Source organism: Pseudomyrmex gracilis, unplaced genomic scaffold (assembly GCF_002006095.1).
Source record: "Pseudomyrmex gracilis isolate BER0280 unplaced genomic scaffold, ASM200609v1 scaffold_2, whole genome shotgun sequence".
In the NCBI taxonomy this organism is placed as follows: Eukaryota; Metazoa; Arthropoda; class Insecta; order Hymenoptera; family Formicidae; genus Pseudomyrmex; species Pseudomyrmex gracilis.
This window is the reverse complement of record NW_018020586.1, coordinates 1,842,786-1,914,874: the sequence shown is the minus strand read 5'-3', so window position 1 is coordinate 1,914,874 and position 72,089 is coordinate 1,842,786. Positions and strand designations below refer to the sequence as shown.

At 35.9% G+C, this 72,089-nt stretch overlaps 3 protein-coding genes across 11 annotated transcripts in view; 2 read left to right on the top strand and 1 right to left on the bottom strand.

Annotated features, from left to right (window-relative positions):
- LOC109854627 (tyrosine-protein phosphatase 10D) overlaps positions 1 to 13,254 on the top strand; it is a 29,528-nt gene extending 16,274 nt beyond the window's left edge. Inside the window, exons 3-20 of one of the 4 annotated variants that reach the window (XM_020427916.1) lie at positions 150 to 425; positions 545 to 751; positions 1,602 to 1,955; positions 2,087 to 2,259; positions 2,388 to 2,751; positions 2,862 to 3,131; positions 3,212 to 3,520; positions 3,874 to 4,152; positions 4,622 to 5,031; positions 5,175 to 5,552; positions 6,588 to 6,780; positions 7,058 to 7,072; positions 7,236 to 7,404; positions 7,542 to 7,794; positions 7,956 to 8,213; positions 8,335 to 8,719; positions 9,281 to 9,370; positions 9,915 to 13,254. In XM_020427916.1, coding sequence (XP_020283505.1) covers positions 150 to 425; positions 545 to 751; positions 1,602 to 1,955; positions 2,087 to 2,259; positions 2,388 to 2,751; positions 2,862 to 3,131; positions 3,212 to 3,520; positions 3,874 to 4,152; positions 4,622 to 5,031; positions 5,175 to 5,552; positions 6,588 to 6,780; positions 7,058 to 7,072; positions 7,236 to 7,404; positions 7,542 to 7,794; positions 7,956 to 8,213; positions 8,335 to 8,719; positions 9,281 to 9,342 — 4,355 coding nt within the window. In that variant the 3' untranslated portion in view covers positions 9,343 to 9,370; positions 9,915 to 13,254. The remainder of the gene's footprint in view (positions 1 to 149; positions 426 to 544; positions 752 to 1,601; positions 1,956 to 2,086; positions 2,260 to 2,387; positions 2,752 to 2,861; positions 3,132 to 3,211; positions 3,521 to 3,873; positions 4,153 to 4,621; positions 5,032 to 5,174; positions 5,553 to 6,587; positions 6,781 to 7,057; positions 7,073 to 7,235; positions 7,405 to 7,541; positions 7,795 to 7,955; positions 8,214 to 8,334; positions 8,720 to 9,280; positions 9,371 to 9,914) is intronic. The other 3 variants (XM_020427925.1, XM_020427933.1, XM_020427941.1) reach the window with 3 other exon arrangements.
- A 100-nt stretch (positions 13,255 to 13,354) lies between these two features.
- Positions 13,355 to 18,510, bottom strand: LOC109853491. 5 transcript variants are annotated; one of them, XM_020425670.1, is made up of 7 exons: positions 18,235 to 18,510; positions 17,978 to 18,010; positions 17,770 to 17,870; positions 17,513 to 17,612; positions 16,454 to 16,635; positions 15,850 to 16,096; positions 13,355 to 15,305 (listed from the first exon to the last, which is right to left on the bottom strand). In XM_020425670.1, the coding sequence occupies exons 3-7, from the start codon at positions 17,818 to 17,820 to the stop codon at positions 15,217 to 15,219; spliced, it is 669 nt and encodes a 222-aa protein (XP_020281259.1). In that variant the 5' UTR covers positions 17,821 to 17,870; positions 17,978 to 18,010; positions 18,235 to 18,510; the 3' UTR covers positions 13,355 to 15,216. The 5 variants fall into 5 exon arrangements, with proteins under 5 accessions (XP_020281259.1, XP_020281275.1, XP_020281266.1 ...); XM_020425686.1 differs by having other exon boundaries at positions 18,268 to 18,510; XM_020425677.1 differs by having other exon boundaries at positions 18,288 to 18,510.
- A 17,308-nt stretch (positions 18,511 to 35,818) lies between these two features.
- LOC109854093 (cholecystokinin receptor-like) lies at positions 35,819 to 66,151 on the top strand. Of its 2 annotated transcripts, none has more exons than XM_020426869.1 (9): positions 35,819 to 36,360; positions 51,463 to 51,577; positions 57,614 to 57,811; positions 58,833 to 59,018; positions 59,558 to 59,727; positions 60,394 to 60,549; positions 61,690 to 61,934; positions 62,617 to 62,747; positions 64,273 to 66,151. In XM_020426869.1, exons 1-9 carry the CDS (start codon positions 35,989 to 35,991, stop codon positions 64,308 to 64,310), a joined length of 1,611 nt encoding a protein of 536 aa, XP_020282458.1. In that variant the 5' UTR covers positions 35,819 to 35,988; the 3' UTR covers positions 64,311 to 66,151. The 2 variants fall into 2 exon arrangements, with proteins under 2 accessions (XP_020282458.1, XP_020282449.1); XM_020426860.1 differs by having other exon boundaries at positions 60,325 to 60,549.
- The last annotated feature ends 5,938 nt before the right edge of the window (positions 66,152 to 72,089 follow it).

Here is a 72,089-nt window from a genome sequence, read left to right as displayed (position 1 = left end):
TTCATAAATACATTTCTGCAATATACGACCGATATGCTTTTATAAAATATGATTTTTCTGTTTTTTTAATTATTATGTGAATTGCACAATTTTTTGAAAACATGCGGTGTTGAGCAAGACGCCAATTAATATAATTCCGTTCACATCAGCGCCCGATCCTCCTTCGAATTTGACGATATCGGTGCGAAATGGGAAAACGGCGATCGTGTATTGGTCGCCTCCGGCTCAGGGAAATTATTCGGGTTTCCGGTTACGCACGCAGAGTTTCAGCGACACCGGAAATCCGAAGACCAGCGTCATTCCTGGCGACTCGGTGCCCTACACACTCCGAGATCTCACACCCGGGGCCACGTACTCGCTTCAACTCTTTACCGTGCTGGACGCCAAAGAGAGCGTTGCTTATACCAGCAGAAATTTTACCACAAGTAAGATAGAAATAAACATTAATATAATTTTATAATTTTTACAACTATAAGATACTTTTATAAATGTTTAATGTGAAACAATAAACGTCTGGCATCACGTGTGTGTGAATCATTTGCAGAACCGAACACTCCGGGAAAGTTTATTGTCTGGTTCAGAAATGAAACGACGTTGCTCGTATTGTGGCAGCCGCCTTATCCTGCCGGAATTTACACACATTACAAAGTTAGCATAGACCCGCCAGACGCAATAGAGTCCGTTCTATACGTAGAAAAGGAAGGCGAACCACCCGGTCCTGCACAGGCGGCTTTCAAAGGACTCGTTCCAGGTCAGCTGTTTGCTATCGTAAATATAATTGGAAGCGCGCACATATATTGAAGAACTAAATTATTATATCAGATACAGATAAATTAAATTGCGTTACATAAATATGTTTCGAAAATATGTATATTATGCATGTGTGTTACGTCACGAGAATACGATTTTGAACACACAGGAAAGTGTCTTTCACTTACAAACGAGCTCATGTATAAATAATTTGCGCGTTTTATCGCAAAATATTTGTACGCGAGCGTTTCAAATCAAATTGGCTTCATTATTTCCTTTTCTCCAGACACACGAAGCGGAACTGTTTTAGAGTCTCGAATTGCGGAGAAAGTGCACGTCTACCGTAAATAGAGCAACTCGTAAATTCCAAAGACGAACAAATCGCTTTTTTTGTATCAATATTTGCTTTCCCAATATTGAAAAAATGTTAAAGTCGAAATTGTTTGAATTTGTAAAAAAGTTGATCGAAGCTCTCGAAAGATGATTCTCTAGTTTATTTATTGAATAAAACAAACAATTAGACACAATTCACATTTATCGATTTTGCTACTATGCTATTTAATGTTTTCGCTCGTGTGTGTACAAGTGCAACGATTATCACGACCGGTATTTTTTAGAAAGCAGTAAAGTTATGTAATAGAAAAAAACTTGAAGTGGTATAAAAATTCGAAGTGAAACTACTTGATTCTAAACAAGATTTAGTTACATTAGTGCGATAATTATCAGTAACATACCGCAAACTTCTCTTTATTACATTTTCAAACAACACCGCAAACATTTAAACAAAAAGAAACAATTATTTTTCAAAAGTTGCGTTTTTTTTTAAATTGTATCTGTATTTCCAATCGCAGGTAGAGCGTATAATATTTCCGTGCAGACCGTTTCGGAAGATGAAACTTCCGCGCCTACAACAGCTCAGTATCGCACGGTGCCATTGCGTCCACTCAACGTGACCTTTGACAAGTCTTCCGTCACGTCGACTTCCTTCCGCGTATTTTGGAACCCTCCTAACGGAACGTCCGAATTCGACAAGTATCAAATATCGCTCGGCAGTAACCGGCGACTCACGCCTGTCACGCGAAATCGAGACGACGAGAACAGCTGGGAGTTCAGGGACTTGGAACCCGGCAAGACGTATCAAGTGGTCGTGAAAACGGTTTCTGGCAAGGTCACCAGTTGGCCGGCCAGCGGGGATGTCACTCTGAGTACGTGTCCCACTTTGCACGTGTATATTTCGCTTCTTAATTTAGTGCTTGCTAAAAAAAAAACTGCTCTTTCTATCTTCAGACATTCTTAACACCGTATTATTTCTTTTGATATTTTTATACGTTTGTAGAGCCGCTACCTGTTCGCGATTTCAGGGCGGTGCTGGACGAGAGAACTGGTATGGTAGAAATCTCGTGGAATCCAGAGAATTCCAGTACGCAAGACAGTTACAAGCTTCAATATCACGAAGTAGAAACAACGATCGGCGGCGACAGCAACATTTTGACAACCGACAAAACAAAGGTGAGCATGTTGCGAATCATTAAGCAGCGTCCGCACAAAGATTTTTGCGGACAGTGTGTTTGAATTATTTGATTTGTTTGTTCAACGTATTTTCATGACATTTGAGACGCAAATTTTATTTTGAACAGGTTACACTGGAAGCTCTGCTGCCAGGAAGAAATTATTCCATAATAGTCCAGGCGATCAGTAACAAAGTCGAGTCAAACGAAACCGTCCTGTATCAGGCGACACGTCCTGCCAGTCCTATAATTGAGGATCTGAAGCCCATCGAGAAGGGCTTGAACATTTCTTGGAAGAGCGACGTGAATTCCAGACAAGAGAAGTTCGAAGTAACTCATAACAGAAATGACACCGGTGAGAGCGCAACTACTTTGACTACGGAATCGCACATCGTTTTGGAAGATCTTTATCCTGGCGCAGCTTACGAGGTCAAGGTCTTCGCTATCAGTCATGGACTTCGAAGCGAGCCGCATGACAATTTGCAAGCCGTTTGTACGTTAATTAACTTTTTTGTTTCAAATCTCTAAAAATAATAATTTTTTTTGGTCTATTATTGATTACAGGATTTTCATTCAGTTTTTCAAAGTTTTTATCCTTTTTAGTACCTCGTCCGCCGAGAAATCTCAGTATCGAAAAAGTCACGAGCAACACCGTCGTCGTGCACTGGGAGGCACCGACGAACTCGATATTTACCGAGTACTCCATCAGATATCGCACAGAAGACGATCCCAGGTGGGTCAAACTTCCCAGCGTGCGTGACACAGAAGCCGAAGTGGCGGATATGACGGCCGGCGAGAAATACACCATACAAGTAAACACCGTAAGTTACGGCGTCGAGAGTTTGTATCCGTTGCAAGTGAATCATACAGTCAGTAAGTATACAAAAGTACATCTCATTGTGAAATACTTAATACGCAAAAACACATATTTTTAAATACTTTTTTTACTTTAGGACCCAATCCGGTTTTAACTATTACGCCGATCATTGACTCAACCAACGTGACTCTTGAATGGCCGCGGCCCGAAGGTCGTATAGAGACTTACGTTATAAGATGGTGGTCGGTAGAGAATCCGGACGATACCAGGACGAAGAACGTTAGCGGGAGCAATGACGTAACCGACGTTAGTTTTGAAGAGAACACCGTGCACACTGAAAAGGTTTTAATTGACGATTTGGTTCCCGGAGTGCAGTATTTCTTTGTTGTCTACACGGTGTCCTACGATCTGGTCAGCGACATCAACAATCTGACCACAAGAACGAGTGAGTTGCAATCATTATTGGCTAATCTCGTCGTCAACAACGAACAAAGATTCGTCGACGTTGTTATTTTTCGTTGCTTGAAAAGACTCGATTATTAACGTTTTTCTCTTTGCCTGAGCATGAACAGCTAACAGATACATGCGACATCTTATATAGGTTTTTCTGTTGTTTACTAATTATGTCTATATATTGTCCATTGCGCTTTTCTTTCTATCACGTTATTATCTCTCTCTTGGAAGTTCGTAATGCCGAGTTCATTCGAAGGCTGACGTGAGCGAATTGAAAAACAATTCGGTAGGGATGAGATTTTCACGCAAATCGAAGACAAACAAAAATAAAATGTTAAAATCTAGTGCCGCTGCTGCAATCCGAAGTCGTCCTAGTGATCGATCCGAACCTACCGAGATCGTTGACGTTGAGATACACGCGAACGCCGATTCAGTCTTCGAGATTCGATCTCTACCGGTTCAGGATTAGCGATGAGAATAACACCACGAAGGAGCGCACGGTGGACGATACCGATACCAAGATCACGTTTGTTGGATTAACACCCGGCAAACTGTACAACGTGACTGTTTGGACAGTAAGCGATAACGTAGAGAGCAGACCTCTCGTCCGACAAGATCGACTCTGTGAGTATATGCGATGCCACGTAACAATTTACACTTCTCTCTTTATTGGTACATGAGTGGAACTGCTATGTTTGCCAGAGAGATCGTTTTTGTTTGATTAACGAATTCTCACACGTGTAATCCACTTGTAAGCGTGGTAGCGTTGTACAGTCTCGAGATATACCACTCTTTTACATATTGTTCCATAATACTTACGTAACACTGTTGTAACTTTGTGTGTTCATGTTCAAAGCAACTGTACGCGGTGAAAAGGTCGCGGTGAAGAAATAACAGTAAATTCATTGTAGTATATATTTCACATTTTTCATACGTTTAAAAAATGTATCTACAACAGCTTGTATATTTTATTGTCATACATCGAGAAAGAGAGACGCAAAATTTTCAAACTCCTCCTACAAGTCAAGCACTCGATCGAAAAAAGCTCTCGCTCGGCTCTTGTTATTAGCCCGAAGATAAATATTATTTTTAGATCCCGAACCGATCAGTGAAATCCAAGCGATCGATATAAATGATACGAGAATCACCTTGACCTGGGACGCCCCGTACGGAGAATACGATGCTTACGAAGTGCAATACTTAAATACGGAAGGAAAACTCATCCAAAATATAACCTCGGTCAACGTGATCACCATCTTCGATCTGAAGCCGCATAGAAATTATACGTTTACTCTGATTGTACGTTCGGGCACAGAATCTTCTCACTTGAGAAACTCGAATCCCATCAGCGCCAGTTTCACGACCAAGGAATCGTACCCGGGAAAGGTCGAGAAGTTTCATCCAATCGACATCCAACCGAGCGACATCAGCTTCGTGTGGTCTCTGCCTGCTCACGAACAGAACGGTGTTATCAGAAAATTCAGCATCACTTACGGTTTAGAAGTAAGAGTTTCTCTGTGGAAATATATTCGAGAAATTTTTGTTCTTTACAATTAAAAAAAATATTAAACAGCCGCAAGTTAAACTGTTACATTGCTTCTTCTCACGTTGAAGCGGTACCCTTGAATCCTTGTCTGTTTCACTAGGGTTCAACTCATACCCAAATGCAGGACTTCAGATCGACCGATTTCCGCGGTGTTATCAAGTCTCTCATACCGGGCAAGACGTACATCTTCCGAATTCAAGCGGAAACAAAAATCGGCTACGGCCCCGAAACGATCTGGAAGCAGAAGATGCCGATATTGGCTCCGCCGAAACCGTCCACGCAGGTGGTGCCGACCGAAGTCTGCAGAAGCAGCACCACGATCCAAATCAGATTCAGGAAGAACTACTTCAGCGAGCAGAACGGCGCGGTCACGTCGTACACCATCATCGTGGCCGAGGATGACAGCAAAAACGCTTCCGGTCTGGAAATGCCCAGTTGGAGAGACGTTCAGGCTTACAGTATTTGGCCTCCTTATCAGGTAACGTTCGTATACAGTAGATTTGTAAAAAAGTGTAAAAATAGACATTTGCAAAATTAATGTAGCTGTAAATTTCTAATACATTATTGAACAACCGCGATATAGTAGCAAATAAATAACTTGAGATATAAATCTCGACTCTCGTTACATAAAATATATATTCTGAGAAAAAATTGTTTATGATAATTGATGCAACAAATTATATACCGCGCGCGACTTGTTGACTTGCAAGATCATGGACGGGTGCCGCAAAATGTATGCGTTGTGTGTGACGTAGATCTACAATCACGCATAAACGTCTGCGGGCTGCGACCATGTACATTATGCGCAGACCGAAGGATACGCGTCTCGTAATCTAGTTGCAATCTGAAACGGCAAAAGTGAAGATGTGATTGTCGCGAAGCGCTGACAGTTCGGAAGATCGAATTGCGATATCGTGTTTGACACAATTTACGCGTCAAAATAATCGTAAAAAAGAACAAAAAACAAGTGTGCGCAAACAATTTGCAATACAAAACTATGTAAATTCGACGAGTTTTTTAATTGTAATAACGCGACATTTTATCACGGAATGTGTGTCGCGAAAAATTCTTATCGCGTCTCTGTTATGAAAGAGTGTATAAAATTCAGCCATGGAGATTTTAACCGACATAATTTTAAACACCAAGAAGATGCTCACGCGGGTGCTTATAAAAATAATAATAAATTTTCTATAACTAATGCAATCATAGCTGCGAACAAAACATACTTTATTTTATTATCTGCTGTACAAAAATATATTAAACGTTAAACATTACTTGATAATTTATATTCATTAATTTTTTCTACAAAGTTTTTTTGTCATAAATATGCAACGAAAAGTGTTGAAAGTAACTGGTTTAATATATTTAACTTTGATAAGAATAAATTTGAAGAATAGCGTAAAATTTAATAGTGTAATTTTTAATTAAAAAATATCACTAATCAAAATTAATTTATTTTACAGTAAGAAAAAGGTGCACAACGCTTATATACGTCTATAAAACAAATTTCCAGGTGATGGAGCCGTATTATCCTTTTAAAAACGGCTCAGTTGAGGACTTTACAATCGGCTCTGAGAACTGCGACAACAAAATTGGATATTGCAACGGCCCGTTAAAATCCGGATCTACTTATCGGGTAAAGGTGCGCGCGTTTACCGCACCGGACAAATTCACGGACACCAGCTATAGCTTCCCTATTCAAACAGGTGAGAGCGATCGAGTGGAAAGTCTTAAGATGTGAAAGAAATATTGCGTGCCGATTAACGTATCCGATATTTTTTACTAAACTTGACCGCTAATCAATACTTGCATACATGAAGTTTGTAATAAGTAAAAAAAATATATAACTATATGATATGTGATATATATTGACGCATCGGATACGATAAATGGTTTTAAAAAGCTTATTAGAGGCACACTGCGCATGTAGTGAAAGCCTCGCTAAATTCATGCCTCGTTATTTCGTGTACATGTCTGCCCAAGGATTGCTGCTGGCAGGTAAGATCTCGGAATGAAAATTTAAAGTTTTATCCTCTTTGTCGCAAAACACGTACGACAGTTTTATGCGAACGCATATTTGTACAGCATTTAATCCGTGAATTATTCTTGGCGTTTGTCTAGCTCGTTGTAACGCTCAAAATTCATTATGCGTACCGAACAGATAAGGACAACACGGCCATCATAGTTGGTGTCACCGTCGCCATAGCGTTGCTACTGTTCCTATTGGGCATCGGTCTATTCATGCGAAGAAGGAGAAGTCAGGGTCGCAAGACGACGGAAACCAGGGCGACCGATAACTTGTCATTGCCGGATAGCGTCATTGAGACCAGGTGCCGAGAAACTGAAATACTTTATTTTCGAATTGAGACAATAAGAAGTTGCGCGATAAAAATTATATTACGCGCATTAAAAACAAAGATTCTATTTACAATAATAAAATATCAAATTTTTTCTTATACGTTTTCAGCCGACCTATCAAAGTCGAAGATTTTGCTGAGCATTATCGCACCATGTCCGCGGATTCCGATTTCCGGTTCTCGGAAGAATTCGAAGAACTGAAACACGTTGGAAGAGACCAGCCGTGCACCGCGGCCGATTTGCCTTGTAACAGGCCGAAGAATCGCTTCACGAATATTCTTCCATATGATCACAGTAGATTCAAACTTCAACCTGTCGACGATGAAGAGGGTTCCGACTACATTAACGCTAATTACGTTCCGGTATATAAAAATAAAGCTTTTTAAATTAAAATTAACAATAATAAATTTAAAAAATAATTAAAATAAAGCTATTTTTTTAATTAAAATAATGTGAAGTTTTAATAACGCACAACAAAAATTATACATTTTAATTTAATTTTAATTTTATTCTTCTATAATAGGGTCACAATTCACCGCGGGAGTTTATAGTGACTCAAGGACCGTTGCATTCGACTCGCGACGATTTCTGGCGGATGGTGTGGGAGAGCAACAGCAGAGCGATCGTGATGCTGACGAGATGCATCGAGAAAGGAAGAGAAAAGTGCGATCATTATTGGCCAATGGATACTTTGCCAGTTTATTACGGTGACATCTGCGTCACGATACTGAACGAAACCCATTATCCGGATTGGAGTATCACGGAATTCATGTTGTGCAGAGTGAGTGGTCACGTTTCTTTCGTTCACACTCACATCATCTGTCAAAATAATCCTATCAAAATAAAGTTCATATGCAGTTTGCTGTTTATTTTACTCCGTTTTTCAAAATGCCGTGTCGTAGGGCGATGTGAAGAGAGTGATACAGCACTTCCACTTCACCACCTGGCCAGATTTTGGCGTTCCTAGTCCACCCCAGACATTGGCGAGGTTCGTGCGGGCGTTCAGAGAACGAGTCAGACCCGATCAGAGGCCTATAGTCGTTCACTGCAGCGCCGGGGTAGGTCGTAGTGGTACCTTCATCACCCTCGACAGAATATTACAGCAGATACTGGTGTCGAAGTACGTTGACATCTTTGGAATTGTCTGGGCAATGAGAAAGGAACGAGTCTGGATGGTTCAGACGGAGCAGCAGTACATCTGCATACATCAGTGTCTCCTGGCGGTTCTGGAGGGCCAGGACACAACCGGGCCACCGCGGGAGATTCACGATAATCAGGGATTCGAAGGTATATATGCCCTGAAACATTTTGTCAGTCGTACGAGATGTTGTAAATTAATTGGAACAATTGCGGAACAACTAGAGAGAATGCACACACACCGTAATGGGTAATTGAAAGTATCTGTTTCTGAAGAGTTAAAATGTTGATGACAGTCGGTCGGTAGTGCATGTCACATCGATAAAAGATCCAAAGTGGAGTAGCTGTAATTTTTTAATCTGTTTTCGTACGCGGAATCTTTCTCCTGCTCACATGGAAACAGGTTAAATAGTTTACAAACGATATATATTACCTATTTTCTCTCTCAATGACAAAACAGAACTGACAATGATAAACAAGATAGTGTAAACGTTTTGCAAATACTAAGAAGAAACTAAGAACGATTTATGTTCGCGCGATGGTGACGGTATATATGTGGTGCGGTGGTGGTTGTAAAAGAGCACACATGTTATTTCTCCCTTGACAAGTGAAAGTGATGGTTTACCCCTTTTTTTGTAAAACGGTATCACTTCCTTCGCCTAGTAACTCTCACACCCCCCTCTCTGCAATCTTTGCGACCTTTGTATTCAGGCAAGAATCGAAGCTCGGTCGAAAGCACTATGAGTCCTGCTGAGGATGAAAAGGAGAGGTGACCTTCGAACGGCGACTCCTGCGTCGACGGTAATTTCGATCGTTGCTTTTTTTCTTCCCTGCATGAGAAACTGAAATTTCACCCTTCCCCGAAATGTACAAGTAATTGTTGTATGCTGCATGTAAAGAGATACAAAAATAATCTCTATACGTAGTTTTCCCAAATTAATATTTCATTAGCATTTCTTAAAACGCTTGTTCATTTGTATCACTTAGTCACGCGACTTGTATGCAATTGCGCTAAAAACAGCAACAATCACGATGACCGATTAATTACCAAAATATTTAGTAATTAATTTGGTTGTCCAATTTTTATATCAGACACGATATAAAACAATATATTGCTATTTTATTCCTGATTAACAAATCCAGATTTACACGCTTTGAGTTTTTACAAACACTTTTTTTTATAATTGTGTGTAAGAAAATATCAAAAAAATGTTTCATATATCAATTTTATTCGCGATTATATAAAAATTGCTTGCATCGAGCATGATTGCGATGTATAAAACAAAAATCAATTGCGCACGATTATGTTCAATTGTTTTCTGACATTTTGTTCACTATTTTGCAGATGACGAGGGAATAGCCGAATCGGGAATGTGATGTTTCGATCGCTGCTTGGAAATAATAACTGATAGTGACGAAAGAAACGGATCTCTTGTTTCGAAGGTGTTTGAATTCTCGACATTTTTCGAATTACCTTGGAAAACGCACATTCGAAAAAACGACAAATCAGACAAAGACAATAGAAATAGCGTAACAAACGATTACGCGGATGTTAGATCACGTGTGGAAATTGACGAAGGAGATTTCTCGGAATGAACGATTTTCCAAACAGCTTCATGACAAAACAAACAACGAGTAAGCACACGTGTGTTTTATTCTTATATCATTTACATATCGACAAACAAGCGTGTTCAATCTCTAATACACGTAGAATAGTTCGAGACTAATGATTAATTGAAGATATACGATATAAAACGGTATAAAAATAGCGTAAATCTGATGATTAAAGAACAGGATGTGGAACAATGAAGTCAAAGCAAATTTTTCAGCGTGGGAATTAAATATCACATGCGCTGATGTTTCACGATTGTGCAAAAAATCGGTGATCACATCTTTACTAATATACAACTTTTATGTGTATAATATCTTTATATACGGATATATGTAAGTAGCGAGAAAAATGATAAAAGAAAACACAAGCGACGTTGATAAACATAAGTCGTATGTATTATAATGAAAGATGCATATTCCACTGGTTTTATCATAATGGGGAGGGGACGGGGAACTTCGAACCACATCGCATCCGCAAAATGAGTCTTATCACGTACAATTTCGTTAGTTAGACATATTACGTACGGCAAAAGAACAAACAGCTTTTTCTATCGATCATTGCGAATTTTTAGACGTCTCGATTTTTACTCTAACGTATAAATATTTTCCTTATCACAACTCTCTGTTTATATTCTATATGCTCTACAAACGTAAAGATATATCTTGCAATATTTTTTTAAATAATTTTGGCGAAGAAATGAGAATCAACAAATAAAGTTTGCCAAAACACAAAACGCAAATCGTTCGACGTGTTTACTTGACTAATCGTTCGAAGCAGCGAACCGTCCAAGAACTATATAAAAACGAGTGCTAAGACAACAATAAAAATAAGATAACAATTTAAATATGATAACGTTATTATTAAAAAAGCGACTTATCTGAAAGGAAAAAAAAATATCAAAAGGATCAGGCGCGGATGTGAATGTGCGGAGCTTTTAATCGATCCTTCTTTTCGGGACGGACGAAAACAATATCAGTGGGAACAAGAAACTCGCATTTTTGTAGGAGCCATATCAGTTTTGGAAAGAGTAAAAGAAAAAAATACATAAAACGTGTGTATATGTGCGTGTAGATGTGTGCGTGCATGTATGTAGCTAATCAATTATAAAGCCGTTTAGAGCGATACATATTGGCCTCTTCCGTCGTATTGCAGATCGTGGTCGCCGTTGGAGAGTAATACAATTTTAAAAACCGATAAGATATAAAGCAATAAAAAAAAGTGTTTCCTGTAGCAATCGCAGATGTAGTCGTGTATATCGAGACAGGCTTTAACTTCACGTAGTAATAATAAATGAGATAATTGTGGATTAATAAATTTGCAATTTGCAAAACGAGTTTTCAGCGGTTTAATCGGTTTAGCGGAACAGGTTGAATTATTTTCGTAAAATGAGCAATCGTTTCGCATTTTTTTAACGTTTAATGCCATTTCGAAGTGATATAAGAAATGCATGTACTTAATTTTGTTAATTCTCGACAAAGGCTCAGCAGAATGCAATTGATTGCATGTGAGTAGGTAATTTGTTTTCGTACAGATTAGAGTTACGATTGAAACTTTATCGCGCGAACACTTTAGAAAGAGATTTTAAATTAAAAAAACAAAACAAAAAAAAAACAAACAAACAAAAAAAACAAAAAGAAGATTCGTGTTCATCATGTATTTTTGGATGAGCATTTACAACGGTCACATTGTGAACTATATATTTACAAAACGATCGCAGGGACTGTTTTTAAAGGTTCATCACATTTTATGGCACTATATACACAGGATTTTATTAATCCGCTTATTATGTATTAAGGATTATATTAATCCGCTTATTTTTGAGGACACATAAACATAAAATGTTGCATGTAACGAGTATATAATACATTAAAGCAGGCGCTCTATTAAACATAAAGATATGAGATTTATATATACATATACATATACATATGTAAAACATTGTCTTGTTCAAATGCAGCTATACAATTTTTCATATTTTTTACATTATTGGAAACGGATTACCGAAAATTTAGCTCTCTAGAGAGGGAAAGAGAGAAAGAGTTGAAGAAAGAAAATAAAATTTCATACGCGTACAGTAATCTCCGCTTGTAAGTTAGTCAATGGTGGTTTAGAGGAAAATAATGATCACTTTTACATATTTGTTCTATCGGCGTTGTTCTGTGCGCGCGCGAACACGTACGCAATACGTTTAAAACATAAATACATATAATATACATATAATGTGTGTATGCATACATTGTAACGTGGGACAAACTATCGATAAAATACGTGCAATCAGAAATAACTTACAGACGACTTACAAGCGTAGATTATGAGATGATCTTATATATGTAACTATTACAAATATATATATATTACATATATATATATATATATATATATATATATATATGTATATATTTACACACGTACGTACGCACGTCGATAGTAATCATAATGCTGTTGTTACGCTGCTACAATACACTATCAATGTCGATTTATTTCGGAAAAAAATGCGGAAGATATAGTGGAAAAAAGTATAAAGAGAAAAATATTGATCTCTCTTTCTAGTATATAATTCCGCTCTTTGTACAACTTCAATTCCTCTTACGAATATTACGGCTTTTAGCGAGCGCTTGAAAGTCATTGTTACAAACAATTCAACGACCGATTTAATAAATTGTTTCAATACTCGAATGACACAAGAGGTTTTTAGATATACTAAATAAATTTTTTTATCGTATTTTTAAGTTGTAACAGCGGATGTGAGATGTAAGTGTTACATCGCGAGATAACGTTCGACGATCTGTTGCAACTTTCATTTTATATATATATATATATATATATATATATATATATAAAATCCGCGTATTGTAAGGTTGTATATTTTATTCAACTTTATACAACACAACACACGTTGACGTTATTGATTACGAGTTTATCGTGAATTCTTCAACGCTATAATATAGTGTGTTTTTGCGATTTTTAATTAAGCAAAACATAATTTATATAATCAGAGACTTCTTTTTTTTTGTATTAATAGCTCAGCTCAAATATTTTCTATTTTGTTATCGCGTTATCAGTAACTTTTAAGAGATGTACTAATATATATATGTATATATAATATATATATATATATATATATTGTTATATATATATATATATATATATATATACACATATAGGAACATTACTTAACATAATACTATTCTAATATTGCAATTGTTATTCGTTAATTAACACAATTAAAGTTTTTTTCACGATAAAACACAATAGTTGAATAGTTTAAAAACGCGCGCATTTCTACACGTAGTTCTTTTCAAATAATGAAAATATATTTAAACACGCAGAGATACAAATCTACACGTGTCAACTCTCAAAGAAGTAACATTTTTGTGCAATTACTGTTCTTTCATACAATTAATTAAGATATAATTAAGATCTGATAGATTTTATATAATTTTTGTGAATTAACGTTGACGGACGGATAATACATATTTTAACTCCGTTCGAGAAATTTACTCCGTAAAATTAAATTAGTTTATAGCACTTGGACTACTTTGCATTACTTTATTCTGTGATAAATTATGATCGTCGATCAAAGACGAGGAACAAAAGACCCGTCAGAAACAAATGCGGTAGGTCTTCCGAAAACGAATAGCGATTCTCGCCTTTTATCATTACCATCTGCGCTAGTAGTACGTGCCAATCGAATTGCCGTCGAATCGATCTCGTTTGACGTTCAGACGGAATTGCTAAATGAGATGTTTAACGTATCATACGTCTGCGGAGCGAGATATTGTAAATAATCTTATATTTAAGGTCTCATATCAGGGTTAAAAATTCATCGTCGTTCTTAAAAAAAAACGATTCCCTGTGAAAAGCGATAGCAAAACCAAGGACAGTAATTTTGTTTGAAATTTGCTTCAAATCGAGAAACAAAGAGAGAAAGACATTTAACAAAGTACAGTGGACTCCCGCCAGTAGATCCGCCAGTAGATCCGCAAGTCCGCCTTGCCCGCCACACGCACAAGTCATTCCCCTGACCATGTCTGCCCGCGCGAAGTCGTAGATAAGGCGGCTTTACTCTGTCGTCTCTCACCATGCTCAATAATCTCGAGGCGTGGAAGAAGCTTCACTTATAGATCTGTTTTCGAGAATTTTCCGCTCCTTCAGCCCCGAGGGCGGATCTATAGCGAGAGTCCATTGTATCCCGGCTGCGTTAATATGGCGACTTGTTTTACGTGCAATTTGTGTCGAACATTGAGATACACAGCAGAAGTGACATTTGCGCAAGTTTTTTCTTGTTTTACTGTGATTTTTCACAAGGAATCGACGTTTACACAAAACGCATACTCCGCGTAGGTCTAATCTCTTTTGTAAATATATTTTACGCCGAGACTGCGAGAACAGTCCGATTATGATATACGAGAGAAAGACAAATACATGAATCGAGAGAAATCTCGTCACACTCGTCTCTCGTTTGAATACGCAAACTCGTTCAATTATTATTATTTCTGTCACGCGTTAATGATATCGTGTAATACATGTGTCAGCATATATCTGAGAATTTGTACAACGTGCGAATCACACACACGAAGGGACACGGGTTGTCCCGTGCGCGCGATATATCGCATTACACATATACGATTATACGAAACGAGGGCGGAGGGGCAACACTTGTATAATAAACGTGGCTCTTCCAGTATAACTTTTTTCTCTCTTTCTTTTACCTTGCGTCTCTGATAACTAAATATCTGTTATTATCTTACAGTTAACAAGTAGATGAGAAGTACACAAGTCATATAATTCGTAAACAATTTTATTAGCAATTCACATATTAAATACAAGTGCGCACTCTTTAATAGATGAAATTTGTACGTACATTTACATATATTTAAAAACCGTGTTGATAATAATTTTTTTTATAATTACATAAATTTGTATAAATATTTTGTATTAATATTTGTATAAATAGTTTTCTTCAAATTGAACAGTGACTAGATCATGTCTTTACAGGCTACTATTTGTAAATAGTTTTTTTAATTTTTTCTTTTCAATTTAATGATACTTCTGATGACAGCGAATAGTCGAGATTGCTGGGCTTGTAAGTATTGGATTTCGTGGCGATTTCAATAGAACGACCTATGTAAGTAAAATAAATTATTAACATACATTATCAAATTCTCATATCAACAAGTAAAATGTGAAATTACCGTCGTACTTTATAAGCTGTAAGCGCGGTATTTTAAACATTTGCGTAATTAAATTGCTTTTAGTTTTTAAAATCAACAAGTAAAATATAAAATTATCATCGTACTTTTATCAACTGTAAGCGCGGTGTTTTAAATGTTTACGTAATTAAATTGCTTTTAGTTTTTAAAATCAACAAGTAAAATATAAAATTATCATCGTACTTTTTTAAACTGTAAGCGCGGTGTTTTAAATGTTTACGTAATTAAATCGCTTTTAGTTTTTAAAATATTAAAAAAAACAATAATGATATCATATGTTATACAGTTATATTTTTTTCAGCAGAGAAAAATGGCGCAGCAGTGAAACGCTGCATTTATGTTTTAAAGGAAAATGTTCAGTTCATTGATTTGATCAAGGTCTTGTCATGCCTCGGCAACGCAAGAACTCGTCCGCCAATAAAGAACCACTTAAGTCACGTTAAATCTTTACTTTCCTCTCAGTTGGCTAAGAATTCTGGAGAAAATTCCACGCGCCATGTCTTCCGCGGGTTTATCGATAACTCCATTGTTCTTATTATGAGAATGTCTGTGTAATATACGACTCAGCGATCCTGTTCGAGAGGAAACGAAAAGTTTTCTGGGCGTGCTGTCTTTGTCGGTGAGCTTAAGCATCCTGCCCAAAGAGTTCGTTTTTGCTTTCCTCGATGCTTTATCGTCATAATTACCGACGCTTGTCACATTCTGAGTAACAGAAGAAGCCGAAGAAAATACGTTAAACAAAAAACATATCACCATAAATCGGTAAAAATCTTTTGACATTTTTATTCAAGGTGACGCGTGAGAGAATGAAAATATAACAAGGATAAAATTTGTAATATAATATCTCCAGTTTTTTTAAGATAAAATTTGTAAACGTATTACAACAAAAAACTCGTTCAAGGTCGCGTACAATGATTTGTCTTCACTATCATGACACTTTCAGGATTCGAAGTTCCTTCATGTATCATAAGATATTACCGAAGCTCGAGAGCCGCGTCGTCTCAGAAGCGCCCCTTTACATTTGTAAAACACGACGCCCCGAGGAATCAAATCACTTACGGTATCTAGGCCTAAAGAAGATGTTCCCTCGTTGAGCGTACGCGTCTTAAACATTCTTCCCATTCTATCCAGTGTGGCGCTCTTCAATCTTCTGACGTCCTGCATAACGATCTCGGTCTTTGTCATCGTTCGTGGCAATTCCGATGATCTATTATTCTGCTGCCGAGTGTCTACAGTGTCCGCTGTAGTTTTACAAATTTTGTAAATATCTAAACATTTCGAAAGCTAACATATTCTCTGTATATATATATATATATATATATATATATATGTACAATATATATACATATAATACGCCAAGTCAATAGCGACGCAGCCGATCGCGCTTTGCCGTTTGCTTTAACAAATAAACCCGTATTCTGCCCGTATGTCGCTTTCAACAAATCGATCGATAACTAGTCCGCCAATCAGGCTGCAGTTGCAACAATAATTACGTATATGAGTAAGTCCCGTAATTGAAACGACGATTTACGTGAATACGACACGCGTATAGCGTCAACTAAGCGGCGGAATTATTTGAAAGAACAAATGAAAGTAATTTCATTCGTTACGCACATCAGGGATTGCAAGTGAGGGAAAAATTACACTTGCATAGGATAGATTTTTTTTTTGTTTTTAATGGAACCGCAGGTGGCGCAATGAAATATAAATCACTTGGGGGAATAACTTGTTCCAAGAAGTTTGACATCGAGTACGAAAAGTTTAGAAAACGAAAAAAACCAAAATTTCTAAGTCGATCGACCTTGGTACGCAAAATTAATTTTCATGCAACAGAAAATGATGCACCAATATTTCAAAATCTTCTGATCGCTCATTTCTCAGTTTGCGTTGCATATTTGTGCCATCAATTGTACAATAACGAAAAGCAATCAGCAATAATAACAGAGATGTTTGAACTTCGAAGGAAAGAAATTCTTGAGTTATTTTTTCTTACAAGAGAGATATAAACAAAGACGTTAATTAAAAGAGTGAAACACACTGCGTATGTATACTGTTGCGTTTACGTGAAAATTAAGTATGACAAATACACAGCGAGCGGAAGAAAATTAATTGACTCACTTAGTGATAGCCGGGATGCACTGGGTTCAGGCTCGTTAATTGCTTCCTGCTTTGCTGACGTTCTGTTATTTTCTTCGTGACGAACATTATTAGCGATGACCTAATAAGGTATTTACGTCAACGCAATTTCGCGTCAATTGCTATATTTTGATATTTTGTTTACTTGTGAAATATTGGCGACGAATTGACGCGAAAGTAAAATCTTAAAACTTGAACGTAGCGTGCGCTAGAATTGAAAATTCGAGTGCGCAACTAACCTGCGATCGATTTCTCCCAACGATTTCCGTATCTATCTCGTTCGTCTGCATCGCGTTTTCGATGGCAATTTTTAGGTTACTGCCGACGCAATCCTGGATTTCTGCGTGAATTTCGAATAAACGATATAAAATCGTGACGACAGTACGTGATTTAATATTAGATACGGTGGTGATAAACACAGTTACATATATACACACACACACTTACACACACTCTCTTCCTCTTTTGCTTTTGCTCTTTCTGTGTAATAGTGAAAAATATATTAACGATCTAGCGATTCGTCACTTCGACACAAAAACGCGATTCATAACGCGAGATATCGGTTTCATTTCCATGAGAAAGCGCTTCGTCAAGAGACTCTTACGATATTTGGACCAAAATATCTTAACTTATTTCGCGAATGAGATATTGAATTTCAATGAAATGAAAGAAAACGCGCAGCCTGTACGTAGACGTTATATTACACGTCGTATCGGATATGACAGATCCAGTTTTACGGGGGAGTTGCCATCGAAACCTTTTGCTCTCTTCGGAAACGAAATCTTCGGACAATGTTGCGCTAACAGAATGTATAGTTTTGAGAACTATTCTTTATCGGATATCGAATTGGTATCTCCACATTCTTCGCGGTAGAAAGCTCTCCGCTGACAGTTGTCAAAGGAAATAAAGAGCAGCCTTAAAATTTTCGCCGATAACAATCGCGCATTAGTCACTCGGAAATGTCTTCGTATCTTTCGAAAAAAAACGGCAATATGGCGGAAATGATGGACGTTACATTACGTAGTTGCTCTTTTATTTTGATATACAAATACGGGTCGCGTTAATACGTGCAAATTGATTCGAGAGTGTACGGAGTAATGGGGTTTTAAAAATTTACGAAACCTTTTTGTTCGCGATTGAGAAATTAGATAATAACATTTTTCAACGTTTTACTTTAAAAATGACGAGTTAAAATAACTTCTTTGCAATTCTGTACGCAAAAATAGATCTTCCTATCTGAATCATTGTCTTCAAATGTGTGTGTGTGTGCGTACGCTCACATGTGTTTGTATTCTCCCGAAGAAAAAAAGAAGATAAAAGGAATCATAATTAAACTGTCCGGGAGAAAAAAGTCTTAAGTACGTTTTCATGTAAGGGAGAACTCTTGACACTTTCACAAGTAGGATTAAACCGAGTGATTAAATGGGTCATGAAGCACAATCCTCTCGGGATGTTGGCTAATTGTCGGTGCGATGTAATTCGTCGAAGTACCTTTATTGATCGATACTCCTTTGGTTTCACTTGATGTACAAACAAGGAGTCAAATCGAGCGTTTATTTTTTGCAATAATATCTATTTTACGCGAACACTCACATCGTTACATCACATAAAACACCAGTGACACAACAAATATAATCTTGTAGAAATAGAGAAATTATTAATCGGTTTTTACACACAATTTTTAAATAATGAATTTGTTTACGACATTTATTGGATTTTGTTATTTACTGAATATCATTTGCATAAATAACGCACGTCATTATCATCCCAACATTAGATTAAATCTATTTTAATACGTAATTTCAGCAATAAATAATTTATTCCAATATTGCTACTTACGTGTATATATATGTGTATATGTATATATATATATATATATATATATGTATTTAAATGCATAATTATCATTGATTACAACGAGTTTATTGGTTAAATTAAGTATGCGCATATTGTTAATTTCAAAGTATAGACGTTTTTTGAGAGTCTACATCGTATGACGATTTTTCAATTGAAAAATATCACAATATAAACGAGACAAAAAACGGTTTTGCGCGAAAGATCGTTCAGTTTTGCGCGTTTCTTTCTCGCGCCGTAAAATTTTATGCTTGATAAATTTCGGACTCGTATTGCAAAAGATAGCCTTTTGGCAACGCGACGAAATTTTAATGCAACTCAACGGGAGAACAGCGCGCGCCATTAAAGACGATTTTTCCTTCGTATGTATTCAAAGGATAGAGCAATCACGTGCGCTTCGATCCATATAGCACACATCGCAATATCGTTTGACGAAAAGCCTCTATGACGAAAAGGCTTTTTTCGTGGAGTATATAAAAGGCGGACACTAAAATGGACATAAAAGGAAAAGACACGTACGCATTTATCGTATATCCCAATGGCTTGATGTGTGCCGCCACTTTTACTATATATATGATATACGCTATACTATCTCCGTAACCGGCCCACTGGTCTGGCGGTCTGAGTGCGGGAGTTGCGAACATGTGCAGAGGTCTCTGAGTTCGAATCCGCTCTTCAACACCTAAGGATTTTTTCCGGGCCCGTCCCTTTCAATCGTGTTTGTTCGATTTGAAAGACGAACTTGAATCTCTCGGGTCTCCAATAATTAATTGAGTGTATTCTCGAAGTGTCATGCGTACGGAATGACGGAGTAAGTAGCGTTTTTGTCACAATGTCTTCTTCATAATAGTACACAGAAACTGTACTTGATTTACGTTCGATTTCACACAAGATCTGTTAACCTTTCAATAATGCAATTACGATACCGTTCACGCTTCAGTAAATAAAAACTAAAAGAGAAAGCGCGATAAAGTTTTGCAAACGTGAAACGGAGATTTTATTTTGATTATTTCCATTTATTTTACATTGCGCAAAAGACTCAGATGCGCGTCACAAATCCAGGAAGAACCCTTATAAACCTTTTTATATTTAGCGGGGAGGTATATATGACATGTGACATTTGAGAGAGCATGATGTGCGTGATATTCTTTGTATCATGACATCAACTTCTTCGCGTTGCTGTCGCCGTTTCAATCGCATGTCAAGCGCAATCCTTATTAGAGTAGATCAATTCAATTAGACGAAAGAAGTTTTCGTAATGTACGCGGCGGATATAATTTGATGAAGCAATGATAACTCGACACGGAGAAAGACAAATGTGAAAGACAAAAAAAAAGAAAAAAAGAAAACAATTTTGTTGAGAACAAACAATTACATTCACAGTTCCGGGAAACTAACAAAGTTAAATTATTGACGTCAATCGGGACGTGTCATTCTAATTTCAGAGCATAAAAAATTCCATGGCAACAATCTTGATAATTAACATCGCGGTTGCTACGTGCGTCGTAAAAAATGTTAAATATATCACAAACGAGAATACTGAACGTAAATTACACGTGTAACTGATTGCGTCTAATATTATAGCCGAAGAATTGGAATTCTCTCAATGCGGCGGAATATATATTCTCTGATAAAGGGATAGTTGAATGAAATCAGAATAATCCAACTTTCCCTCAAATGTAGATTTAGCGAACTACAGTTGGAAACTTGCGGTACACGACGCCTACGTAACAAATACCATCACACGTATCAGAGCTTTGCTCTGTATTTAGTCTATTTGATGTTACTGCGATGTCAAAGCAAATATATTTTATAAAGTTACACACGTGCCGTGCTCTTAATCGAAATATATATTTTATACTCTTCTTCCATCTATTTGGGTTTTTTCTTTTGCCGTCCGTTTGAACTTTCTGTCGGTTTACTCGAGATGATCTTTGGTGTTAAACTAATGAAATTACGTCAGTAAATTTACTTGAGTTTATGAAAACCCGAGAAAAACATTTTGCACGTGTGAAAACATCCGAGAGTGTTTATCATCGGGTTCGCAGTTTTGTGATGTATCGCGGGAACAAGCTGCTACCGACACGAGCTCACGTTCTAGTCGTGAACTTGTGCGTATGTTACACGCGGACATTATCCCCGATGCATATCATCATCGATATTAATCTGTCAGAGCAACGGGATGGTAAGCAAAATTGTATTGCGATCGAAGCTGAGGTCGGTTACCTTAACTTACTCAAACGATCCCCCGTCAGCGATATAATCTTGCAATCGCGGTGCTGACAAGTGATCGATTCGAAAAGGATGAAAACCGTCATGCTATTTCCGATAACAAATCGATGGTTACTCTATTCGTGGTCACGTACTCGGGCGATCATATCAGAAAGGGCGACGTCGGTTAATGAAGGGAAGGCGTAAGCGGATGTGGGATAGAACGTGAGGTTTCTGCTTTGCGGACTTTGATCCGCATAAGTCTCTTTCCGTCTTCGTTTTGCGACCTAAAGCGATCAACTCTATCGCTCTGGAACTTTATCTCGAGACGGACAAAACTGTTGAAAATTAGCGAAGAAAGTTCAACTGAGTACTTCTCCGCGGACACAGAACCGTGTGGTTAAATTAACTCCAGCGTAATCACGGATTTTGAGTTATCGAGCTGGCGATAGCGCGCACGTAAGCAGTTAATATTCCACACAGATTACGTTCCTGTCAATCCTTTTGATTCATCGGAGTGATGGATTAAAAGTTAATGTTTTTTGGCTAACTGATTTCAAACATACACACACGCAATAATCCGTATTAGATTCGCTTCATTGAAGTGGATGTGTAGTTTCGAGATAACGTCGAGATTAAATTATCGAGTGTAACTTCCCACGCGAACCGTGTGAATGATGATCTCGTTCAGATGGAAAAAAAAAAAAATTGGAATGCAAAAAAAAAGAACGGAAAAAAAATTTACCAGGTAAAGTTCACCTGAGCCTTGTCTAGGAGTAAAAAACAGTCTCTTAAAAAAACGCTCAATCGTTATTCGGTATGACACGCCACCTGATAGTAGAGTTTCAATTTCCTGTGTGAGTTTCGTGCGTGTGTCATGTAAACTCGAGAGACTGAATAGCATAGGAGGCACGGGAAATATTTGATGCGACAGATCAATGCGCGTAGAATATCATTCTCGAGAGAGTTACACTAGAGAGTTAACAAAAAAGTATATAAATATATATCCTGTTCATACATGTATTTTTATTTACATTATATATTGTATGTTTTTATTTAAATATAAATTAATTAAAATATTATCGGTTTTTATAATATTTATAACGTTGATGTGTTATATGATTCCAGTTTATCCTAATATTTATTATTTAAATTATTCCGTTTTATTGATAGTGGATTTTATGGATAGTTATTGTTGTCTTTCTTATTTGTTTTTTAATTAAGATTAAACGTGCTTTTGGAACAATGCAATCGCGACTGAAATAAAAATAAAATGTGATTATTTATATAATTTATTACTTTTGTTTTTTTTTTTTATAGTTGTATGCTGCATTGTCGTTCGGAAACTCGCTTTTATACTCCGTGACATCTAAAGTAACGCACCTAAGAAAATTACGTACGTGAATTCCACCTGAGCTCGTGGCACAGATGGGACGTGAGAGAAGTTTTTCACATGATAACGCCGTGTAGTATCTGGTATGTACAAGAAAACCCATGGATCGCCAGCGGTTATTTGCATACTCCGGAAAATTCGCATGCATTTCGTGTACCCATCGACAATTCAGTCGACGGAATTGAGACGTGGCATGGGAGGTGAATATTTAAATATTGTATGTGCATTCTTTGATGTTGCGCGCGCGAAGCAATTTTCCGCAATTTTCACGATCGCGCATTTATATATTCGGAATTTAAAGTAGTCTCTGATAATTTATTCCATATGCATAATTTAAACTTATGCGGGATAACTAAAATATATATTCCTTCGTTTTCGCTTCCAATCCGCACGACGAACGAGAGCGGGAGCGTAAAATTATTTAGGTTCTTTTAATAGAGCAGAAAATTGAGAGATCTCCAACAGAGAGAATAATAATTTGCATTACATAAATCTTCGATAAAATACAAAATGTGAAATTTCTTTTTGTCTGTATAAAAAAAATCACGACATCGATGATTTGAAGTGGCATAATATTTCAACATGTGCTTTCTCTTTCGGCGCGTGTATTTGAATGCGTGACGTAATGTGTGACGCCGCCGCAAGCGGGATTGCGTCAAACTTAGACGAAGAAGATGCAATTCTGTCAAGAATTTTAGTCCGAAGTTTGAAGTAGACATTACATCACACACTCGCGGAGTACGTAGCAGAAGCCGTGTATTTACTGGGAAATACGTATACAAACTGAATCAGTACGAATCAGAGAGGAAACTTGAAACGCAAGCTTGTACATTTGTAAGTGTTTAAATGGAACCGCATTTCTAGCTTTTACTCTAACTTTACATGCAGAACTTCGCGCATAAGTTTAGATTCTTGAGACAATTTGTATAGCAGCGCACAAAAGTGACAAAAGAAACGTTATCGCATATAATTGTCTGTTTCTCGCGCGAAGACAGAGTAATATTTCATTTTTACAAACCTGACTTATTTATGTGATAAATTTTCATTTATAAGTGATGTATTTTGTTTTATTTGTAAACCCGAGGAAAGTAATATATTTCGTTATATAAACAGCACTGGATTCGTGAAAAGAAAAATATGTCCCTGATGAATCTGTAAGTTTGCAACAAAAAATACGGCATAATATTTCATGACGCGCAATACAGAACGACAAACTGTAATCGTAAAATCCGTGGTTTTCCATCTTATTTACTTTTTTCCCGCGCACAATGATTAATTGTTACGGAAGAAACTGCGCGCGATGTTGAGAACATGATCTCTGTTCGCATTTATGTTTATGTAAACAATGGTAAACTCGCCTCACTAACGGGAAAACGTACGACCCGAGATCTCAGAAAATTATTTACCGCGCGCACGAATATACTATCTCGCTAAGAGATGCACATACAGCGAACAAGAACGAGCAAACGAGAAGTTTAGAGAACGTACAGAGACTCTGTGTGTGTGTGTGTGTGTGTGTGTTTGTACGCACTTATCCAACTTATCTTGTTTCTCACGCTATCGCGAAAGCGCAACGGATATTAAGAACATCGATAGTGAAAAACAAACGAGGCTCATTAACGTCATTACGCTACTAATGGGAGGTCACGCGCGCATCGTGTCACGGCGCCGACTCGCGTGAGAAGACAAACAAAGCGAGCACGAAAAAGGAAATTGCAAGATTCCATGTCACACCTCTCTGGTTTCGCGTCGCGTCGTGTTCTGACACATGTGTCGGTGTAATTACATCGATCTGTTTCGCGCGAAGGTGAAGTTCTCGCAACCGCGAGTTTTCGCGGTCCGCGCTGTATGTATGAAAAGAACGTCGGGTTTTTGTTCTACTTGATTTATCGGTCCGATGCCCATCGCAAATTGCGACGCACGTTATCTACGAGATGATCCGCGAAAAGAACCGAAAAAAACATTAGGAACACGGTACGTGGAAGAAATAAATTTGAAAAAAAAAATGTTCGGTTTGATAGAAGTCCGCAAATGGATTCTGATGAAGATAAATCGAAATACAGATAGATGTTTATTTTAAGTCAGAATCTTTGTGTACACGCTATTTCTACGAAGATTCTATATTTATGAAAAAGTGGAGATAAAGAAAACATTTATTTAAAAACAAACACATTTCAGTTAAAGATTCGCGACTTGAAAATTACACACGTGTTTCTCGTGCACAAATGATTTTTGCATTTATTAATTTGTTTAAACGTGTTTCGTATTATATTTTAAAATTATATATTGTCAAAAAATTTTCTTCGAACATTGGCTCGTCTTTGATAAATTGTCTTCCACGCGTAAAAACTTTAGTGCCGCGCAAAAGTGAAAGAAACATTGTACAAAGCAAAGGTCTATGTAATTACAAAAAATTTAATAGACGTGTAAAATATATAACATCGATAATATCGTTGCGTCGTACACAAACATCTACTAATGGCAAAGCACTTAGAATTATCGGAACAGTTAGTTCGGTCTTTGGGGAGGAATCGTGTCGTCTATAATCTCACAGCATTATGACATAATCTTGCGAGATTATAAAGTTATACATATATAGGTATATATATGTCGTCGAACGCGTATCTGTTTTCCAGACGGAGTTTTCGACGACAACGCGCATAAAAATAAAAACGAGAACCGCTCGAGACGGGGCAATACTGAGGAATATCGGTGCGAGGGAAGCAAGCGGCACTCAAGAACAACGCCGTGTAATAAAATTGCAGTACGACGGTTGTTTTCACTAAAGAGATTATTATCACGAAAGCGGGGTGAGATGTATACATATATTGCGAGCGACAAAAATCGTCGTTCGAACGCCATTCGGACATAGCAGTATTGTGTGTAAAAGTGTTTATAGGTGTGCAAAAAGTGTGCGAACGAGTAAAACAAGAAGTTATACAGTTCGGAACCGTAATGCTACTTTTTATATACAAGAAGACAAGTCTTCTAGTGTCGCAGACACACACTTGTGAAAATACATACCCAATTTTCGCAATTTTACGCGACATCTCTTTTTTTATATTTTATATACTTGGATACTTCTTCTGGTAAAACGAGCGAGAGAGTACTCTGAGAATTCTTCAAATCTATGCCAAATTCTTCGCGCGCACGTAAGGAATGTAACTCCCTGCGGGAAAAACTTGTGCAAATCTATCCGTTCCCGCATGAAATTGTGAGAAGAAAAGGAAACTGTTCCGAGAAAAACGATGTGTTATCTTCGGGGCGTATGCAGTCGAGGAAGCCACGTCGCTCGAGGGTTAACATGTCAACGCACGACGAGCAGCGAGAAGGTGGAGGATCAGCAGTCGATCGGCAACGGTGTGAAGAATATTTATACTGCGAATATATACTCTGCGTAGGAGTTGATGCGTGCACAAGAGTGGCGCGAAGAACATGAAGACATACAGCTCGTTCACGATTGGCCACGGAGGCGGCGAGGTATGCGCTGTCCCGGACTACTAGTCCGGAGCCGGCCTGGTTTTCAGTCAGCGGCGCAGATCCGTCGCGTACGCGTCGCTGATGCCGGCGTCTACGCTGACCGTCACCACTTGCCAGACAAACGATCCGCGGAAACCGAAAGATCTCGGATGTATCAAAACGTAAAGTTGAATTTTTTTTATAATATCGAGATAAAAAAATTAATAAATAAATACACACACGACAAATGGTCCCGCATAAACAAAGTGAAGTTTTCCCGAACAGTAAATTGTCGCTAAATGTAGTTAATGTTTCTGAGTGTTTTTAAATTAAACAATTAAAAAGTTCCAATATATAAATAATAATATAAATAAATTTTGTAATATATAAAAATTACTTGAGGATTGTTTTTTTCAACTTCTCTTGTTCTTTGATCATGTGTTAAAAGTAACTTTTTAAGTGCACAATAAATGTAAGATGTGTAAGCGTGAGATATTCGGCTTTGAACCGTATTTACAATGAAATGAGAAAAATTCCGAACAATAAGTAGACATGATGTTACGAAAAACAATAATGAACAAAATAGCAGAATAAACCTTATTATCTTTAAATTTTTATTCGATACTAATTTTGAACGAATAAAAATAATATTAATAATGTTTAACAAGCACGTGATAAAATTATTTCGATGAAATAAAATTAGAAAGTTAAGTTTTTTTTCTAATAATTTTACAGTGAGTGTGTGTCGTCACAGTTGATAAAAAAACAATTAGAAAAACAACAACAAAGTTAACAATAAACTCTTGGCTTATTTATGATTATTACATATCGGAGTAAGCTAATTAACGCAAACATATATCACGTTACGCAAGATATTTCCTGCAATGTTATGAAACTTCCTGGAAATGTCACCGAGTAATAAGGTATGTGTAGGTAAAGAATGCAGATTGGCGTTTATATATATATATACGCGATACGGAAAAAGTTCTGTTTCATTTCAAGAACGATGTTCAGTGCCGCGACGAAGCACGAAGTTTCGGTTATATAATTTAACTGCGACGCGGGTGAAACTGCAATCATTTCCGAGCCATCATATAAAATTTCAAGCGCGATACACACTCAGTTCCGTGGCAGCGGAAACGGAGCGAGAAGATGAAGAGAAGTTATATACGCGCCCAAAGGGAAGAAACACGCTTCGCACAATTCCCCTCGCTATCAATCGACTCTCTCTCTCTGAAACTTGATTCGAAACTTTTAACGATTATTTCTGAAGAGAACCGAGAATTACGCACTCGAGCATCTTCGAAGTTCTCTATCAGTTGAAACAATGACGAGAGAGAACGGTGGTTACTGTAATGCCATGCAAAGTGAAAATCGAGAGAAACTTCGTCTTTGAAGCAATTGTAAATTGACGTTCTAAAAAACGAAAAAGAATGAGAGCTTTTCTGTCTGTGAATTCTTGAACGTTACCGCTCCATTTCTAAAATAATATTTTGCCATAAATAAGTAACAGAGTGTTGAAAACTGGATTTTCTTTTCTTTTCAAATTAAGTTTGTCAACACGCAAATCTCTCTCTCTCTCTCTCTCTCTCTCTCTCTCTCTCTGTATCTTCTATATCTGTATCTTCTCTTTTTTTTCCACGGATTAATTAAAGTGAAAAGATACTGTGGCGCTGCTTTTTATTTCCGAAGAGTTAACTTCGAATTTTGTTCGTGGCGCAACATTCTACCTACGGGGATGTGTTTGTTATTATTATTTTTGCAATGGCAAACGGTTTCAAACTGTTGGACACCGAAATCGTGAATTTGATTTCATGTTATACTCGTTTGAATAGAGAAGTGAACACGATTTTACGCGACACGAACATTTTACGCGCGGATGTGTCAATATTCTGTGCACATCAGCGAGAGAAAAATTCATATAAGTATTACACGCATATATATTCACACATGTTTGTGCGTATGTAATTCATTTTGGCGGAAAAAATCTCATCGTTTGTGAGATGTGGTGATGTAAATACAGTTACAACTTGTTAAACTTTTGATTATTAAAATATTGACGAGAGATAAAAATCTTCAAGCGGTTAATTATACTCGTAACTAGCGAATTGATCGTAATCCGATTTTGACGTGATGTAGTAGTTCTCGCGCCAAAAACTACAGAAAAAAAACTATCATTATTATTTTTATTACATTCTCTCGACGCAAGTTAAAAAAAAAGTTTTGTTTTAAGTATCTAAGCCGATACTTTTATTACGCAACGTATTGCGCATCGAATTCTTTACAGAAGTTATACTAATCTCTTCATCTCGCAAATGATTTTATTTAATCGCCATTAGATAGTAATCAGTGTCATGTTATATTGATGTACGCAGCAGCGTACGGGCTTTCGCGATTATTAATTTCAAATGTTCGTACGGTTCTATGCGGAAGTGTGATCTACATATAATAATCTTCGCACACATGATAAACAACATAGTTGCCGCGCACTGCATGTCATTATCGTTCGTAGGAAGTGATTTAAGTAATTAAATAAGTAATTAAATAGTTTAAATGGTGAATATCGAACGTTTCAGTTGAACGAGCTTAATTGGTAATGATGACACTTTGAGATTCGTTACGCTACTAATGTGTGTAAAAGCGCAGATTAAAAAGCCATTACTTTGATACTTAAAATAATAAACGGAAAAACATACGGCACACTATGGCGCGCGTATATAATGAGCTCACACCGAGATTATCAGTTTAGCGAACCGTATTTATATACGTGCGCTTTTATATCAATTTGTATGTGACAGCTCGCATTGTGCGATAATCGAATCCACTTAAAAACGAGAGACCAAACTGAAATATCAGAAATGATTGATGCTCCACGAACAATTGCTATTTATTTCTCTGATGAACTAGCGCTTTGTATCTAAACTGACCAGAGTGCTTTTTTGGGCGACAAAACGATTTCAGGTTTGGAAAAGGTATTTAAAAATTGATCGATGTCGGTGAGAGAGAGACAGAGAGAGAGATTGCGCGATTTAATATTCTTTAAGCTTACGAGTCGTAGCTTTTTAACACAATTTGCGGTTACTTGTTTTTCGAACTAATTATTGAAAAAGCGAAGCATTAAACAATTATTATATAAAAAAACAAAAAATTAAAATAGTTATACGGTTTCTAATTACAATTATCGAGTATTGTTCGACAATAGAGTGCAAGGAAAAAATATGTCACAAGGTCACGATTGTGACATCAAAAGTGTTAGGATTATCAATAAATTTCCATTATCTGCGTTAACAAAGTCGAGTTTTGAACAAAGGATTGTAATTTTATGCTATTATTTAATAATCTGTCTCCGTACTGATGTTACAAATTACTATCTACTAAATAATGCTTGATCGACCATGAAAATTTACTCGTGCGAACGGATAATATAATATTCCGCTATAGAGATGAGCGTATGTATCGGGATCGAAAATGCTGATGATTGACTATGCGTGGAAAAATAATTATGTTTGAGAAATTAACCTTGCAGTCAATCAAACGTATCTCATATATGTGTTTGATAAAGGTGATTATGATGTACAACGTGTGCGACAAACAATGACGCTACAAAGTCATATCCCAACTCGATATTTCAAAAAGCTTCTCGATTGTGTTTTATCATTACTCTCGTGATTTTCAGTTTGACGTCCACAGATAAATATCTACAATTTAAGAAAACTTTCATCGGCTAAAGAAACAAAAGAAATTTTTTTTAATGTAAAAAAACTGAACACAACCGCACACCGTCGAATAATAAGAGGAATTAAGCTGTAAGGTATGAAGTTCGGTGTTCGGGACAAGCCTGAGAGAAGTCAAGCAAATTTATGGTCCGACCCTCCATTTTTTATGAGGATTAATGGAATATTACGAGCTTGTATGTATGTAGCTGATATCATTTATTTTCAATGTCGGACACACGGTCGGACTTAATTCAACGAATCGTTCGGCCGTGTGTTTGCAATTTTAATTTGATCCGGAATTCAAATAACTGCGTTTAGTAATGCAGAGAATTAATTTGAGCAGCAATGCTAAATCTACGATGACGCTCTAACATAACAAAATATCTGTTCTACCGATGAGCGTAATTAATTGATAAACTAAGCCGGTTTACGATTACTAATGAAATCGCAGAAATCAATAATAGAAATCTCCCAACAGAATCAGAATGTCATCGCGTTTCGTGTGTCACCACGAGTTTCGAATTTATTCGGTTGAACAGAACAACAATAATCATATGGCGGCAGTAATTACATGGAACGTGATAAAATAACTAACTTTCAACAATAGCAGGTACTTATAATCGTGCAAATGTTGGATTATACATGTACATACGTACTTATGGTAATAACAAACAAATATAATTATGTTACTATATTAGAGAAAGAGAGAGAGACAGAGTGAGAGAGAGAGAGAGAGAGAGAGAGAGAGAGAGAGAGAGAGAGAGAGAGAGAGAGAGAGAGAGAGAGAGAGAAAGACTAAGAAATGGACTGAGATTATATTCGCATAACATCGTTTCCACTATAAGAGATTTATCTTAATATTAATAGAGAAAATTTGTACATGAGAAAAAGATTTAAGTTGAAACGTTTCTTGAGTCGTCGACGAGAGCTTCAAAATAAACAAGTACATTAAAATAACAAGTATGTGAAAAAAATCAATACACACTTGTTACATTACATATTTGTTTTTTTTCTTAGCCACTTTAAACCTGCGTTTCACGCAGAAATCATAAAGAGAATTTAAAAAATCTCTTGTATCTTTTTTCTCTTTCCTTCGCGTCTAAAGAGCAGGAGCACTTGTTCCGCAATTCTATCATGACTTTGTGATAGCTGCGGCGCGATGTATTTTCTGCGGTTCAACATGACCTGACCCGTCGTTCGGAGAACGACTCATCTGAAAGGTGGCGGAATGAAGCGCGCATACAAATGGCAGAAAGTTTCTTCGAACATTTATCGCTAGGCTGCATTAATAAAATGACGAGCTGCACTATTTACGTCTTTCGTGTACGTTCTTCCTTCTATCCCGGTTTTCGCTCGGAACGAAACGAGATATGAACTTGCCAATCGGCTTCTACGCTCGTACAAAGTTTTCTCTTCGCTTCGTAGTCGTTATAATGGACATTCGCAGATAAGTTTATTAAAATTTCGCCAAGTGGTTTTACGCTATTCCCGAGGTTCAAAATGGTTTCTCGGAAACAGCGAAAAGCAAGATTCGTAAAAAGCAAATCTCTCTCTCTCTTTCTCTCTCTCTCTCTCGAGAGAGAGGGAGAGAGAGGCGTGAGATATTATAAATGCTCTCATTCATTAAAGCGGCGCTTAGCTTTTTACGCGAGACGTCCGGAAAACACCAGGGACGTCTCTTTTACGTTTCTCTCATCGCACGTTTCTGTGATAAAATTGAGACATCATCTCGCCGGAGGCAAATAGAAGGTAATAAAGAGACATATTATGTTTCTTCCCTTTTTGGCGTCTTTCTCTCTCTTTTTTTCTGTGGCCTTGAAGAGAAGAGATGAAAAACGAGCGTTAAATTAAAACTCTTCTGAATTCTCTCTCCACATTTTTGTTTGGAGACGCTCTTGATAGTTTTTAGTGTTTTCTCTCCACGATCGTTTTGCAACAATACATTTCTCAAACGAACGAGAGCGCGTGTTAGTGTGTAACACGCGCGCGTACATAGTATCTCGGCTTCGGTATTCTAATAGTTCAGAAATTCATTCTCTCGGCTGGGAGGTTTTGGGGGTGTTGAAGTGAATAAATGGAGAATGGGAAGCGCGTCGTATATATGCTTGCACAGCCGCTTCGCGCGCGCCGCAATTGTGGAAACTGTCTCAGGCACCGGAGCGCATTAACACACACTTCAACGTGTTGGCTCACGCAAAGTGGCCCTATCCCCAGCTCTTCTCTTCGATTCTGGTCGAGCATTAAAGGTGAAAATTTATCAATCTCCTCGCGAATATTCTTTGACTCCGTCGAGGCCGTTCACGTGCTCCAATTAGAGATTTGCTTCGACAACGGCGTGTTGCCGCCGGGTCTAATGTTAAAATCGATCACGTCGGGAATATTTTGCCGACAGAAAAACTCGTCGTCGATGAAAATTCGCAACGTACATACGTTGTCAACTTTCAGAACGCAGCGTTTGTTCAATTTACGATCAAGCAAATTAAATAAACAACGAAACCGACAAGATATTAATTCACGTTGTTATACAAAAATCCAGTTGGCGGTGGTCTCTCATCAGTGCAATAATTAATTTTCATACTATTTATTCTCAATAATAAACAGGCCGACCAAATGTATATAAAGCGCAAATAAACGCAGTAATTTAATCTAATACGACTGATTGTTTGAGCACATTTACATACTTTTATTGAGTGGTTATGCGTGTGTTTATAGTAAATAATATATTGTTTAAAATTATCAACTTATGATGAGCGAGACTAATAATTGCGAAACGACATGTAATATTGTGAATGAAACTTGTAAATCATTAAAAGCTCGTCACACATCGCTATGATAGACATCAAGCGAGCAAATGGGCCGGTTAAAAGCGAGAGAGAACCTCGTCGAGCGAATTCCATTCTCTGTAATTTCATTGTCACGCAACGTTATATTTGTTATTGCACTTCACCGTATCTATCGTGCTAATATTACCGTGTATATATGCATAATAATCAGAATTTCCGGAAATGAGGTCAAATGTATTGCGAACGAACGCTTTTATCTTTGTTTTGCATTTCGACGGTGCACGATAATTTTTTTTTTTTTTTTGTTATTCTCGCATGCGATTCGCGAAATTCGCCAAAAAATGTTTATAAAGCGACGCGCATTGCTCGTGATTTCCATAACGATCGCGCGCGCGCGCAAGGGGCACTATGATTGATACTCGAGCGTGTTATAGCGATAACTGCACTGATATATCAGATATCCGCGGCACGTCGTATCGCTGCATATTGCAATACGTAAGTGAAACTGCGGACTGAGGGAACGAAAAATCGAATCGGACTATTCGCGAACGGAATTTTAATCGGTTCGATAGCATGTGTATATTATATAAGCGGGTTATTTTTTAATTTTTGGAACATCAAGAAAGTCTCAAGGAAGAGAAATGATCTCCCATATGTTATATATCTATATATGCTCTCTTATATATATATACATATGATGTATATATACGTATACCACCTTACACACACGTGGTTTTAATGGTTTTTCTTCGAAACGTGATAAAGAGCGTGTGCTTTAGAAAGAGCTTTTAAATAACGTTTCTTAAATAAAATTACAACCAACGCGCAAGCTTCTCTTTAGAAGACCGAAGCTTATAAGGGTAGAATAAAGTTTTTGCTTTGGAAAAAAACAAAAAATGCATCCAAGTTACTAGGATTTTAATTAACGTGTTTCTCGATTTGATACAATCTACGGTTTTCGATTCACATAGAAAACTTTGAATTACTTGAATAACTTGCCATTTTCTTTTTAAAAAATTGTCTTAAAAACTTAATGTGTGCACTTTAAAAACAAAGTTTGTTTTTTTGGCAAGCGAGTGCTCTCGATTTTTTACAAACAAGCGAAGTTTCCACAGTTAACATGGGTAAAAGATGCGTGTCACGATTGTAATGGCTCTCTCTTTTTTTTCTCTCTCTCTCTCTCTCTCTCGACGAATGCGCCTCATCGACTGGCACTATCGGTAATACGGTAGAAAATTGTGCGAACTCAGAAAAAGAGTCATCCACGATAACTATCATTTCTTATATTCCGTAGACGGTAAGAAGAGAAGAGAGAGAGAGAGAAAGAGATAATATAGAATAATCGTTGGGAAGAATGGCGGTACATAAAAAAGCGCAAAGCCGAAGCAGAAGTTTTTTTCATCGCATCAAGAACACGGCGATGTTGTCCAAGCAATAAATCGTAAAAAATTGTAACGCAAACAAATAACAAGCAAAGAACAAAGATCTATAATAGCAAAACGAGACGAAGATAGAGAGAGAGCAGAAATGCGTAATAATTGCGATAATAATTGCGTAATAATAATTTTGATATAGTTTTGATGTGCAACGTGCGTTTTATCCTCTTTGTTTCCACAAAATTAAACGTATTGAAGCATAACTTTTTCACCGGATCGGATTACAGTTTGAGCAAATGATAGTGCAGAATGTGCAATTAACGTAAATTGAGCTTTATATGTGCGTACACGCTAGCGTGCCACTGATAACACACTGTAAGTGGAATTTTAAAGAGTATGAGAAAAGTTTTGTTGAAATGAAAACTGTATACGTGCATATATTATACATATGTGTATGTGTATGTGTGTAATAACGCACACAAGGTTCAATAAAATAGAATGAATCACACACATTTGTTTTCGATCTATTTGCGAGGTAAAGTAGCATGCTGAAAGTCGTAAAAACTGTTCAGGAGAGGACCAAACAGCTCGCAAAATGCAACAATACACACACACACATGCGCGCGCGCGCAGAGGTTTTAATAAAATGAGATTTTTTGTGTGTAACGATTTCTGTTTGCGAAGAAAAGTAATATCAGCTTGTGACTTGTCAGATACGCCCGTCAACGGCGGATAATTAAAGGAGCGTGTATATATTCATCTCTCCTGACATGTTTTGTGTGAACTTTTAGATGAAGAGGATTATTACTATGCAAATAAGATTAACGAATTAATGGCTGTCACCACGATACATATTGCCAATAATTCAAAAATGCATTCTCCTACTTTCTCTCATCTTTTTCATCGCGTATTTATTTTACCTCACATAATATCGGGAAAAAAAATGATAATTTAAAAGATATCTTTGTGGTCTCCTGTGTCCCTTTTATCGTATGAAATACGAGCATTAAGTCGTTCTTTTTAGACCGAATTTTCAAAGTAATAAGAACTTGTGCAACGAGATTTACAGCGAAATAAGTAATCTGCATAATATGAGAGATCTGACGACTGCACACACACACATACGCATATAAATTATTTGAGGCTAAAGGTGCTACTTGCGAAGTTCTACATTCAAATGCATATGTACATTCCGTTTATTAATTTTATGCCCATATTACTCACAGAATTATTTCCCAACGTTAATAATTTGTTCTGTTCTATTTACAGGTACTAACCCACGCGTTGAGAGAGATGTCACAAATTTAAAAGAAAAAAAAAGTATAATTACGCACGCACGCGAGACACTGCGAGGGTGTTAACGTGATTTTTCGGTCTAGTTAAAAAGAGCTTTAAATTAGTTATTACACAATGCGTTACGTAATGATTTTGAAAAAAACCAAACCTGAATGAACAGCTCGAGAAAAATATATTTTAAAAGTGCGAAAAATATTTTCGTCACAACTTTTGTGCAAACGTTGCAGTTTTGGCAATTTTTTAAAAACAGTCACCGAATAAACAAAAAAAAAACTACCGTATTTATGAATACGGTCTTGTGACAGAATTTTTCTGGATAAAGTGACATTTTGTGGTGATGTAACATGCGGCGCAAAATATTTTTATCGACATGAGCGCACGTGTCGCTGCGGGACACGACGAAGGATCGAAGAGCAACCATAACAAGAAAATGTCAATTCAAGAGCATAATCTGTCCGATTATCCGATTTCCACGGAATATTTTGCCGCTTCAGAGAAGGCCGATGACAGCTCGACGATCGTTACCGACCTTCCTCGATTCACCACTGTCACCGGAATTGCCAACATCACCACGCCAGTCGTTCAGCAGTCGCCAGGTCAGGACAGCCTTCTGGAGAATCTCATTATACCGCTGTACGGTACAATCTTCTTCCTTTCCATCGTTGGGAATTCTTTGGTGCTCATCACTCTCGCGAGAAACAAGAGGATGCGCACGGTGACAAATGTTTATCTGCTAAACCTGGTAAGTCTCCGGTATTTCGTCTGACTTATTCGCCAAATAAAAGAAACATCGTTGCCTTTTACAATTATTAAATGTCGCACTACTCGTTATCTGACTTTTTCGTTGGACAGATCAGGGAAAAGGATAAAACTCGTGAAAAACAAATTAATCAGATATTTCGAGTTTGTGCGCGAAAAAAACTACCAACACGATTCATTTTGAGAATTTTAGCCTTGTGCTGTGATCAAAAATTGTTTATCTTGCAATTTAGTTTTGATTAAATACAACGTATATTAGTTTTTAATGTAATATATAAAATAATCATCAGGTTTTAAATCACATATCTTTGTATTTATACGTATACACACGCGCGCACACGTACGTTAAGTAATTTCAAGATTATTACAAAGTTCATCGAAATAACAAATATCTTTTGCATAGGTTTTGAATAAAAATATGAACGTGGGCTTTTTTCTTCGACAGATATACATTTGAATTGTTGTCAAAATTTATGCTGATGATTTACGCTCTGTCTGATGGACACGTAAGCGCGGGGGAATTTCGGCCGTGAAAAGATTATCGATTAAATACAAAATTAATCTTCACATTTTGTGAAATGTAATATTGCAATAACACGTCGGTAACATAATCCGAATATCTGGTTATTTCTGTTGACGAATATAGGTCCGACAGCATCGAATATTGTAACATCTGATTGCTTTATAATTGGCTTTGATTGAATCTAACTGAGCTGAATAAATCCTGGGAAATCGCTCGTGTCGTTTAGAATTGAAATTCTGGCGAAAGTTGTTGTTGTTGAAGTTGACTGCCTCTGTTTCTCTCGTGCCCGCCTTGAATCGCGTATGTGCGTTTTACATAACAAAGAAAAATATTTATTTTTAATTCTCTAGTTTGACACGATATAATAGCGGTCTTACAGAAACTGGAAAACAGAGTTGAGTACTCGCGTTCAACTCATTAAGAATTTTGCTCGCAAGCAGACTATTTAAAATAATAATAAGTAACATACCTGAAAGTTTTTTTATTTAATTTGCTGCATTGGCACAATTTGCAACTTTGTGTCAGAAAAATATAAAACAAAAAAAAAGAGATAGATAAAGAGAGAAAAAAAAATATATACATATATGTATATAACATCAGAAACGTGTTCAAATATAAATTTGCTTCTCTCTACATAAAACTGATTGATTCGGAGCTTTATTCGTAATTTTCCACATCCACCGATAATTTCGCGCGAGAGATAATATGTTAAAAATAAATATACAAGCGCGCATTGCAACCTACAGATTCAGCCAAACAATTTTTCAAATCAGATAAAATATACAACGTTGCGTGTTCGCCTCATGTAATATTTCTAAGCAAACTTTTACGATGTCTCGTGCAGGCTCAGGCAAAAATATTCGACGTGGTTTGCTCACAAGTTAATAAATAAAAAAAAACAAAGAATGATAAGAGAGAGAAGGCAAACAGAAGAGTCAAAAGTCTACGCCGTATCTCCATTCGCCGCGATATTTTTGCATATTTTGTGCGGGTAGTATGCGTCGCCAGGGAATGAAAAAACTGCCAGCGGCGCCTTTTTTTCGGTTGCGCGCCGGCTGCTGGTGATTCGTCACGCGTGCATTGTCATCATTCTACCAGAACGAAGAAAAATGTCGGTCACGTTCATGAATGTCGGAAGTCTAAAACCTTTTCCTGCTATGTATTCAATGCGAGCAAGCAACTCTCTGATAAAGTAAGCTTCCAAAAGAATTTTCGCAGACAGTGGTTAGCGCACACTTGGGCGTATCGTGATTAGTTCGTCTCTCGTGTAATTTAATTTTCTTAAATAAAATTTTCTCCCCAAGCAATTTTCAGAGCACACGCGCGTTTCAGGCTTGGTCAAACGCGATAAATTATTTATCAGTGTCCGTGCACATTAGCTGTTTTAATTTTTTTAATCATCAGCTGTTTTAAGTTTTTGGGGATTTATTAGCTAATGTAATTTTTTATTTGCCAAATGCAATTTCTAACATAAAAATTATATGTAATTAAAAAAAAAACATGAAAAACAAAAATTATGTCTAAGAAAACCAATTCTGCTGAAACTCTAACAGCGTTTTTATCGGCGACTGATCTCAAAAATCTGACGCGACGGATAAGATACCGTGTAAGCTTTAACCCCTGATAAATATTACTCTTATCCGACGTAACGAGGAGCGCTCGATATATGCGCTTTATTTGTTTTTACGGGACATTTTCTTGTCTTTCGTGCGCGGAATATGAAAATAGGTATGTAATCAAACGTTCTAGCTCCCTCTAGACACATATCGAAATGATTTACACAAGAGTAGAAATACACAGAAAGATTTGAATATATCGAATTTTCATATGCGAAAATTCTAGCTACGTCTGCACAGTTGTACAAAAGTGGCACCACCTGCGCCGGAAAAAAAAAACACGCAGAAATAAAAATAATAGTTACAAATATTCAAAAGGTAACAGAATATCAAATCTGATGACAGGTATTATTTGTTTTTATTCTTTTGTGCGTGTCACTGCTCATCTCCATATCAAAGTGTTCGATGGTATTCGCAGTGATAAATTGATTTTGTCTTTTCGGAGTTTAGCGCGCAGTATTAAATGAGTACGTGAAAATAAATTGCGCTCGTATGTGAAAAGACTTAATTTGTCTCAGACAATAAAACTCTGTAGATAACGTTATCGTTTAATAACTTACATTAATGTTTTGCCAGAAACAAATCGGGTAAATAGAAAAAATGATTGGAAAGTAAATAAGAAAAGTTTGCTTTGCTTGCGTACTTAAATCGTGCTTAAGATGAAAACGATGAGACCGCCTTTAACCTTTGGACTTTGTAGCGCGACGCGCATAGCTGACGCGATCTTGTACAGAAATCTCTTGCGCGCGCTTCTTTACATAAAATATTATTTAGCACAAGTCATTTCTCCGCAAAAAAGGCAATAACTATCGCATCGCATCAATAAATCGCGCCTCGCCACGTGACGTCTTTTGAATAAGAAACCCGCGAGACGAAAAAAGTCTTGGAAAATAAAAAGAATCCTCGGAGAACTAAGAGGAATACTAATGGCTCTCCGATAGAAATTGTCTCGATATCTGTATTTAATTATAAAACTCGGAAAAAATATTATCTGCTGCACAATGTTTGTATAAAGGAAAGAGAATAAAAATTTGTAAATAATGTTTGAATATGTAAATTTTTAATATTTTATATTTCCTCGTACTTAACTGTCGAGCCGCTATCTCCGCGTGACGATCTACTAAAATGTCGTATGTACAATTAAAAGAAACAAAACTAGCGCTTGTTTTTCAAACATGTTTTTGTTCTGTGTAAAACAATTTCGTACGCTGTATAATGCAATAAAGTGTACAACAAATCGTAAATATTTCACATTATGCAGCGCTACTAGTAAATAGCGCCACAAAGATTAAAAAAATTTTTATAAAGCTAAAAGATAACGTGTGATGTTTGCATTTTATTTCTCGACAAAAAAACAAACTTCGAAAATGTTCCAAGTACATTCGTGACGTTGTAAGAGTATTACATATTAATACGTTACAAGTAGACAGATCACGCGCAGTATTATTTTTTTAACGGAAATTTGCCGATGACGTAAAAAAGCCGAGAATTTAAGTTTTATCACATTTATTTTTTATTGAATTTTATATGGCTAACATATAGTTTATTATGTTTGCTAACTGTGTGATGATAAATGCCATATTTCTGTGTTTCTGATCAAATCTGTGATCAAATATTTGTTAAAAAGCTTGCGGAATATTTATATTATTTAAATTTTATAACAATAATATGTGTGCACAAGTTTTGTTTCTTTCAACTGTGTGTACAAAACATTTTTAAATATATATATATATATGTATATACATATATACATACATACATATATATCATATGGACTTTCTTCTACAAATTAACGTTCAAATAAACATATAATACGGGTGTACCTTGCGGCGTTATTAAAATATTTTAGCGCACAAAATAAATATTATCTAACATGACATGTTCGATGCATATCGCAAAATGGATCGTATTTAATTTATAACCGCGGACGATACGCGGTATGCATTATATATAAACATATCCATATGTTATATTTTCGCACACTCAATGCCATTGTCTTTCTCTATATGTCTTTCTTTCTCTCTTGGCAAGTAGAGTTTCGCAAACTACTTCCTCTGGTCCACTGGTACTGCGAAGTTGTGCGCGTATATTCCCCCGAATATTTTATGTGTTCAGTTCCGTAGTAATCGTCTCTGCACTGCAAATCCATGTGTGTTACTTTAACACATTTTTTCTGTGTAATTTTAAGATTACACGCTTATCCGTGTTATTTAAACACACATAAATGTGTAATATGATAATTTATGCAGATCGCATGTGTGTTAAAATGCGTAAACATCTAAAATGTGTAATAAAATAAAACATAGTTTTAAACACAAGTTTTAGACATGTTAAAATAATACATATTTCTCGTTTTACACGTTTGAACAGATAAACGTTTCAAAATTAAAACACTTCACAAAATACACATCAAAATTGTCGTTGTCTCTGCGTAGAAAGTTGCGCGCGCATCAATCTTTCTTTCTCGCTCCTTCCAGAGTACAGAGATATGTTAGGACAAGTACAGCGCGGCGGAAAGAAGTGTGCTGACGTGCAATATATGTTTAATGTGATTTGTGAAAATTTAATATATTTTTTATTTAATATGAAGAAGAAAGTGTACTGTTTAATCGGTGAACGTTGTAAACGCATTACGTTTTCATCTAAAAAATATATCTCTGACCTTCAAATTGTACGTGCAACTTTAATAGAAGCCAGCAATAACGATGTAGTGTTACAATCAATGATCAACAACAAAGAAATCATTTTACAAAAGTTTGATGCCGATCGAAATAATAAATTATGTGATATTGAAGAAGATGATGAAATTGAAGACAAAAGTGAGGTTAACGTACTTTTTTTGTATGAAAAACATAGACGTATAATATATAGACTGCGCGTTCCCTACCTTTGCCATGTTAAGAAAATGTCTTCAACGTTGAGAGAGAGACAGCTGGTGTTGAATAGTAGCCTCATCTTTGTCTAGCGAAGTAGTAGGGTAAATGATAGAGAAAGAGTTACTATTCAAAGTATGTTGTCTCTCTCAACGTTGAAGACATCTTTTCAGCCAAACGCGCAGTCTATATATTGTACGTCTATGATGAAAAACCATCAAGCCTCGTACTCGAATCATCACCATCTACTGGTTTTATTTCTGATGTTTCTCAAGAGAGACAAATCAATGACACGTATAACATGAACGTCAAAATATTACATACTGAACCAGGTGATAAAAGTTTGGAAGCTCGACGTTTTCTTAGGAGAACAAAATAATAATGTTTTAATATTTTTAAAGAATACTGCACTATGACAAACTTTATTATACCATAGTTATCTAAGTTTTTCACATTGCAGCTTTTTTGAAACATAAATATTATTATTCTGTTCTCCTATGAAAACGTAGAGCTTCCAAACTTTTATACGATAATATGTCGTTTATTACACACAACAAATTATACATTTAAAACGTGTTAATTTAGTGAGTTAAATCAACACGTATTAAGCGTGTTCCAATTTTAAACACTAAGAAACGTATTAAAAATGACTTCAATAAAAACACACGTCAAGTGTGTTAAATTAACACACTTGGATTTGCAGTGTGAACAAGATTCGTCGTGATGATAAGCGCCTTAGGAGGGACTTCGGCTTCGTGGCGAGAAATTCTCCGGAAATATAGCCAATAAATATAATTCACATCGCGGATGTTTGTGAATATACCTTGGAAGATTACAGTGCGTGGATATTGATTTGTCAATAATGAAACGCATTTGCGAACTAATAAAATTATTACTCTGTTTCACAGGAAAGAAATGTAATGAATAGGTGCATTTACTCGCGCGATATGATTTATTGGTACGGAATATTCGGCGATTATTATCTGTGTAAAATATCCTTTGCAGTTTTGGACACGTGAAAGATTGCGCGCACGATAAAACGATTTCCCCGGATTTGGTTGTTGGTGTTCGTAGTTTTGCAAAAACATGCGAAACACAAAAATGCGAAACGCTTGTGCATTCTCCAAACGCAATAGCAATCTGTAAATGTATCCGTCAGAGATACGCAAAAGAGAAATAGAGAGAGAGAGAGAGAGAGAGAGAGAGAGAGAGAGAGAGAGAGAGAGAGAAGAACCTACAAATATTTTGTACAATTCTTGTGTTTTTCATTCTCTCTTTATTTAGGTAACAAGATTTAGAAAAATGAGTTTAAAATACGGCGATTTTGCTCGACGTAAAGTCTCTCTTCCTAAAAACAAAAAAAGAATCTGTGTATTTACAGCAAGTCGCTCATTCTAAATTCGTCATCACGACAGCCTTTTTTATCCTTCATCACATGCGTGTCACGTCAAATGCAGACGCGCATTTCTCGAGTTTCGAAGTACCGATTGAATCGAACCTGTTATAAATAAAATATACCGATTGAATGTCACACAATACGAAGTTTATTTGTACGCGCGTCGTGCAAATGTACTTAACAGAAGACAAATGGTAATATCTAAATATGTACATACACATCAGAGTTTGATGTTCAAAATTTATGTTTATTTGTTTGACAATTTTATACGTACATAAAACCACATTTCTCTTTTACATCGATTTTCGATTCGTAACGCAAGATATATCGGTGTAAATTGGTTTACAGCGACGGTTGTAAAGTTTTTTATTTTCTCTTTTTTTTTTTAATGCGCGCGATAATACATCAAAGTTGATTGATCTTAGATTGCTTAAATATACTGCGCTGTTATTTATATCAATAAAAAAATCAACGATCGATTCTACGGTTTGACTCGACACCGTAGTTTTCTGGTCTTTTTCGATTTTTCTACTCTTGTTCGAGACTATCGAGCCAATATTTATCAATTAGTTTTTGATCGTTGCTATTTCTATGGCCGTAATAACACTTTGAAAAAAAAATTGAAATAAATAGCCTGACTGTTTTTTTCATCGCGTATCTCCGGGAATGTCAATTTATCCGATCTTTTATTTATTTTATTTTCACTTCAGTTTTATGTTGCACAATCAAACCAAAGTTGTCAGATTTTATTTTTTATTAGATTATATTGTACAATATTTAGACATGACGCGCGAAGAGTGCATTATGCTTCAGAAATTTGCTTAAACAATGTTGCGCGCGCGATGAAAGACGATGAGATGTGACATTCATAGTTCCTTACTTTCGAAAGTTGGCCGCAGACTGTGTTGATCTCAAACCTCGACTCTATACAATTTTACGTCAAACTTGAATCAAGATCTCCGGCACGTGATCCAATTTAACGTCTATCTCGTTTCTATAACGCATCATCGGTTTTACCGTTATGGGCAAAATAAAAGTCCAAAGTTTCTGTTTCTGACAGAAACCAATCGGAAAAGTAGACATTTTCGTGCACAGCTCGGGGGGCTAGTTAACAAGTAACCGTCAAGAGTGACAGATACATGTATATATCATTTGCGCGGTACACAAACAGAAAAAAACAAATGCAGTGAAAAAAACAGCAAAGTGAAAGAGAAACCAATTAAATAAATAAAAAACAAACAGAGAGATTACAACATTTTCCTATATGTGCATATTGAAAGCTGCTTTTCGTGTATCTGCGAGCGCAAAATTTTGAAAATTGTATTACGTGTATGCGATATGATGATAGATATAAAAATTTCACGTAAAAACAGATCTTCTATTTTCTTGAAATGGAGTTTTGCGTACGAGATAATAACATATGGGACGTTCTTCGTAGTGAACACATATGGGGATCTTGCAAACGTAAACAAGAATAATCTTATGTTCTCATGCGTTCCGTAATCTGCCGATAAATTTTAAACATCATGTATACATGTGTTTTTTTTCTAACAATTGCTTGATAATATAATCTTTACACATAGCGCGGCAATCTTGCTTGTTTACGTTCAACGAGTTGTTCATTATATTCGTAGACAAACTGATTGATATGTATTTGTTTCCTCAACATTATTACTCTTTTTTCCATCGGTTATGATTTAATAATTGTGTTAATCATATTTTGATGTTTGTGATTTTTAAATTATTCAACTCGTGCTTTTATCAATTTAATCAACAACATTATACCATGATTTTTCACGGGAATCTTTGTGTATTTTGTATTTTTATTTATTTTTTATTATTGTGATGGTAGAGTACATGCACGTAGAATTTAACTTTGTTCTTTAAAACAATAAGAAGAAAATAGAATTTTAATTTGCTTTTTCTGTCTCAAACGGATTGTTATTTATATTCACGAAAAATATACAAACAATAAAGAATAAAAATAAGTTTTTCTATGTTTCTGTTTTCTTCGGTATATAAAAAACATTGTTAAAAAAGTTTACTTCAAATTTTGTTGTATCACTTTTATTTTGGATTAAATATATTGTTACCAATAAGTTAGCAAGAGTGAATAGCACTAAATTCCGATATAATACGATTCTCGTGATCACAAACAGAAGCGCGATATCAAATAGAAGGTTGAGAAATAAATGAAATTCTGTAAATAAACCTAAAATCCCGTAAACTATTTACTGTGAATGGCTTTTGTAAGCGACGGGCAAAAATGTGAGCTCTGATTGCGCACACGCTGTGTGCATAACACAACTTGTTGTGCTCATTCGCACTTTTTGTTTTAAAGCTCCGTCGCGTCTGATCAGAAAATGCACAGAAACGGAGAGTGAAATCGTATTTCCCTTTCGGTCAAATAATTTCGTGCGGAATCATTTATTTCATGACACAGAAAAATAAATAGAACGGATAAACGTATTCGAAACTCGTAGCGACCAAAAATCGATTAAACCGGCCGAATGGACTTTATTTTCAGTCGCGCTACGCGCTCTGCAATGTAGTCCGTTCGATGTATGTAGCACACATGTCGTGATTTTTAATGTGTGCTGAATTCCTTTGAAATAAAATACTTGGTGTTTCGGCGCAATAAATAAAATATATACGTACGCATAAGTATAAAAATTGAATACATTGAACACAGAAATGTAAATTTTTTACTGATGTACAAAGGAGTGCATTGCTGAGTATTCGGGACGACACGTAAACAGAGTAATATCACATTGCTTTGTTGTCGTTCTTCATTCTTTAGAAGAACAAATGTCAAAACGCTGGCTCGTGATCGCACGTAGTGTGACAGCTCGTCAAATTAGACACGTTCTCTTGATGATTTTTGACAATGCATTGCACTTCAATTGTCGCAATGACCAAAATTTACAAGTTAAGCTTCGAATTGCTGCCTTTAATTCGCTTCAGAGAGATATGGCTCCATTTATTTCCAATTTGAAAAGAAAATTCTCGAGCAACGATAAAGTCATGGATGCCGTAAATGGCTATTTTGAAGAACTCGAGAAATCGTTTTATCAAAAAGTGGTATAAGTGCTCTCGAGAAACGCTGGTCAAAGTGTATCGAGATAGAAAATATCGACTATATTGCGACTTATTGCAAAATAAATACATTTTGACCCGATAAAATGTTCCTTTTGTTACGCGGATGTTTCAATCAATCGTTTCTCGTACGTTAAAGAAATTCGTATGTATTACGTATGTATATATTTAAATACAAATTATTATTTACGCGTTTTACACCCAAGTTAAATCACAAATTAGTTTGTTAATGTAATACATATATTAATGACATTTGCGTGCCGTGACACACAATGGAAGCTTTACGCACATGTTAAATTCAATTTCTATGTGTGAATATTTAAATTTTCATATTATTATCGTTATTCACGCGAGATATTTTTGACATTCGGCAAATGGTGCAAAACTACAAAGGTAGGAAGAGAATCAAGATGTTAAATATAGAATATGTCGCGCGACAGTTCTCGAGTGGGAGTAACGGAACTTTTATCAATATCTGAAGGTGAAAGTCTAGATGGTTGTATGCGAGATATAGGCCGAGAAGTTGCAGCGTCGTACAAAACCTGCTAACTTAACGGAAACACGATGACATTTCGGGAACAAACGTTTGTTCGAACTGATAAGAGTGGGCGTTTTATTATCTACTCCCAAAGCTGCTTGTGCAGCTTAAGAAAATTACTTGATAGTTTTTGGTTTACATAATTCACTTAAGCTGAGTAAAGATTTTGTGAAATGCGACAAAAGTGGGAAAGCATGGGAATATAAAATGAACATAGAACATCTAATTTTTATCATATTAGCTGTACAACTACTTGAAAAACAAAACACACACACGCAATAAAAAGGTTAACAAGGTTCGAAACACGTTTAGAAAATTTGCCACAGTTTTTAAACGTTCTTTAATGACTCTTTAAAAGGAAAGCGTAATCGCGGTTCTGTGAAACAGAATGGTCGTTTCGTTGAAAAGACATAATTCCTGTATTATGTACGGATAGTCTCCGTGAGAGATGCGGCACACTGACCATCAAAACAAACTCATGTCTTGCAAACAACGGGATTACGACTTCGGGGCTTATCACGCCCACCTTCCGACCGGTATTTTTCATATGTAGGTTTTTTCGTCGCATCAAGATAGCACGCAGATAGCACGCGTGGGTGCGCGAAGCGGCAAAACTTCGATATTAAAGGTTATTTATCAGAAGAAAATAAGTGCGTGTTCTTATGGGTTTTTTTACGCAATACAGAGTCGCTGTGTATTTTCCCCGAGCTTTATAACGATGTAAAATTAGCCCCGTACATGTGCGCGAGCGGAAACATTTGTCAAGATAATAAGACGATGTCGCAGATAACAAGAAAAATCACACAGTTCTGAAACAGTTTTTTTTTTTATACTTGATTTTTTTGTCTTATCCGCTCTGAAATATGATCTGAAATTAAACCTAAAATATTCAGTGTGCGCGTCGCATATTAAATGTAACACCGCGGAAGGTAAGAAACGCGAAAGGTAAAAGACGGGTTTGTGTGAAGTTTGAGATATTTCTGTAACATTTCGTAATATATCTATTCGCTTGAGTGTGCATATCCGGCGGGATAGTTGGAAACATCGCTCGGTTAAAAATGCGACTTTTTAAAATTTTTTGCTTAATAAAAAGTTGGAGGATAGCACAAAGGATAGAAGTTAAAGCGTAGCCATTAGTGAAAACACGCCGCTCTCTCGCGACGGAAGTAACTAGGCATCTAGAAATGATCTATCTTCCGGACGTGATAAATATTGTCAGATAATGTACGTTCTGGCAAGTTATCGCGCGCTTAGAATTATACTCTTTGCGAGCTTTACGAGCGCACTAGAAAACTTGTAGATAAGTAATGTTGTAAATAGTATATAATTTTTTGTTTTTTATCTCGATGTAAAACGTAACACGTGACAAATTAATGATACGATACGCGAGTATCATTGAAGAAGTAATATTGCAATATTATCTTAACTTGTGCATGTAACAAGAGAACGCGATAATGATTCATTATAGATACTCCAACATTTTTCTTTGTGAACACTTTGGCAATTACTTTTGTGTGATTTATTTTTTTTTTCGTTTCCTTCTTATCAATTCCGCACGACGGATATCTTTATTCTTCGCTGTCCAACTTAATTTCATTCCTTACGTCAAAAGTCCGGAAACAAAGCGAAGTTCTTCATTGTTGAATCTGAGTTCTAGTGAACGAAGTGACGGAATTTCGCTCACAAAGACCACGTCGTCTTTTAGTTTAATTAAAGTAGAGACTTTTTTTTCGCGAGCAAGAAAACGTAAAACGTCTTTCTTCTGTTTGAAGAAACGGGAGTCACTTTATGAAGAATAGATTCCGCGCTTTATGTCACATTGTTTTCCGCTTTTTTCCCATTGCGCACTTTTTCCATGCGAAAAATCTGATGCGCGCAATTCGTGCATTCTAAATGTATAAACAACACGTACTTTTCTCATCTCTTCCGGCAATAAATGAAACTGAAATTCTTTGGCGTTCAATTTGCCAGTTCGTCGGAAGCCGTCCCTTCGTGCTGTTTACCGAGATGATCGATCGAGCTAGACTTTGAACTACCTTTATTTGTGATCACACAAATAAGAATTCACGGACAAAACAAACAGTAAAATCTTATTTTACTTTACATTGGTTTCAGATTTCTGAAAATCGAAAGATTGGTGTTTTAGTAATTTATTAAATATGCTCAAATATTCACGCGTCAAATAAACTCGTCAAAAACGATGTTCAGAGAGAAACAAAATACGTTTCTTGATAGATTAGCACAACACAAGCGCGCGCTACGCGCACGCTAATATTATTTTTATTTTCATGTGTTGCATCAGTGAACACAACCTGTCACCGAGATGACAGCTAATATATACATCTTATAAACTATGTAATACACATACGAGAGATGTCAAGAATAACACATAAAAATCAAACTCAAAAAATAAAAGAAAGAGAGAAGAATGGAAAAACAACACGTGACTAAAGTCACGTAACAAAGAAAAGAGTAAAAAAAAAATATTATCCATATACATATATTATATATAATATACATATATTATAGATAATATTTTATATCTATATATAATTCACACACACACACACATATATATATACCGTAATCACGTGACCGAGGTCAGTGACCCCCCCCCCGCCAAGGCCGCGCGACCAAGGTCAGTAACCCCGCCAAGGCCGCGCGGCCGAGGTCACTGACCCCGCCAAGGCCGCGCGGTCGAGGTCACTGACCCCGCCAAGATCGTGCGGCGGAGGTCAGTGACATTACTGTAGTATGTATATAATACATATTATACAATATAAAGTATAATATTATAAATATATAATAAGTTATATGTATAATATGTATTATTTAATGTTATATATAATATAAATTACACAGTCACGTTATTTCACGTGTTGTTTTTCTACTCTTACGTGTCAAGTGACTTTACTTTAGTTACGTTTTTAATTTTCTCTACATATACGACAAACTGTCTCAAAATCGCTTTTCATTATTTACTCTCTCGATCTTACCGATTCGATTCGACTCGATCAACCAACCAATCGGCAACGCGGAAAAGAAGCAACAATAGATGCGATACATTCGGCTCCAAAACGCGCACTTCGCGAAACACATGGATTTTTTTATACTAGCACATCACAGACGCGCGCTACGCGCACGCTATTATTTTTATTTTAACATATTCCGTCAGTAGACACAACATGTCACCGCGACAGTAGTACACATACGACAGTGGCTGTTTTCCTTTTAAGAGACAAAGTCGACACAAGTCGACACAAAAGTTATTTTGTCTTCGTTAAGTATTCAGTAAAAAACAAAGACAGAATGACTCTTGTGTCGACTTGTGTCGACTATCTCCTAAAAGGAAAGCAGCCAGTAATACCTCCGATAGTACCGATCGCTTCGACAATGTTCCTCGCGGCGTAGTGATTTCGCGCCGGCAACACCTCCAATATAACTTTTTTTACTAAACTGTTTTGAAACTTGACATGAAAAAAATATAAACTATAAACTTCCAATTTATAATAAAGTTATGATAAAAATTTAATTCAGAAAACGAATAAAAAAATTTTTTTCGCGCTAGCAACACCTCCGATATAAAGTTTTTTAATAAACTGTTTTGAAACTTGGCACGGAATAACTATAAACTATATATTTTAAATTTATAAAGTATAAAATTAATTCAGAAAACGGAATAAGCAAATTTTGCATAAAAATCAGACTTCGGCAATACCTCCGACCGTGGTGGGGGCAGAGCTGTCTATCGCAACGTGATAGTTTCGCGCCGGCAACACCTCCGATATAACTTTATAATAAACTATGTTGAAACTTGGCAAAATACCTACAAACTTATAAACTTCCAATTTATGATACAAAATTAATTCAGAAAATAGACATAAAAACATGTATTTTGCGGCGGCAACACTTCCGATATAAGGGTTTTAAATAAATTGTTTTAAACCTTGGCACGAAATAGCTATAAAGTGTATACTTTAAATTTATGAATTCGAAACCGAGGTCAGTGATCTCACCGCATTCACGTGACCGAGGTCATTGATCTCACAGCATTCACGTGACCGAAGTCATTGATCTCATCGCCGTCACGTGACCGAGATCATTGATTTCATCGCAGTCACGTGATCGAGAAAAAACTTTTTTAAAATATAAAAAAGATTTAATGTAAAAAAACTTGGTGCGGCTGCCTCAGACTGCCGCACAAAAAAATAATTTTATTATAGTTGTGGAGCAGTCGCGCCAAGTTTTTTTGCATTAAATATGTTGTATATTTTGAAAAAAGGTTTTTTTTGTTAGATCTTTATGTTCTAGTAATAAATATAATCTTACCAAAGTACATAGTTATGTACTTAGGATTAGTTATTAATAATCACACGGAAAAAAAGTTAAAGCATAATCTTACTATAGACACAATTATGTTGTATATTTTTCAACAATAAAACAGGTGTTTAGAAAAAAATGTTTTGTAGTATATAATAACGAAAAAAAAGTTAAGGCATAGTCTTACTTTTGACACAAGTATGTTATTGCAAACTGTATTTCTATTCAATATTGTTTTCTATTGTATATTGTTTTTCAATATAATAACGTACGAAAGTTTACTTGGTGCTACTTTTTGATATCACTTCTTTTGTAAAACATGGTTTTAGAGAAAGAATGTTTTGTAGTATATTATATTTTGTAAATCAGGTTTTAGAGAAAGAACTTCTTGTAGTTTGTAAAAACATTTTAGAGAAAAAAGTTTTTGTAGTAAAAAAGAATGTTTTGTAGTATATAATGTTGTAGAACAGGTTTTATAGAAAAAGAATTGTTTGTAGTATTAAATTAATTTTTAATTTATTAATTTAAATACAATAAACTTCCACCACACCATATATGGTGTGCGTGTACTTGGCGCCTGTTCTTATATTTTTTTGAAGTTTATTTACTTTAGAATATTGGTGCTGTAGTATTGATATATATTTTGAAATATTGATATTTTCTTGTCTTCGCGTACAGACGAGATACATATTCAGAATACTGCTAATTATTCGTCGTTTTCAGGCTGTGTCGGATCTTCTGCTCGGCGTGTTCTGCATGCCATTTACACTTCTGGGCCAGATTCTCAAGAACTTCGTTTTCGGTCTCGCGATGTGCAAGCTGATCCCGTATTTCCAAGGTAAGCTTTTCTTATCTTGCTCGCGACGCGACGACGTAAAATTGGAATATTATTGGAAACGAATTCTTATCTCGCGGTTCCACGTCGTAACAACGTAATCAGAGAAATTGTCACTGTGATACGGACGCGGTTGTAGAAATTGCGAAAAAGTATCGTTTAGTGCTTATTTTCTTTGGTCTTTTCTGAGCTATGCAACATCTAAGAAGAAAATTTATTAGGTAGCTTATTAGACTGATAAAAGAGATTGTTTTATACCACCGTCGCCGTTACTTGACTGCGACAATCTGTTAAAGCGAGAAGCTGAAGCTAATTATTTATCAAAAACCTGGCCTGCCCGCTCTTAAAGTATCTATGTTGCAACACATTTTCCGGTACTTAACTCTTTCAAACTATTAAGGTAGAGACGCTTTTGAAGACGAGAGAGAGAGAGAGAGAGAGAGATAGAGAGAGAGAGAGAGAGAGAGAGAGAGAAGAAGAAGAGAAATTCGTAAATATACTGTAAAAAAATTTATGCGGATACAATAAGTAATTTTTTTTTCATCGCTCAATAACTTTCTTAAGCAGATTTTGTTTTACGCTGTTTTATTGCATTAATTTATGTATCGTCTCAAGTAGAATATTCGTTTTACGAGCGAAAATAACTTTTCATTAACTCTAGCATTGCTGGAATTTTCAGCTGCATTAGAAGTGAGGCGGAGTTAATCTTAACATATGAATTTATAATTTTATTATGCACAAGTATTAGCATAATTGCTGTAGCACCGATGCAATTATAAGTACTTTTTCAAAAATGCGCTTTGCATATGCGGAGAAAATAATATCTCCCACAAAAAATGGAAAGCCAGTAGGATAATATTCTTTGTTTATTTAATTTTTGTTCAACTTTTCATTCCAAAAACAAACGACTACGGTTTTGTAACATGTTTTTTACGAAACATATATACAGGACTGACTTTAATATAATTATAAAATGTTGTGTTAATTATTAACATTCACATTTTTGCGTGAAAATAAAAACTGCGGATTACATTAAATGTATTAATAAGCGACTGCTAAATCCAGATTGATTTTGCGTAATCGAAAGTTAATGCGCGAAAGTTATTTGGTGGTCAAAGTGGTTTTGATTTGTAGTGTATAAACGTTTGCGTTGACCGAATTGAGAGATTGAGCACTTATCGTTGTTATTGGACGAAAATTGGATACATCTGTTATGCGACGCGACAGATAAGCTTTTTGTGCGTTTCAACTTGGCGTTACCTCGCGTGTAATTAGTTTTTTCGGCGATCGGTTCGACTTAATTTGCGAAAATGACTGTGTGTGTGGACGACGGTATCAAAGAAAGGAACAATTCCGTAATTTTTTTTTTTTTTACGTCTTTCCATCGCGTTCCGTTAGATGTTCGATAGGAGAAACATAGAGAACAGAATATCGAGCACGCGAGTTAAAATCCGTAATTTCTGTGTTTCTCGATGAGAGTTCGCTAATGCGTCAGAATTCAATCATGAAACGCAATTACTTTATTAGCAATAAAACGCGTCCGGTGATTTAATTACGTGACCTCAAACTTCTCATTTAAATTACGTACTTGTAACTAGACAATCAATTGAATTTTGAATCTCCTCGCCGGAGAGAGTCTTTCGCTCTCAATATATAAAGCAAGTATTTTTTTATATTATCGGAAACACAGAAAGTGCAGAGCTGAACTTTCAATTCTTTTATACAACCATTACCTTATTACCAATATTGACATGAAATAAAAATAATTGAGACAAAAATACTTTTTATAATATCCCATTCAACGAACGTGATTTTAACTTTTCTCAATTTATCGTGTGTTATAAAACTCCCGTCTCTCTGTCCAATAGATCTCTAATGTATAACGATCGGTCTCCTACTGACATGATACTCAAAGGGCTTGTTACCGTCAGGCGTGATATATTCGCTAACCGAGAACAGCGAATTACGAGATAGAGAGAGAGAGAGAGAGAGAGACACGAAACACCAATGTGACATAACGTTAATTTTCCGGATTACAATGTGCTCTCTCCACGTATCAGAGTGGCCGCAAATATATCCATATGTGCAACCATTTTCTGTTATAATGCCATTTCGCGACCACATCAAATTACCAGATTTTCTGTTTTAACTATAAGTAATTCTGTGCGATTACAATAGTTACAGAGAATGTGTGTACAAATAATATAAATAATTGGAGAACAAAACACTGTTCGAACACACAGTCGGTTCTTTTTAGCGACGCGTAAGAAACAAGAGGGACTGATTTGTTTTAATGAGCACACGCTTCGCGAAATGTATTATCGCAGAGAACGTTTTATCTACATACGCCGGTTGTTAAAAAAGTGACATGTTTTCGTAACGATTACGAGTATCTTCTGTTCCTCACAAAAGAGTTTATAGTTTTCATAACGAGTTAATTACGATCGAGTATGGCGATTTTACATTGCGCTTTTATTATCACATTTATATAAATGTTTTATTGTGTATTTACATAACAATTTATTTACAGAGTTTTTCATGTTTATATTCATTTGTATAATTGGTCATTGAGTCTCGCGTTAAAACATCGCCTCTGAATAATAATCTCCACCGGAGCCTGTAAAAAACAGGATGACGATGTTGTTATTACTTCCCGTTTGGAGTGGCCAATGCAAAATGTGGAAGTCAGCGTTTTCTGAAAACGAAACTTCCGGCAGCACGAACATGTTTATTTTGCGTTACAATGATCGCGATATGTGTATCCACTCGCGGGAATTAAACGCGCAGCATTGATGAGAGAGAGAGAGAGAGAGAGAGAGAGAGAGAGAGAAAGCGTGAGGATATTCTCTAATATTCTTTCCATAAAGAAAAACGATTCCGCATGAACTTTTGTCGCTTTTACAAATATCTCAAGAACACACTTTGACATTTATTTCTGTACTCGTTCGATGCGTATGACGCGTGCAACGTTAATATTGCCTCGCATTTCTGACGCACCGATATGTATTTTTATTTCTTGATTTAAAAAAAGCAGATTTTGATATCAAAATCTTTGTCACAGTCTAAATCAATAACTCGCTGACATTTTTCATTTGCTCGCGTTTTGTGTTTGCCTATTAATTCTCACATGAAAGTTCAAAATACACGAAGTAGTGCAACTGTAAAACCGATCGTAACTTTTTTTTACACGCGCAGTAAACTGTCTGGTAACATGAGGGAGAGGAGTCGAGAAAAATCAAACAAAATCCGAGACAGAAATTGTGCGACACGTTTTGCTTCATCTAGGATTTTTTATTTCCGCGTTGAGATTTTCTCGACGCGTCCGCGACTACACGGCAAGCGTTTTGGATTTTCGAGTTTGCAAGTTTGTGCGTGCGCGCGCAAACAAAAATTCATGCAATCTTTTTTTTTTCCCACCGAAATCCCTCATGAGATTGAAATCGCACGTTTTTCGCTCGTGTCGCGGATATATCGTTTCTTTTCGCGGTGACACTTTTATTGTCACGCGGCGCAAACGAGAGTGGGACATAATCGTCGTTTTCCTCCATTGTCATAGATTTTACGTAATCGAACCTGTTTCAGAAGGGACGCTGAATTCGCGACGCTGCCGTCGTTTCGCTTCTATTGCTGTATATAAAACAATGTGGGGTTTAAACCGCGGGAAAACCTTTCACGAACGAACGGTGGTAGATGCAGTGTACGTAATAAAATATATCACGAAGGACTTGCATAATGCACGTATACTGTTTTCACAGTTTAATGAGCAAGCTCCGTGCCGCGTCGTATTAATCTAATGCATTAATTACGTCGATTGATATGCGTTGGTAACGCGAAATCCAAAGCTCTTTATGCAAATTTGCGTAAGAACGTGATTGGCTTGACTGAAAACGACGGATGATATCGGACGCTTGAAAAATATGACGTTATTGTAACATTAACTGTAAAATTTTTTTCACAAACAAGCGTTGTTCGCAATTGTTTTATATATTTTTTTTTTCGGCTTTCGTTTCGCGCGTTGCAACGCACAGAAACAGAGTAATATCATTATTTTCGAAGTTCTGTTGTATATTCGCGCGAACAAAAAAGAAAAATTTTCAATTCAAAGTAACATTGTGTGTTTCGCGCATTTTCTTTTTAGCCTTGGAACAGAGTAAAGATCGTGAGATAGATGCGCCTTCCGTTCGTCTTGCTTGTAAGAGAGTAAAGTCTCGCGGCAAAGCACATTCAAGAAGCGGATATTCATCGAATACATTGGCACATTCAAGAGCAACGCTTGAAATACCAGCGTCCTTCTCGCTTGGTATTTTCTCTTAGTCAATTTGCGATATGCTTTATCGCGATTTACATTAAAACGCAGAGAGATGAAGAGAATCGCTTGGTCGAAGAAAATTAGTCGAAAAATATAGCGAGATGTAAATAGCAATTCGAGAAACTCCGAAAGAATAAATAAATGTTAATAAATTGCAAATAATTGCTTTTTTTTATTCGAGATATTAACGTCGATATATTTGAGAGAGCTTTGATAGATCAAGTAGCTTAATGTAGTGTCTCGCGTAATCAAGTTCACGTGTAACGCGACAGCGAGGTCAACTTTACGTGCCTTTTTAAAGAGAGGAAGGTTTATAATTAACTTTTTGCTGTAATGAAAGCGAATTAGCTTAGCGTATCGTCTTTTTCCATCCACGTTTTTTTTCCTCAAGTTCTCTCTCTCGTCAACATTTTTTTTTCGTTCAACTTCACGATGAAAATGGCGATGTTATTGTTGTCAACTTTGTCTTTGAGAGCAAGATAAAATACAAGAGGAAATAATTTACGTGAAACGTAGCGCAATTTAAAAAAATTTCTAAATAAACAGAAATAAGCGTTAGGAAAAATATTTCACGATTTGTATCGAATAAACGCGTCGTATTTTACTACGTGTTTTAATCGCGCATGAACTTCGTGTGTACTTATTGAACGGAAATTCTCAAAGGAAGTAATTTGTCGAAACAAATTGATATTGCGATCTATATACACAAATGATGGAGAGAAATAATTGCAACGCGCGATACCTGCAAAAAACTTCTACTGTTTTAGTATATTATGCTTAACGATTAAACTGTTCGATTTTATTCGAAATTAACTTTCTTTTCGAGACTGTTTGAAAGAAAAACTCTTGTACAATTTTACACTAAAACTTCTTTGCTAATAACCTTGACACGAAAACAGCTCACCTTGCACTCGTTAAAAGATTTCGTAACCGAGATCGATTTCCTATATAAGATCTGTTTTTCCTTCATCTGTATGCTTTGAGCTGTATGTCGAGAAAATTGTTTGACGACACTTTCAAGTCGAAACTTTACTCTATAGCCTTCGTGCGATAAATGAGAAGAAAGCTACGATCGTCCGGAGTAGAAGCGATTCTCCGCGGAAGCGTGTCACGTGTTTTCACGTTTTTTTTTGCGACGTACAAATTGCTAGTTCAAATAGTTAGTTCGAATCCTTCCAGTTCTTCTCTCTGTTATTGAATTTCTGATTCTTTTAAATCGTCGACGAAACGCGCGCCATCAATAGTTTTTTTTTTTATTTTTTTTTTATTAATAATTCAATATCGCCATGAATATAGTTTGACGTTGAACTGTAAAAAAAAAAAAACAAGAAGGAGGATTGGAAAATTATATTTTATTCTCTCTCTCTCTCTTTCTCTCTGTCTCTTCCACGTCTCGCCGGATAATTAAATCTATCGGCTTATTTAATTTCAAACTGAAGCATAAAGCTGATCAATTTATAGTTCAAAGCTATAAATTGATCAAATGTCGATACTTTGAATCACAAAAGGCCGTATTAACTGTTTTATTGTGTAAAGAGACTAGTGCACAAGATGCGCGCTATGCAAATGGATTGTCGAATTAAGCGAAGAGACGCGCGCGCGTCTCGGTAATCTATAAAAATATCAGAGATATAAAAAGTAAGCGACGCAAAGACATCGACGATAAATCAGCGCGTTTCTCGACGAGACACGCGATGCGATTCAAATATACGACAATGTCTTCGCTTCAGCTGTGTCCGTGTCGGTGGGTGTCTGGACGCTGGTTGCCATTTCGCTCGAACGCTACTTCGCCATCTGTCGACCGCTGAAATCGAGACGATGGCAGACGCAGTTTCACGCTTATAAAATGATCACTGTCGTGTGGAGTCTCAGCCTCGCATGGAACATGCCAATTCTCGTTGTGTCCCAATTAAAAGACTTGCGCGGAGGTAAGAAGAAGATGTAAATGCATTGTGCGAATAATTGTTGTTTTTGTGCTTGAATTGTTTGCGATAGATTTATGATATATTTTTCTTCAATTGCTTTGCAATCATTTAAAAATGCACAGACCGGATCTTTGTGTAAATATTTTCAATATTTGTTGAAATTGCTCCTCACATATCAAAGTTTTTGCGTTGTGTTGACATTTTCTCTCAGATTCTATGCGAATACATTTCTTCGATTTTCTCTACAAAATTCCTCAGTACCTCACAGATGGCTTATGTGTATTACACAGTATATTGGGTAAGTGCAAAAGTTTTGATAATTTCTCTAAGATACCGATCCGGTTTTACGGCAACATTAATAAATACGAACGTTGTGTGTGGCGAAAGAAAACAAAGGGAGATTACTCTTGGTACAATGAATAAATCATTTTTAATAACTCGGCCCATTTTTCTCTTTCTCTATCACGAAGTCCATCAAAACTTCTGCGCTCACCCAATATGTGCATTTGACTACCAGTATATTGAATCCTCAGGAATATTGGAATATCCATAGACAAAGAGAGTTGAGTTGTTTGTTTTAATAAAGTTTCGTTCTCTTTGTCGCAGTGTCGCTTCTTCGGTTAAGATAAAGAAATGAAATTCCAATCACGACAATTTTCACTCATGAAAACTTAATAGCGGTCTGTGTGTAACGTTTTTTTATCGTGTACATCCATAAACAAATACACATCACTAGCCAGTGTTCGAGCTTTTATTCTCTCTTTTATTTTTTGAATTTTTTGAGTCTTTTCTTCTGTTTAAATTTTTCATCAGCAAGGTTTTAATTGAATTAATTTTTTCATATAAACACACGTGACAATAGATCGCACATCCCGTTTCACATCCGCATGGCTGTCTTTTCCTGAGAAAATGCAAGCTCGACATGAGCGTGGTGAAAATTTGATCTTTTCGCTTGCGCTGCTACTTCATCCTCGTTTTATGGCTAAACGGTTGAACAACTTTTTGCGCTGCACGACAATTTCAGGAAGACGTAAGTGTCGCGAAGAGTGGCCGAGCGTTGGCACCGAGAGGGCGTACAATCTGTTCCTGGACGGCACGCTGCTCTTGATACCGTTGGTGGTCATGAGTCTTGCTTATTCGCTGATAGCGAAAAAACTCTGGCGCGGTCTGAAGCTCGAGATACGGCAGTCATCCACGTGTACCAAGAGACGTAAGTGAAGTGTCGCTTCGATATATCGCGCCGGTGACAGTGCCAATTCTCACGTTCTCAAGCTCCGCTGAGCCAGCCATGCGAAATCCTCGGAAAAATATTTTCCCCGAAGCTGCCGCCAAAGCCAATTCATTTTCCGTAGATTTTCAAAAAGCTCACCTTTTCTCTCTTTGAATGAAAATTTCATAAGTTTTACACAACAATGTGGAAAAACTTCACAAAACGCGTATTGACGAAATTGTGCGTCGCGTATAATAATAACATCGCCTAAAATTTTTTGTGTTTTATTATTGATATACCGGTTCACATTACAAACGCGTCGCTGGGCTCAACAATACAGGCAAAACTAAACTTCGATATATGTTTAATTGTTAACCTTTTTTTTGTTTCAAGAACAATGAAAGCAAACTCTAGACAAATTTTTTTTCGCGTGTTAAATAAAAATGTACGCGAGCTCAATTTAAAAATTTTCACATGGTCTTTTTCGGACAGTCTATGTAATTAAGAGCGAAGATTGTGTAAACCTTTATGAATTGCAGTCGACAGAACGGGATCTACCATGATGACGCGGACACACAACAATAACAGTGCTCAAGATGCAAGATCGTCCGCGGTAATGCTCGACGCTTGCGGCACGACTTCAAGATCACGCCGTGGCATCTCGTCTACTCCGAGGCACTTAGAAACTCCTCAGAGTGTATCATCTAAGGTAAGAGAATATTAAACGTCACTTTGAAGTTTCCCATGACGAGACAATCCTAGATTCTTACAATAAAAATGAAAATTCAAACATTCCGTTGCTAATTAATTAATTAATTTTTTTCATGGATGTTTTTCAATTTGAACAATTTTATTTTTATTATAATACATTTATGGATCTCTCGAACTTCCGCTATTTGGCGATCTTAATGCTACATTTTACGCTACTCATGTCGAATTGATAAAGTTAAAACAATTTGTCACCGTAGAAAAATATAAAAAATTAATATTTTTTTGTTTTTTTTTAAATCAATAATCAACTTACATATTTGTATCGCTCTATTAATGCCTCACATTGCAACATTCAACTCTTGATATGTAATTTGAGAAAATGGTACATTATTAACTTATCTCGTTAATGTTTAATCGAGGTTTCATGATCTAATGAAATAGTTCGTGATTACGGGCGTAAGACAAGTTTGTGGAATTAAGATGGCGGATTAAGTTCGCCTGCCATCTCGAGAACATTTCAAAGCAGCACGTGCAACGGTTAACCGTGACAACGCGTTTCTCCGTTTTCTCCCTGCTTCTCCCCTTCTAAAAAAAGGTGCGGTTACCACGGACGACGGTCTCCAGAGTGCTCACCAGCAAGTGTCACAGTACAGATCTGTCCCAGGGATCCAGGATTCAGATACGAGCGAACGGAAGCAGCTGTTTAACGCGAGACACGAAGGAGATTACTGACGAACATCAGCAGGACTCCTGTCCTCTCAGCAGACGACACGTGATACGAAGTAATTATATGGGGAAAAGCATCGAGGCGAAGAAGAAGGTAACGTGCCAATGTTTGGTTAACCGGATTGAACCGTGCCACTCGAAAGAGAGAGGGAAAGAGAGAGAGAGAGAGAGCGATAATTTCCACTTCGACAATTTAATGTGGAATTTCGCGTGCATGCATTTAAAGTGCACATTGCAAGCTCTCTCTCTCTCTCTCTCTTTCTCTCTCTTTCTCGGCGGTGTTCGGGGGCGCATGGAAAGATTTAGAAAGTCCCGTTTTCTACGAAATCGTGGAATCTGGAACGAATATAGGAAAAGCCTGTTATTGCAGCGCACGCTAGGTCACGAGATATTTATCAACCCTCTCACCCCTCTCTCTCGCGGCTATATTAACCCTTTATTATCCACTTGTAACATTCACGTCCAAAGAATTTTATATTCGTACTCTTTTTTTACGAGCACAACAACGTAGCACACAAATCGCACGTTTTCCCTCGTTATATATTCGTATTTAGGACAATTTAATTCCGCATATCGCATGCACACCGCGCGTGTGCCAGTCATGCTATACTCGAATCAAAAGACAGTAGTACATACTGCATGTCGGAATGTTAAGCTACTTTCTTTTTGAATACGCAAGGAGCGATTGATGAATATCCGACACGAGGTCAGAGTATTATAGCATCATTTCTAGTGTCGTTGACAAGTTTCATTCTTCAAACGCTGGCTTATCTTTGCGCATGTTTGTGTGACAGCTCGCCAAAGTATAGCCATTTACGACATCGATGACTTTGTTGGAAAAATTTTCCATTGAGTCATATTTTTCGCGAAATAAACTGAAATTGCACGGGATCATAGCTGGCGAATAAAGACGGCAACTTATAAATTTTGGCAATAATTGAAGTAACGAGCTGGCGCGTTGTCTCGAATTACTGAGAGCGTTCACTTCGGCGAATTGTCACACAAACGTCACATGCGATCACAAGCCCAGCGTTTGGCAGACAGTTGTTTTTTTAAAAAGACAAAACTTGTCAATGGCAATGATACTATCGCTATTTACGCGTTATCTCGGATACTTATCAATCACACCACCGCTTAAAAACGTGTGCGCGCGCACACACGTACTAAAACGCGTGTCGCGCGCTTTTCGTTGCATCGCCAAATGCATCAGTCTCTCTTTTTCGCGATGTTGCAGGTGATCAGGATGCTCTTTGTGATAGTTCTGGAATTCTTTGTGTGCTGGGCGCCGTTGCATGTGATCAATACGTGGTACCTTTTCGCGCCCGAGCTGGTCTACTCGGTCGTCGGTAGCACCGGCATCAGTCTGGTGCAACTGCTGGCTTACATCTCCAGTTGCTGCAATCCCATCACGTACTGTTTTATGAATAAAAAATTTCGCCAGGCGTTCCTCGGACTGTTCGACTGCCATCGTTGTTGGAGGTAAAACGGACGGGCGAGCGCGAATGCGTGCGTTGTAATATTTTATCCGACGGACGAATCGCGTGGCGACGTCACAGCGGGAAAAGCATTCCCAAGCGCAAATTTGTTCTCTTTAAGAAATTGTCTCAGTTGGCTGTCGCGACGGAATTAATTTCGCGGAAGATACATAGAAGAGTTCTCGCGCGACCAAGACTCTCAAGAAAGGCCGTAATTATGTAACAGCCGCTCCCGTGCCAAACTCTCAAAGTTGCTAACGCGACCGCTCGATCAATCTCTCGCGCTTTTAGACGCTCGCGCTTCTCTCTCTTTTTCTCCTTGTCGGATATAAATTGCGGTAAAAGTAATAGAATTGAATTCTATAAATTCGCTCACGAGAACGCAAGAAAGATTAAATACGTAAAGTGGAAATATAACAAGAGATATATGTGCGCGCCCACGTAAGAGTCACTTTATCGCAACGGCAAACATCGCGTAATATATATATATTTCTGAGAAATATTTTTGATATATAATACGACGATAAATTTATTGAGTTAATTTTAAGAACTGCAAGAGAAAAAATTGCAACGGAGGAGATTGAGCTTCGACGCAAACGTTTGTTTTTTATTCTTTGTTTTTTTATAAATTTGTTTTTTTGTCGCAAATAAACGCTCGCGTCAACGCGCGTGCAATTTTATTTTAGGGTAGGTTGCAGACACGGCGACATCGCGATGGCCGCCACCGCAAACACCGGACAAGCCGGCAATAACAGCGAATTAAGCGGAAACGAGTCCACGGCGTATCTGGGCAGAGCGTCTCTTGTCGCCAGATCAGGTATCATCGCAACCAAATTGATCGTTTCATTATTGTCACTTCTCAGATCCGGTTGCGGCAATCAACATCGCCCGCGCGATGTTACGTTACGTCGCGCACCGGAAGAGATTCCATCAAATTATCATAACGTATCGTTTACATCGTTTAATTTTCAAAGTTCTGTCGAGTTTATCGCGCGTTTATTTTCGGATTTTCACAGCATTTCAAAGTAATGCTTTTTTACGTGTTTTTTCTATTTATTTACTCGCAAATGCAAACAAAGTGTGGATTTTTAAAACAACAGTTTTAATCAACAGTTTTTGTTGCATAAGAACGCTTCTGTGTGTTAAAGCGCCGACGTTAATCGATAGCGGGTTTCGCTCGGGCACATCCGGCTAGCTTCTCATAATACACGTTAGAGTTGGCTGCGCGTTGCAGCTTCCATAATACATTATCTTTAGTTTAAATTAACTGCGTATATTTACACGTGCCTTGTGTTTGTGTGTGTGATCCGCAAAACTTTTGAACAAGTAATTAATCTCGCTCTAATTCCTATTTATATAAAGCGTAATTTTATTGTGTTTCACATCTTTGGAGAGAAAGCCGAAACCAAAGTGACTAACTTTCGTTTTTCATTTCAAATAATAATTAAAATAATTTACACAAGCAATCAAAGTGACATTCTATTTTTTTTGTTATCGTTATATTATCACTGCTCAGAGGAAAAGTTTGTTTTTTCTTGCAGTTTTTGCTCGGATTGTAGTTTTGAATTTTTAATCACACATTAACGAACGTATAATTAACAACATAGAACTTTACGTCTCGAATGTATACATCTTGTGTAAAATATATCTCGGAACTTTCTCGTTATTTCCGCGCGTATCTTCGTTTTCGCAATTGGCGCAGCACTTAACCAGATTGCACATGATACATCTCAAACATGATTGAAATTTCATGGAAATTATAAGAACATCGCGCTTATCCAAAGACATTTTCAAAGAATAATACTGTTTTTATCTACGACAAATACGTTTTTTTCTCTATGATGAATAAATGCACTTTTCTGTTCTCAACCTCGACAATTCCCTTCGCCAAGTATGGCGTATTACGTACCTGTGTAACGTGCATTTTATTTGCGCAAATGACGTGAGACATGGACAATTCGCGAAGACGCCACGACGCGTGCTTCACGAGCAATCTATTTAAAAAATTGCAAAAGCATTCAATTGATAATGTGTATATTTGAGAAAAAATCAAAAATATTTTTAAAATATAATTTTTTATTCTACATATAGACAGAATGTGACTCTCGTTCCTTTCGTGCATAATTCGATTATTCAAGTTTAAAAAAAAGAAATGAGAAATAAACTAATAAATAAACTAATAATTGTGGAACTTATTATATAAACAAGACAGTACGTAATTCGGGGAAAAATGGGAATGGCATTTATTTTGAATAAGCGCAAACGTCACAAGCGCCAGAAAAAATTCTCTTATATTCATTATCTCGCTCTCTTCGCGATAAGAGAATATTGTTTGTTTTCAGAGGTAGTACGGCTGCTCGAGGAAGAGGATCGCGTCTAGTATAAGTCGTGCAGATTATACGACGAGACGGCGGGACCGACTGTACTTCTGCTTCAATCTCGGGAGAAGGAGTTTTCCCTGAAAATATCCTGGCGGTCATCCGTCGACAGCGCTTGTCATAATTGCGGTAAGAAATTCGCGTGTGCCGGCGCATCTCATTGCTCATCGAGAGATCTTCCTGCGTGGACAATCTCAATTCCTTTTAAATAAAAAAACAAAAAAACAAAAAGAAAATGCCGATGTGATCTCCGACGTTTCCGACGAAGTGTCTATGTTGGCCTAACGCAAATTTCAGATCTCATTTTTAATATAGTTTTAGTTAATCTCTCTGTGAGAATCAAACATATATTTGTTAAACAAAATGACTTGTGAGATTCAGGTTCCGGATCCGCGTTGTGTGTTATTTTTTATATCCTGTACCAAAAAACCAGAAATCTCGTTCGCGTAACAACGTGATTATACTAGAATTAAATAATAATAATAATAATCTTAATGTTTTTTGTACAGATTGCAAATGGCGTGAAAGTCTTCTAATGTCATTTTCAATTTCAGATAAGAAAGAAATCAGTTAACTAGAGTCAAGCATATTACGTATTAAATTCTACTAATGTATAAGAGTGGTAAACTAAATGTTTGTCAGTAGAATAAGTCTATACTCGGTCGACACACACATTCTTGATTAAAAAAAAAATTAAAAAAACAAAAAAGAAGAAAAGATAAACGCGAGTATTCTAAAAATTGTATTTTTGCAATTGTATTTTGCACTTCTTATTCTTTTAAGTATTAAGACGCATAGCATTTGTGCTAAATATTTTCATGATGTTGTAAAAAATGCAACTTTCGCAAGAAATTAATAATTAATCTACTTTTGTGTGTGGACTAATGTTTTATATGCTTGTGCATTAAAAAAAAAAAAAAATGACGAAACGCTTTGGACATTCACGCAGCTAAGTTTAAAATGGTGCTATAAAACATATTTATCCGGTAAACACAGTTTTATGTAGAAAACAAACACAGTTATGCTATTTCAGCTTAACAGCTACCCATTTATGTTACTTATACTAATTTTGCTAGACGGTTCTATATTTAATGCAGGTGGACAGTATCTCTCTCTTTCTCTCTTTGTCTCTCTCATTCTCTCTCTCTCTCTTTCTCTCAGCTATAGTTGCAGTAATAGCGTTTTTTAAATAGACCGCGTTTAATTTCAATTTGCGAAGTCGTTCGCGGAAAAGTTAGTTATCAGAAAATATCTTACATGGCGTTTTAAAAAAAATTTTCAACACGTATTTCTTGAAACAAACGCACAAGTATGCCGCAAACACGCAGTTTACATATCTTTCCGTCATGTGTATCTTTCATACACCTGTTGCATAAAATTTACAGATTTGTTAGAAAATAATCTTCAAATGACAAGCGGGAGAGTTTTCACGACCATTTTTGCTCGCTGAAAATGCATCAAAAACTGTGCTTGCTGTGTAGTTACAGCGGGAACACTTCTCTGTATATTTATACAATAATACTTTCTTCACGATTGTTGTGAGAAAGTGTCACAGTGTTATACAAACACCTAACACTTTTCTAACTTTTTTTCTCAAAATATCTAAATACTACATGTTCTATAAATCGTAAAACTATTTATAAAAAAACTCGCTTGAGTATCGCAAAATTTGTACTTCGCGCGTCATTTTAATCTATTTTACAAAACCAATAATCTCTTATTGTGTGACAGAGTACACGTTTCTTTGAGATGTGAAATTTTATTGATTTTAAAAGATAACAAGAATATATATATAACATATTGCGGTAACGAGACATATAAATCGTTAAGAGAATGTTTCAATTATTAAATAACTGTGTTTGTTTGGTATTTCTCTATCAAACTTTTTTATTACTTGATAAATTTTTTAGATGAGATAACACATTGTTTTACTTACAATCAATGTGCAAAATATGTTTATTTTGAATTGTTATTTTTTACATAACAAAATGTAGAATGTTATCACATAAATGATGTTATAAGATAAATGTGACAAAACTCATACACATACACACACACACACACACACACACACACACACGCACGCAGCAGTGAGATAATTAATTCCGCATAAATTTTAACTTGCATTGTAAGAAATAAACCAAATATTTCATAATGTTCTATATATATATATGTATATATATTCTTCTGAAAAAAATATCTGAGAAATACTCAAAAACTCGTTTGCGTTGCGAAATGCAAAATAGGATAAGATTTGATCGATTTTATAGATATAGATACTACGCAAAGATGTTTAATAAACTTTTTTCAACACGAATCTGTTAGTTTCGTTTTTTATTCTTCACTCTAACGTTTGCCGTCTTACTTTTGCTATTACAGTTCTCTAAATTTTTAGCTCAACTAAAAAAGTGTTCCCTATTATCGCGTTTGTGTAAGCGCGCGCGTTGATTTTTCGCTATTTGAGGTATGGGAAAAGTTTTTGCATATCCGAATAAATTTCAAATCAGGCGATAAAAGTCTCTCTAGTTACGCTAACGATGTGTTAATGAGAAAACGGAATAATATTAAGCAATGTATTTTTCATCATAGTTTTTAAAACGTTCTATTTTAATTTTGTAAGCTCGCGCTGTTAGTTCGACTAAAAATTATAATTTGCAATAAAACTTATCGGGAAAATAAATTGCAGACACGTGAAAAATTGGCGTACTGTCGCAACTGCGATTAAAAATGCAATTTTTGTTTATCACGCGATTTATCAACTCATGCACGTATTTGCCAAAATTACTCGTACTTGCCAAATGTGTTCCTTTGCGCATATTTGCTCGAATATTCGTTTAGTTGATATTCCGTATAATGATATTTCTGAAGTAATTGAAGGGTTTGAGAGCCATCTCTTGTTACTCTAATAGAAACTATATATCATTTATAAGCTACAAAGACTTTCGTAGTGTGTGCGTGTTTCGTGCGGAAAGAGAAAGGTATATACCGCACAAGAAATATTAATAATTACACGAATATATCAAACGCAAATGTTAAAATAAAAAGCTTGACCGTTGTACTTTCTCAGAGAGTTGTACATATATCCGAAACAAATAACCGAACTCTTCAACGGATTCAGAACGAGGGTTTTAATTTCCTCTTCTCGCGCATAACGTAATGTATGTTGAGTATCGGAAATTAAATATAAAAAAACGTATTTGAAAATTCTTATAATGGGATTTAATATCAGAGCACACATATTGTACACGTTTTCTCTTTTTCTCTCTCTCTCTCTCTCTCTCTCTCAAATTTTGTTCTTATGTGTGTGCGTGTGTGCCGTCAACTCTTCTCTGGATTTAATAATTCTTACCGCAAACGTTGGGATAAAAGCACGGTCTATCCAAACAAACACATGAAAGGTCTTGTAAAGCTCAGGAAAGGATATTGTCTCTTGTAAGCCACTTGATCCTGTATCTTATCGCTCCGCAAGGAATTTATCCCAACCTAATTATTAATCAGAGGTCGCGGCATCAGTTTCAAAAAATAAAACCAAGTTTCAAGAAATGAAAATTTTTTTTTCTTCAATATGTATATTACGTTTCGCGACATTTGTCACTTCGTGATATTCGATCCCGTTCTCCTGCGACGAAAAGTTGCAAAAATAATGGAGAAACGCGACAACAACTTTGTTACACCGATTACATAAATCAATTAGCGAATAAATCGTGTGCGTTTAAGATAGTTCTCGTGTTATTTCCGCTAGCTTTTTACGAGTTACATAAAGTTTGGTCGCAGATACCCGACACGTAATGCGTATATGATATTATGCATAATGCATAACGCTTTTGTGGCCGCGTTCCATAAGCAGTTAGAAACCATTTCAAAACTGTTACAGTTTCATGAAAATACTCCTTAGTTTCTGACGTTGGCTACAATTTCATTAGTTTACAAAATACAGTTAATATGTTCGCGATATAAACTCCCGATAGTAACCGAGATTTTTCGAGAGTCGAGATCGCGTAAAAAAAGACTCTTCGCTTTTTCTCATCAAATTTTATATTCGTTTTATCATCTCCTCTCGTGCGAAAGTCAAGGAATAAGACGCTGTATCATCCTCTTATATTCGCCGATAAACTTGAAATTTTTTCTGTGCCAAAGATAAATTATATAAAAATCGCGTGATTTCGGTTTTACAAATGTTACATATTAAACTTTTACGCGCGAGTGCGCGTAAAAGTTATGGCATTTTCAGTGCAAAATGCGTTTCTATTGCGTTGATACTTTTAATCAGTATTAATTTAATCATATTGTGTTTTCAATATTTCCCGTATTATATATTTATATTGGGATATTTATGTGCGATTATATAATAATAATAAATTGTATATAATAATAAATTGATTATAAATTGGAAATTCACAAAATCTCATCAAAATCTCACGTAAAAAATGCATTTCTATCGCGTTAATACTTTTAACCGATATTAATTTAATTCATTTTGTTGTTCTCGTCTTTTTCTCGTATTATACATATTTCAGAATATTTATCGCGATTACAAATTTTAAGTTCGCAACATTTTATGTCACGTAAATTATAAATTGTTGTTACTTAATAATTTAAAATCACTCAAGATTAATATTATTGCTCCTTGGCAAACTTGTCATAAACGTTTTACAGAAAAATCCAAATAATTGATAAATTCATGTTAATTTGCATTTCGAATTAACAGTTAAAGCCAATTCCCCAGACTGTTTATTACAGAGCAATGTATGTAAACCAGAGGTTCAATATTATACGACTCTATCAGGTAGTTATTATTTAATATCTGTCTTCAGAAAATATGGATTTTGTGCAGCTTTGTGCTCCGTGGCACACGTGTTACAATTTACTAATATGTAATAATGCACGCATGTTAAACGCAATTGTTCTAAATATTGATTTTTCCGAGATTTAAATAAATTATAATATATTATCAAGCCCGGGAGTTCGACCATACAGCGTTCTATTTCATTAAATTTTGTCAGATCATAAGCGTCTTTTTCTACTTAACTCGCGCCTGAGCGCAAGCGAATATTCGCGTTAAGTTCAAATAATAGTACCTGATTATTATTAAAAAATAATGAGACATTTCTCCAAAGTAATGTAACACTTTTTAAAAGTAATATAACATTTCTAAGTGATTTTATAATTAATAAAATAATTTATGCCCGCAGACAACAGAAGTTATGCGGAAGAGAGTGTAATAGTAAATATTATAAGTTTTATAAATTTATAAGTTTTATTTAACGTCATATAAAATTATTAAGAGATAAACAAAAATTGAAGATACAAAGATAGATAATTAAATCATCATCTAAACATTATCTACGTAGAACAGCTATTAATTTATTTCAATTCAGATCAGAAAACGGGAAGAAAGATAAAGTATACCAAAAGAATTTACCACATAAGTGAGTATCTTCTTGGTATTTTAAAGATGTACCATTATATTGGCAGCTAGAAAAATCGCTCAGTTGAAGACGGTTTCAATTCACTTCTTCTTCACATTATAATCGACATCTACACGCCACATGAATACTCCGAGAATTCGCATACATTTCAAAGAGATGCCGCTTAAATTGCTGTTAAGAGAAAGCTCTTTCAAGAGTTCCAAGTGTTCTAGTGTCTTTTAGATTTTGATATTATTCTTATCTTGAAAATTTCGCGATATTCTTGAAGACTTAAGGAAATATTTTTAAGGCTTAAAGACATCACAAAGTCTTTAACATGGATTAAGTCTTTCTTTAACGCTTAGTGTTATCATAAATAACAACTATCTTGCAAGAAAGTATACTTGTTTAAAAATAAGGAGACAAAAACTATTTTATACAATTATAAATAAAAATAATGAATTAATAAAAATATTGCACATATATATATTTACATAGCTGCACAATGTTTGAAATTTTGTTTATTATAAATCTGTTCTACATGCAAGTGGCTATTAAAATAAATCGTTCTTTCATTACAAAAATAATAACAACATGCATTGTTAACATCAATAGATTTTCGTACATTTTGTATTTGTGTTTTTAATTATCACAATTTCATGTTCTCGTTAGAAAATCTTTTTTGTTGCAAATTTTATTATAAATTGTATAAAACTTACAAAAGACCTAGATTTTCTATATTACAATTCTCTCTATGTGGGGAAAGTTTCATACTAATTTTAAAACCTCACTTCAGCGAAGCTTTTTGTGGAGAACGTAAAGAAGACGTCTTGAAATATGAAAGTTTGTCAAATATTTTGTGAAGGAGAAAGGTAGAGAAAAAAATTGTTAGTTTCTAAACAAATCGGAATGTATGTATATTGATATTAATATATTGCATAAATAAAGTGTTTTGTTATTTTAGATTATAAGTACCACTTTTGATTATTTGTTTTAAAATAGTATGAAGATATATCATCAATATCTGGGCGTGTCCGATAGATACATACGATAATATCAGATTGATTTGATTGAATGTAAGAATAAAATGCTTTTTCCGACTCTGCCGCTTGTACGATAGATGTGGACAGTCTTGATCGATCGGTTTTAATGCAGGTAACAACGTCAGAAAGGTAAACTGCAGAAACATTTACAGTTTGTGCATTTATTTTTTATAATTTGTGTAAGTTTCTCAATAATTCAATTTAAAAAATTTGTACTTATTTTATTCTATGCAAACTTTAATTTATAATGAACAATAACTCTCATATCAACTCGATATGTTGCACACACAATTTGATATTTTATATTTACAATATATTTCTATAAAAAATAATGTCCCCTTTACCGTTTTATTTTTATTTGCATTTTAACCAATGGAGACATTGTACACGCTGTATATTGTTTATTTCATGTTTACGTTTTAACATTAGATACATACATAAATATAAAGCATTCCGTCTCACTCTCTTACGATACATAATTCAATGGGTATCACCAATCTTTTCAATTGTAAATTTTTATCCACACTATGCAATGTTTTATTTTACACTAAACAAAGTACAAAAAAACATTGGGTTTGCATTATTCTTTGTTTTTTCATATGTATACATATATATTCTATATTATTTTAATTAAAACTTACATACGTGAACTTTGCGTCGCAATTAAACGTGTCTGGAATTCGTTGTAGCATAACTCGCAAACTAAAATTAGAGTATATTATATATATATATATATATGTATATGTTTTTTTAAGAAATATAATTTAGAGATAATAATATAATTTAGAAATAGTAATTTCTAATTTTTAGCTAGTTGCTTGCAAAACCAACGCGCGATATTTTTATCAGCATGTATAAGCAATATATAATATACGTAATGACAAACCTGTGATTTTTTAAATTTTGAAATATATATAATTGGTATAATAGTTTATATTTTTATATGTATATATTATATAGAAATTTCTATATGTATATATATATATATAAATACAAATTGTTATATTTCTGTATATTATATTTTTGTAAAATAACAATCTTGTACAGTAACTTCTTTTGTGGATAAATCTCCCCATATCTAGAGAACTCAGTGTCTGCACATTTGCAGAGACTGCATGCGCAACATTTGCGCATTGTGAAACTATCGACGTGTGGAGAGATTGATTGTGCTAAACTTCTGTGTATCTTAATTGAAAATAATCGACACAATTTCGCCATTTTGTCAAGTTCGATCTAATCGGATAATGTATTAAGTTAACGTAATGTATATCCAATTTACAATAGTTACAATAGTAGGACAACATGTAGAGAAAACGAACTCCATCTTCGT

Excerpts from the sequence above, each read along its gene's own strand:
- LOC109853491 (XM_020425670.1), bottom strand. The coding sequence starts at position 17,820 with ATGCAGACGAACGAGATAGATACGGAAATCGTTGGGAGAAATCGATCG. Across the intron at positions 16,097-16,453 it reads CTTCTTTAGGCCTAGATACC|AATGTGACAAGCGTCGGTAA; the intron begins GTAAGTGATTTG and ends TCTGTTACTCAG. Across the intron at positions 15,306-15,849 it reads AATTCTTAGCCAACTGAGAG|GTCGTTCTATTGAAATCGCC; the intron begins GAAAGTAAAGAT and ends TTACTTACATAG.
- LOC109854093 (XM_020426860.1), top strand. The coding sequence starts at position 35,989 with ATGAGCGCACGTGTCGCTGCGGGACACGACGAAGGATCGAAGAGCAAC. Across the intron at positions 51,578-57,613 it reads GCTGATCCCGTATTTCCAAG|CTGTGTCCGTGTCGGTGGGT; the intron begins GTAAGCTTTTCT and ends TCTTCGCTTCAG. Across the intron at positions 59,728-60,324 it reads CTCAGAGTGTATCATCTAAG|GTGCGGTTACCACGGACGAC; the intron begins GTAAGAGAATAT and ends TTCTAAAAAAAG.